General features: G+C 41.3%; 3 protein-coding genes and 1 pseudogene across 3 annotated transcripts in view; 3 read left to right on the forward strand and 1 right to left on the reverse strand.

The window, feature by feature from the left end:
• LOC139464488 (myb/SANT-like DNA-binding domain-containing protein 4) overlaps positions 1-2,224 on the forward strand; it is a 2,377-nt gene extending 153 nt beyond the window's left edge. The window contains exons 1-7 of the mRNA XM_071246014.1: positions 1-25; positions 551-616; positions 945-1,040; position 1,168; positions 1,236-1,305; positions 1,519-1,647; positions 2,004-2,224. The exon at positions 1-25 is cut by the window's left edge and continues 153 nt beyond it. Coding sequence (XP_071102115.1) covers positions 1-25; positions 551-616; positions 945-1,040; position 1,168; positions 1,236-1,305; positions 1,519-1,647; positions 2,004-2,224 — 608 coding nt within the window. The remainder of the gene's footprint in view (positions 26-550; positions 617-944; positions 1,041-1,167; positions 1,169-1,235; positions 1,306-1,518; positions 1,648-2,003) is intronic.
• A 1,457-nt stretch (positions 2,225-3,681) lies between these two features.
• Positions 3,682-4,972, reverse strand: LOC139465165 (uncharacterized; annotated as a pseudogene).
• Positions 4,973-13,286: 8,314 nt separating this feature from the next.
• Positions 13,287-60,604, forward strand: LOC139464886 (uncharacterized). The gene is made up of 37 exons (XM_071246457.1): positions 13,287-13,355; positions 15,768-15,872; positions 17,332-17,979; positions 19,929-20,094; positions 20,652-20,723; positions 20,943-21,008; positions 21,408-21,473; positions 21,810-21,881; positions 22,186-22,251; positions 24,055-24,108; positions 24,411-24,958; positions 25,245-25,341; positions 25,865-26,012; positions 28,624-28,687; positions 30,284-30,389; positions 32,996-33,087; positions 34,063-34,180; positions 34,846-34,977; positions 35,771-36,022; positions 36,757-36,918; positions 38,441-38,581; positions 39,524-39,633; positions 39,836-39,948; positions 42,554-42,675; positions 43,522-43,654; positions 44,768-44,886; positions 45,797-45,937; positions 47,723-47,899; positions 49,083-49,239; positions 52,307-52,425; positions 53,731-53,862; positions 54,842-54,982; positions 55,771-55,944; positions 57,173-57,374; positions 58,363-58,469; positions 59,144-59,337; positions 60,197-60,604. Exons 2-36 carry the CDS (start codon positions 15,771-15,773, stop codon positions 59,329-59,331), a joined length of 5,307 nt encoding a protein of 1,768 aa, XP_071102558.1. The 5' UTR covers positions 13,287-13,355; positions 15,768-15,770; the 3' UTR covers positions 59,332-59,337; positions 60,197-60,604.
• Positions 60,605-63,180: 2,576 nt separating this feature from the next.
• The window catches only part of LOC139464355 (uncharacterized), a 3,844-nt gene continuing 1,367 nt past the window's right edge, over positions 63,181-65,657 (forward strand). The window contains exons 1-2 of the mRNA XM_071245884.1: positions 63,181-63,572; positions 65,131-65,657. The exon at positions 65,131-65,657 is cut by the window's right edge and continues 1,367 nt beyond it. Of these exons, the coding sequence (XP_071101985.1) occupies positions 63,264-63,572; positions 65,131-65,136 (315 nt within the window). The 5' untranslated portion in view covers positions 63,181-63,263 and the 3' untranslated portion in view covers positions 65,137-65,657. The remainder of the gene's footprint in view (positions 63,573-65,130) is intronic.

Here is a 65,657-nt window from a genome sequence, read left to right on the forward strand (position 1 = left end):
AGATATGGACCGACATCGCTCAGAAGCAAGTAACTACTAGGCTACCCTAACACACTGTGCGTTAACCAAGAATAATTAAGATACCACTGTTTATTGTGTCATATATATGTGATTACATGTAGAGTAAGTCCATGCACGATCTTTTTCCTTGTTATTTGTCAGGCGACAGTGACTATTTATAGTCAGGGGAAAACCTGATTCCTCCCATGAGTCGTGTGTTTACATTTTGTTACATTAAGTATTATTATGCCTTGTGCCTTATCGTATTTTTTGTAATAATTTGTTTAGGATTTATATTACCCATGCTAACATGAGCTGAGAAATAGAAAATAAATGTACAAACATTTTGTCAAGTAATTCATCTCTGTGCCTTATGATAAAAATTGTGTAAGTATTTTTATTTTTTTTATGCAAGTAATTATTATCCAATATTTAACGTCATACATTATATATATAGTACAGTGGTATCAATTTGTACAATGTGTAGTAATTAAACATTATAACAAAATTTTGATATTATTTGGTGACGTTATGTCATTTTGTGTAATAGATTCTGTGCCAACAGCTTGGTCAAACGCGATGAGAAGGAGATCAAGAAGAAATGGACTGACATTAAGTAAGTGCATTGGCCATATCTGATAATGGTATGATATGTATTCAAAACAAAATGAACCCAGTACTGTTAACATAATATATATAAATATTGAAGAATGTTTTTAGCAGCATCAATCAATGTAAAAAAAAACAACTGACATATTTCTGGCTGATATGAACATGTCAATAACTAATTTTGGATTGCCTATGTTTAGACAAATTTGCTTACTATATGAGACCATATACAATACTAAGAGTGTCAAGCGATGATGAAATACTTTTATTAAACATTGACACTAATCCAATGTACTTTCTTGCAAATTCAAACTGTGATATAATCTGGTATTCAGAAGCCAAGCAAAAAGGCAGGCTGCCTCACTAAAAAGAGAGATTAGTGCAACAGGAGGGGGACCACCACCTCAACCACTTAATGAAGTTGAAGAGCGGTTAAATATGATGACATTGGCATATCAAAGATTAAATGGCTAAATGACACATTCACAGCATATATTGTAATCACTTGTATGTATTGTTTTCACATTTGATACATATATTCACATCTATCATGAACAGGGTTACTACATAAAACATTATTCATGTTTCATTGTTATGTGTTACAAATCTTTGAAATTGATTTACAGATTGTATCACTGATTCCCTCCTGTCAAATTGATGGTTGTGAAGGTGGATTGGAGAGTCATGTTAATGAATGTAAGTTAAAAAAATCTGAATTCATAAAATAGAAAAACATATCAACATTAATTCTTATTTAATTATAAATGACCAGTGATAAAGATTCCGCTTACAAATATATTCGACATTATATCATTGAAACAATTGTAAGATGTTAGTGTAGTCAATGTCACACATAAATATGTCAGTTGCATGAAAACTTATACACTCTGATTGTTCATTTTCTTTCAGTTGTTCCCAAGGACCTGACAAATGCCTGTCTACCTGATGAGCAGTCAGTGTTCGTTATACCACCATCACCACCACAGCTGGAGTCACAACAGAAAACAGCAGTTGTTCAGACTGCACTAGCCGTGGAAGGTATTAAAATATCATTGATCTGACATAACTTGTCACGATAATTCAACTATATGACAGGTCTGACCATTCACTCAAAGATTTATAACATGTAAGACCAGTGAAAAAATACTAAGTAAATAAAAAAAAGGTAGCTTTGTTGTCTAAAAAGATTTTCAACTCCTCTCACTTCCCATATAAATGTCACTTTTGTCAGTTCACTCAATATTATAAAACATGTTATAAGGTGAGAAAAAAAAAATCTCCAAAATCTTTCACATATATATATTGTGTACTTTGATTATGGAAAAAACCTTCATTACCTTTATTCATGTTTCAATTTGATTTGATGTACTGAAATATACTACTCATATTTTCAGGACAAATTCCAACCACAAGAGACAAATTGATAGCTTTAGAGGAAAGGAAAGTGGAGATCCTGCAGCAGTTGCTGTCAGTAGAAATCCAGCGACTCAGTATTGAGGAAAGAAATCTTGCTATAAATGAAAGAAATTTGAAAATAAATGAAGAAAAATTGTTGCTGAAACAAGCAGAAAAGAATGTTCAGTGCCTGTCTCCTCTTATTCCATTTCATCATTAAGTAATATCTCAGCTTTGTTGTCCTATTTAAATATATATGTAATATTTGACTCTGGTAAGTCTATTTCAGGAGAGGGGCAGTGGGGTATCATTGTGGTTAAAGAGTTTGCTCATCACGCCAAACACCCGGGTTCGAGTCCCCACATGGGTTCAATGTGTGAAGCCCATTGCTGGTGTCCCCCGCTGTGATATTGCTGGAACATTGCAAAAAGCGGCATAAATACACACTCACTCACTCACTATTTAGAAGAAACATTTCAGTTCATGTCAGAATGTTTAATTTTTTCACATGTTCAGTATTGTTCACTGTCTTGAGAAAAATTGGCAGATTACACCACGCCTAGTTTGAAACCCATCACAAATAGGTCCATGATATACTGTGTCATCACTGGCAACTTCATCAGCCTGGGACGATGGCAGTGGTATGTTCATGTCAAGGCACATATTGTGCAGCTGGGCTGCAGCATACACTACTTGACAGTAGAATCAGGACTTTTAGATTTGTGTGATGTAGGTGATGCAATCATGGCGGATAAGGGATTTACAATCTCCGACTTGACAACACCAAAAGGTATACGCCTAATAATTCCACCAAAGAAACATAAGAGAAAACAGCTGACTGCTGTAGAAATTGAACAAACTAGGAGAATAGCAAACTTGAGAATCCACATAGAAAGGCACATGGAACGTGTCAAGAATTTCAGAATTTTGCAGGGTATAATTCCAATTCCAATTTCAAAATCTGTAAAATCTGTAATGCTTTGACTACTCTGCTCCCCCCCCCCCCCCCACCCCCCACCCCTTTATCCTCATGACCAAGAAACTGATGACAATTACTTCTTTGATGACAGTTGCTTGCTTGCTTGCTCTGTAATAAGTAGGATTAGCATAATCTTATTGCAGCTCCAGATGTGAATGGTCACATGATATTTTCTGCTATATTTAAACTTAATAATCATGGTATCATGACAACAATTTTGTATTAAAAACATTGAGCCAAATAAGTCTAGCCAAATAAGTCCATTTTTGTCCATACTTTGTCTATTTTTGTCCAATATGACTATTGACATGACCACCTACTGGTTGTCTATTTTTGTTTTACTTATTGAATCAAAGCATTGATATAAAAATCCTGACTCTTCATATAAGTAGATAAACAATTTCATGTTTTAGCTGTGACAGCAGGATCATAGTCCCATGGTTCTAATTTTTGTAACAATAACTAAAAATGAAAGAAATAAATGCTTGATGATTTTCTTTAATCATGTTGTCCATGTTGTCATTTCAAGACGTTACAGAAAATATGTTATGATATGTTATGCCTTAATAGAATGGTTTAAGAAATTACACGGAGAAGGAGATATCCTATGTCTAAGCGACATACTATCTGAATGGTCAGTCGCCGTGATTGCGGCGTTAAGTAACAATTCACCCACTGAATGTAAGTATCTATGACTATCAAAGGAAGATATGATATGGTATTGAGTGAAACATTGAATTGACTGAGTCAGCGTAGGGTAAAACAACTGGTAAGATGGTAGTACAACGGTCAATCTCATACAGTGAAACACCTCGCTGGACACGTCGGGTATATTTTTCAGGAATAATGGCTGACAGATAGAAACTGCGAGGCCTTGTGACCATCTGATGCCACTTGTTCTCGTCAAATGTAATCCTTTCAATAGATATCCCTTTGAGAGTCCACACCACAAAATCACACCAAGTTCTTTTGGTCAAGGCCATCTGTCCTTGTACTTGAAAGTAGTATGCATGGTTTTCTTTTAGAGTCACATTATTGTCCACAATATGGCAGAAGTTTGTATTTGATGCAGCCTCTTCTGGTGTTAGATCTCTGAAAACAGATGGACATTTAATCTCTACTAAGCCATGACGATTACTACATGTACTACAATCTGTGCATGACACAAGTCCATCAGGGCTAGTTGCAAGGTAAGGGTAGTCTGTATTCACAATAAGTCCACACTGAGACACTTTCAACTGTGGATGAAGACCTGCAATTTTGTTGATATACTGCCGCCTTGCTGCCGATTCATGTGAAAGTCCCCATCTGGTATGTCTGTTACCAAATTCGCCCCGATATCCCATTAGGTCACAAACAAGTCTATCTGGAGCTGTAGATGTCTGTCGGATAAATACTTTGCCAAACTGTGAACTTGTTATCCTTTCCAATCTTGCTTCCTTCCAAAACTCTGTTTTATGTTTGTCCTCTTGTCATTCTCTCTATTGACCTCACATCCTTTTCTGACACTTTCATGGAATCAAAATAATTTTGAAATTTAATATCAACATAGTCAGGAATACAACGATCAATGCATGGTATTTTTGGAAGTTCTGGCATAGGTTCAGGAGCTTGAGTTACAGTAGTTGTATTAACAACATATCCACATTTACTTTTTGTTTCATGACCAATTAACTTATTATTAAATCTTATGAGATTTATTGTTGTCTGCGGCATGTTGCTGTTGGCATGGTTGGGACACATTGATCTTTTGTTGATTGTTCCATTCTGTATTCCGACAGTACCTTGTGTAGTACCAGTACCTTTTTGTTGACTCTTCCTGCCACTTGACATCAGGTTCAAGTCATCCGATTTCATTGGATCCAACTTCCTTTTTCTGGGAATTTTCCACTTGCACTCAACTGATGTGCATGAAAGCAAACCGTCCTTTTTCTTCTGACTAATGTCTGCAAGGGCATGAAGCAGGGCTGATACATGATTACAAGCCTCCCCGGCACTGCAAAAACAAAATTAGTTATATTTATAAATATTATTTGGACTCAAGCTTCAATATTATGAAATAACAATCAAATGCATATATAATGACACAGTCATGTTTCCTCTATTTCACCCTAAATAATTATTATTTTTAATGTAATCAGCTAAAGATGTCACATATTAATAAGCAACAATATCAATAATCTGTTTATTTATTAATTATTATAAATTAACAAAAGTGAATGAGAGGTCCCTCAAAGAAAGAGATTTTAAAATGTATCAATTTCTTTGCTGTTATTTGGAATTAATAATTTACATATCTTTTGATCAAACTTAATATTTGGAACATATTTTCTTTGAAAACGTTTTTAAACGTTGGGTGTGATGAGCTTCCGTTGCATAGATATAACGCTTTTACTGGGTTGTACTAAGGTGGTTGCATCCAAACGAAGTGCCTTCGCCCCTCTTGCTCGCGCTAAAACTTGTGCTCTTACCCCAGTCACCTTTTTATTTCGTTCCCGTAGGTATTCACGCAATTCTTTAACTGTCATTTGATGGAATTCATCATCAACGCCAATATTGTTATTTGCCGCCATTTTGAGGTTTACTCGGCGGAAGTGAACCAAGATCCTTCCCAACGCGTGACACCTTCGTTACACTCTCGGTAACATAGAGCTCCGGGAACGTACTTTCGCTGTGAGGAGCTTGGTTCACTTCCAAGCTCCTCACAGCGACAGTACGTTCCCGGAGCTCTCTATACTACCGAGAGTGCAACGAAGGTGTCACGCGCTGGGAAGGAGCTTGGAAGTGAACGTGAAAAGGGGACATCACTCTAATTTTCTTTACAAAGGGAAATAACAACACACACGGGGCGCAATGGGTCATGGTCAAGGTCAGCTATGCGAGGCGGTACATTTATCGGATCGTGGCGATGTATGAAATAGCAGTAGGTATCTTTCTCATTCAATATACAATTTCATTACTATTACAAAACCGTGTACAATTACCGGAGATCAGCATCACATATTGCTTGAATATTGATGGCATGGTAACCCTTACGGCACACGTAAGCGACCTCCTCATCATGCGGTGGTCTAATAATAACGATCAGCGTGCCATCGATGCACCCTATTACATTGGGGAACCCAGCTGTGTCATAATAATCTTTCTTTTGTGTTTTAACGGGTTGTGGCATCGTTTGGAAAGTGTATAAAAAATTCAGATGTTTGCACAGTAGATTTATGGTTTTGTGTATCACCCTCGTTACACTAGGTTGACTGACGCCGTGCAGGCCCCGATTTCAGACTGAAAAACCCCTTTTGCCAAGTACCGTAGAGTTATCAAAACATGCATTTCGGGTGATAGAGGTACCGAACGCTTGGTCGGTCGTTCGAGGTACGACCCCACACTCGCAATAATTTGCATGAGGGCATGCCGATTTAGCTTATATCTGGATATAAGCTGCGTGTCATCTAGCGTGTCCAGCTGACTCGTCCTGTCTTGGAATATTTTCTTCCTGGAAGGTGTTAGGGCTGATTGCTTTTCTCTATCGAGAAGGCCGAGCAATAGGTAGGACGCCATGATGTATACCTAAGACAGGTTTACGACAGGTCAGACCCTGTCTTATTTTTTGTCTTATGCCGTGCCAGTTATATTCGTACGATCCAAAATGGCCGCCGTTTGTTTACATATCGACTCGCTTTTACAGAGCGTCATTTATGAATGAAAAAATTATCTATATACCTTAATACTTGGTAAGATGCCCTTTCATAGTCAGAACTCTAGATATCCGGCGTGGAATAGATTCATAAAAGCCACGAATAAAGTCTAGCTCAATCTCCTGCCAAGTGATATGGATCGCTTCAAACAGCTGATCTTGGTTAGTGATGTCGTTTACGGTGTCCTGTAGTTTTTTTCTTTAGTTTTAGCCAAACATTTTCTATAACATTTAAATCCGGTGATTGTGCTGGCCAATCCATCGTGTTTATGGCATTGTCGGCGATTAATTTTTTCACAATATTTGCCCTATGAACGGGCGCATTGTCGTCTTGAAACATACATATAGTTATTGTCTGGAAAATGTCTTCAAATTACTGGCCACAAATTATTGTCCACAATTTCTATGTATTTCTGGGCATTGATGTTACCATTTACACGCACCAAAGTCCCCACACCATGATAACTGATACTCCCCCACACCATCAAATTCAACTTCCTGGTTCGAGGGGGACACACGCACTCGGGTCGATCGGCTTCATTTTCCTTTATCCAAATGTATACACGATTATTATTTCCAATAACCACCTGACTCTCATCAGTAAAGATCAGATTCTTCCAAATATCATTGACAGTTGTTTTCCTCATACTCCGACACCACAAGACACGTTTTCTTCTGTTCAACTCCCTAACAACCATCTTTTTTCGTGATGCGCCTGTAAAATCCTTCTCGTTGTAATTCCCTTTGAATTGTTCTTTTCGAGACAGATTGGTCTCTCACCGAATTTAAATTACCAGTGATGTCCTATCAAAGGTCTCTGTCTATTATTTTTAACGAGTCTGAACAGCGCGGTGCGATCTCTGTCTGACAACTTTTTTTGTCTAGCTTGTCTCGGGATGTTTTCTACCGAACCCGTTCGCTGAACTTTAGCAAAAATACTACCCAAGGTAGACTTGGGAACCCCCAACAGGTCAGTACTCGCTTGATAACATTTCCCCTCTTCTTTTAACTTTAACGCTATTCTTTTCACATCACTACTCAATTCCTTAGATTTTCTCCTCATGTTTGCACTGATTATCGTATGTTTTGATCGAAACAGCAGACGACACTTTGAAGGACATCACGTGACGGTCACGTGATCAATGTGACGTCATGTCAAATTTAACATGGTTCCGAGCATTATTGACGCTGCGCGAAACATTTTTGTGCTCGTAAAATATTCGACGGTTGTAAACCGTTATGGATCGTACGAATATAATTGGCACGGCGCTTAGCGCTAAGACAGCTTCGAGCATAGACTTAACTAAGACGTTTCTCGCTACGACATATTTACGCCAATCTTAGCGCTAAGACAGCTTCGTGAAGAGGCCGCCAGCAATATATATATATATATATATATATATATATATATATATGCATATCAACATCGCTCCCTCTTCTCTCTCTATAATATTACAGATAATTAGAGAGAGAAGAGGGAGCGATGTTGATATGCAGCGACAGTGTTTCCATCACCAGACTGAAATATGCCAATAACTTGGTAACATGTTACGAATCCTATTTCAGGCTGAGAAAATACCTGATTCAGTAAGATTCAGTGTGATAAACAGATTCTGTAACTGTTTTCAGAGACACGATCAAACATATTTTATCAGAAAGTATCACCGATTCATTGCATGTGCTGTATTCAAATTTAGAGATAGTTTTACAGTTAGAATACAATATATGGTCCCGCAAACGTGAATGAATGTCGTAAACATGTAATGACAATATTTGAGTTATAAGCTAAGGACAGTATTAGCCTGAACACGTGTTTTGTATGAATACACAATGTCATTTAGAAAGTGGTCAAATGTAACAAATATTGTATTTGGGATAACACTTTCTTAGTAAAGTACAGATTCGCGTACTTTTTTGGGTGGAGTCCCGTCAGCGATCTTATCAACTCACCCACCGAGGCTTCCACACAAAAATGAAAGTTCGACAACTGGTAGTCTAGAACACGAACTTTGTGTACCTTTCTGACGAGTGTAAATTGGCACGTCTCCCATAGCCAAAAGCTATGGGTACACTAAGAAAGTGTGATCCCAAATATAACATGTGTTACATTTGACCACTTTCAAAATGGCATTGTGTATTCGTAGCATAGAGGGGGGCACGGGTGGCCCAGTCGTCTAAGGCGCCGCGATTCGCTGTGCAGAGTTGCGTCCCTTGGGCACGCCAGAAACCTATGATTGTGGGTTCGAATCCCGGTTCGTCCCGATTATGTTTCTAGGTTTGTCAGCACCATACCCGTGCTCTTGGGTTTCACCGAAGTGGTAAACGTCTGAGACCTGCATCACTTCGGGCTTTCCTCCCACATTAAGCCGACACGCCGCGATATAACTGGGATAATGTTAAAAAGCGGCGTTAAACCCAACTCACTCATAGCATAGAGAGCAACTCCTGCAATCTCGAAATGTTGTAAACATATTCACTATGACATGTAATTACATGTAATTACATATTCCAGTCAAGAATGGCAGCAAACAGCATATTTATGAGCATCATTGTGCGTGAAATCCTAATTTCATAACGCCCATGTGCACAAGCATACTTCTACATCACAGTTCAACCGTGTATGAATACTTCGGCCGCTGAAATACAGTTCATGAAGTATAAATGCACCCCAGCGTTCCCCCTTAGTGATCACTATCTTAACAAATATGGTTTGTTCGAAATATGCCATGTTAACCCAGCAGTGAATGGTTACCCGGTAGGAAGAGATGGTAATTGTGGCTGGTGGATGGTGGCTGTTAACCTTCTAGCGCCCAATAGGTAGTTCGGGTTGGTATTTTGACTGCTCGTCACACTGAGCAGTCTAGGATGAACAGAGCGGGGAGTTGGCTTTTATGTTCTTAAACCGTATTAGGCAGACAAAATACATTTTCCGTCACTCTTTCAACAGATAAATTTCTTCCTTTCGGTAGAAGCCGAATGATGTTTTTTCTCACAGACATCCAGCATGTCCATCGAACATGTTTTGGCAACATTACTGAAACCAAGAATATAAATTCACCGGTAGTATATTGTTGCGGAACCATCGCCATATGTTTACAGAACGTACGCGAAATGATCGTTCAATTACCGTTGTACGTTTGCGGTTTGGATGCGGGGTACCGTGGTACGTTCAATTTGTCTAATTGCTGTTTCGTACCGCTATGGCCGTGTGCAGTAGCTAGTCTTTGACAATCAGCGGTCCTGCTCGTAAAATGAAAATGATAAATTGATAGAATATGCATTAAGTGACAGTTAATAATAAAGAGTACTTAAGTGTTTGTTACTTTGCAAGGTGTGTGATACTACCAGTAATATATTTGCTGACAAAGATCGATATCAGTCTCTACTTTACTGGAATCCTGGATAAACTATAGGCCCGTATGGATGAAATGATATTGATAGCAAGCACTCATATCGATATAAATGCGAGTTAAACGTTGACAATGATCGAGAGTGTTTAATGAATTTGTCGCTTCCAATTTGTGTTTATGGCAGGAATAAAGGTAAAACGCCGATGTATTGATATTCTGTTAGGACGGGGGACATAGGTTATTGTTAATTTGTATGTAAAGATTTGCATACACCAAGAGAATAATACGACTGTACATATATTTCATGTAAATATGATAAGCATGCATCGGATTCACGTCTTTCAAATCGAGGCATTTTAAATGTCTTGACAACGTACTACAGCTGGAATAGGTGAGGTGAAATGGGGTTTAACGTCGCGTCCAAGATTATTGCACTTATATAGCTACGTGCATTCACGTGTATATGTGTGTGTGTGGCTGCTTGTACTAGTCCGGACTGATGCCGATTTATAGTGCTAGCACACTGAGATACCATGCCGCAGTTTAACATGAATACCCCACTCAGACACAGTATACTGCCTCCGAGCCGACCAGTCCTTGTTTTAGCCCCTTAATGCCGAGCGCCAGACAGGGTAACAACAAGTACCATCTTTTAACGTCTTTTAGTATGACGCGGCCGGGGATCGAATCCCGGACCTTCCGCTCTCCGGGCGGACGCTCTACCATTACAGCTGGAATATACTACCGGGGAAAAGAGAGTATACGCTTGAAAATTACAAACGTTATTAAAACGGCAGTAGGCTGAAAACTATGATACCCGTATCAAAAACACCACCTTCGAATAACCATTTCATTTTTAGCCTCCGACCATGGGCGCATAATGTTTTTGCCCGGCGGTTTATCTGCTTTTTTTCCCCTGAATATGTACAGGCATATTTCAATTTTAATCTACTTATGAAAATGTTAACGTTAATCAATTTGCAAACTAATCCCAATTATAACAAATAGGGGAGAAAAAAATGTCCCCGCATTTTATTGAATTTGTAAACGAGTTGAGTTTTGTAAAACGTGGTATTACGTATGGCAACTCGATTGTTGTACTTATATTATCACATACTGAGTTTATAAACTTCGATCATTTGCTGTTTGCTATCCTGGCATTTCAATTGTCACATCGACTAGATAGACCCCTGTACGGTGAGCGGAAGGTCGTTGGTTCGATCCCCTGGCCACATCATACCAAAAGACGTTAAAATATGGTATTTGTTGTTACCCTGCCTGCGCTCGGCACTAAGGGGACGAAACAAGGACTGGTCATGTGGAGTCAGTGTACTGTGTCTGAGTGGGGCAGTCATGTTAAACTGATATCTCCGTGGGATAGCTCTATCAACTGGCATTATTTCGGACCAGTACAATCTGCCACACACATGTGCATGAACGTCGCTATATAAATGCAGTAATCTTAAACCCGACGTTAAACCTCACCTCACCTCACCTTCAGTTCTCACAGAATATATATGATAATGGATTTTGTTGAGAGTTATGAACCAGAAAATACCAACGCGTTGAGACGGTCACCGTTGCTACATTTCGAATACTGTACATATACTGTCCATCCGTTCTCTTAAGGTGAATAATAAATAAATAAATAAATAACAGATAAGCATTTACATCGAAGTCAGACATATTATTTCATCTGTTTTAATTATTTGGAGTGGGTTTTTGTTGACGCGTATATTACATACATGAAAATTGTGTATCAGAATGATTTCACTGGAACCATTGTCCGGATTAATGTGGTTTCACATTATGCTTGGTATCCATCGCCGTGTCCTTGCCATGGATATGTAACATTGTTTAATTAATTATTTAAAAATAAACCTTTTTTTGCCTTAATATAGAATCATTTTCAAATATGTACATTATTTCCGTACATCAAAAAATAAATAAACAAAACACTTTCCTAAACCATAAGAAATCCCTACTAAAAGCAGAGTCCATTGTACAATTCCGACAATATCATAAGCATGTGTCTATGAATCACTATCAAATAGTGATGATACCAGTTGTTTGGGACAAATTGAGCGTATCCTGCCCATCCGGTGCCATTCAAATTTTGTCACAAACTCATGCAAAGGCAAGTCATGTGTTCGCCTTAACACGGGAACATATAGTGCAAATCAAAGTAAGGAAATGAATTTGACATCATTTTGGTCTTTGCTGCGACAAATTTGGAATTGTCGTCTACATGTCTACCATAAAACGTCTTTGAAGGGATGATTGTACGTGTGTATGTTGTTTTACGCCGCAGACAGCAATATTCCAGTTAGTATATCTCGGCGTTCTGAAAGAATCGAATCTGAACCAGTTATTCATGATGGTATTAAACGCAAAGTCATTTACAGTCGGTGTACGATGACAACCAATCAGTCACTCAATGTAACCATCGTGTATTTGGCTGCAGGGGACGTAATCTTAACCGGTTCCTCATGGCGTGACTAGTTTAAGTACTTGATGTTCAACGTTTGAATATAAGACGTCACTATTGAATTAGTATTATGCGTGTTTATTGTAAAGTGTCACCAAATATCTTCATCTTCACCAAATATGAAGTTTGCATGTTCACTGGATTCACACTTTATTATACATCAATCGCCCGTTTCAGTTGCTTCTATCTATTGAGATGTGTGGATAAAACAGTTTATCACAGTGCATTTATTCTGATATCAATATTAAGAATGTTCGAACTGTATTTTTCGAACCGGAATAACCACGATAAATAAGAGCTGGACATAGTTTCATTGCATGCTTTTGATAACTCAGGATTGATTGAGGATCAATGCAAAGCGTCTACTAGCATCATCGCCTAGAACATGAATAATTTTATTCAGTGATAAATGTCAACTTGAAATATGGGAGCAGTGCACATTGCTTGACATCAATTAATTGCGTTTGTCGCTTTCACTACAGGTATTTCAGTCGCCCATATAGAATTGATCTAACTGTCTCGAAGTATAATATGAGTATGTGGAATTGATCGTAGGCAAAGAAGCTCCAAAGAGGGCTCGCTTAATATGCCACTCCCGGAATATTAATATGTGTTCTTTTTTCAAATCAAACGGTTTCTTTTCAAAAGGATTTTTCACTGAACTTACCGAAATATTATTTATTGGTTAATATTACTCTTTGGCATCCGTAAAAATAACAACTGATTAGTATATAAGGCCACGCGCAACGTGATAAACGGCTTTCGCTCCGGTCGAATAATTTGCTTTCAAAAAGGAAGAGAAACAGCGAATCGAGCCCAGACGAAGAGAGCACCACGGACGTAAGTACTATCGTGTAAATGTAAATTGTTCTTGAACGCTGCAATCTCCCAGTTATATGACTGTGTCTGGTATATAATCTAGCCTGAAGCAGAAATTATGAAACCCTTGTACATCCGGGTTAGAATAGGTCTTCAGCAACGTAAGAGGTGACTAACGGGATCGGGTGGTTCGCTGACTTGGTTGACGCATGTAACCGTATCCCTATTGCTTTGATCGATGCTCATGATGTCAATCACTGGGTTGTCTGGTCCAGATTGTATTATGTACAGGACGCCGCTGGATTATCGCTGGAGTACAGGGTTAAACAACAAACAAACAAAATAACTTATGAATAGTGAATGCATGTTATTATTTGACGACATGAACAGCAACACTGTAACATCCCAGCTATAGAACGTTCGAAGTTAAATAAATCATCCTGGACATGTGACTGACAACATGAACAGTGTATGTCTCGAAGAACTGACTGAAAAATACTCTATGGCAAATGATGAAGTTACTAACATCTGCACCGAAATGTCGCATTGAAAGAAAATACATGTTGACATCCATTGTACAACTCGTTGATTGACACTACAGTTTCTAAACTGCCGCTTAAAGATAACCAGTTCTCATGGGATCCGGATATATGTTAGTTCGAACGATGTAACAGACGATGTCGTCCGGATAAACGGGGATGTACGGTAGATCGCTAGTAATTGTTGCGCGGTCTTTCGTCCACACATATTTGATGTGATGTGGTGAGGTGAAATGGGGTTTAACGCCGCGTCCAAGATTATTGCACTTATATAACGACGTGCATGTGTGTGTGTGTGTGTGTGTGTGTGTGTGTGTGTGTGTGTGTGACTGCTTGTACTAGTCCGGACTGATGCCAATTTAGATACAATGCCGCAGTTTAACATGAATACTCCACTAAGACACAGTATACTGACTCCGAGTCGACCAGTCCTTGTTTTAGCCCCTTAATGCCGAGCGCCATACAGGGTAACAACAAGTACCATATTTTGGTATGACGCGGCCTGGGATCGAACCCCGGACTTTCCGCTCTACGGGCAGTCGCTCTTCCACTAGACCATGGAGGCGGTTCTGCGGTGAGGTGAGGTGAAATGGGGTTAAACGTCGCGTTCAAGATTGTTGCACTTATATAGCGGCGGGCGGGCGGACGCGAGTGTGTGTGTGTGTGTGTGTGTGTGTGTGTGTGTGTGTGTGTGTGTGTGTGTGTTTGAGAGAGAGAGAGAGTCCACTTGTACGTGTCCAAACTAATGCCGCTTTTATAGTGCTAGCCCACTGAGATACCATGCCGCAGTTTAACACGAATACCTCACTCAGACTCAATACACTGACTCCGAGCCGACCAGTCACTTTTTTTAGCCCCTCAATGTCGAGCGCTAGGCAGGGTAACAACACGTATCATCTTTGACGTCTTTTGGTATGACGAGGCCTGGGATCGAACCCAAGACCTTCCGCTCCCCGAGAGACCCTCTACTACTAGACCACGGATGCGGTCTCTATATCCATCGGGTTCCCTTGCTCGAGGCCTTTGACCTCGGAGGCGGTTCCCATCTCCCCCCCACCTCTCCCCCCCCCCCTTTTTTTATTTCGAAAAAAATCTTTATTTCTGTATAAATTACCATCAAAGACAATAAATAGATCTTAATTCTATTCTTGACATGGGTACAATGTGTGAAGCCCATTTCTGGTGTCTGCCGCCGTGATACTGCTGGAATATTGCTAAAAGCGGCGTAAAAACAATACACACTCATTCACTGTTTAACATAACTCAAGTTGGCACCCTCCACAATTACAATCTATCGCTTTGCGCGGAAAGACACAAAAGGTGAAATCTTTTACCGTAACTGTCGAGTACAAATAGATATATTTTATTCTGAATATTGGATGTTTGTATGCGCATGAGTGTACATTTTCGTTTTAGTTTATCAACATACCTGTGGGTGTGTGAATTAAGATTAAAAAGGAACATGGGCAGGGCTCTACGATAGAAACAACAACTAAAAGATATTTTAAGCTAGTTGTTACAAATATTGAAATGGGATAACATTGAAACCCGCAAGGCTATTATGAATAGGTAAGTTTTCAACTGACAAGGAAACATAATTTGATACATTTGACAACAGAAAAGTGTTTCTTTTTAACATAAAGTTCTTCCACAGTTAGGGGCGGTCGTGTAGCCTAGTTGTTAAAGCGTTCGCTCGTCTCGCAATAGACCCGGGTTCGATTCCCGACACGGGTACAATGTGTGAAGCCCATTTCTGGTGTCCTCCTACCGTGATACTGCTAAAAGCGGCGTAACCCCATAGTCACTCACTCACTCTTCCTCAGTTATTATTGCCTCACACATTTCTACACTACCGCATGTCCATCCCCTCCTCATTTTGTTTTCACTGTTTCAGAAGATGAGATACATACTGCTCAGTGCACTGTTGCTGGCAGCACTGGGGGCATGCAGTGCGTTCACAGTCGACATAAATGGCGGTCGCGTACGCATGCGGAGGGAGGTAAAAATATTTGTGTACATTTTATTTACTCTCAGTGATTATTTGTGAGGGTGAAGTAAACTGTTGGTTAAAAGAAAGTATACACCCATGTTTGATGGTCGGTAAAACTGAAACAAACAAGAATTGGTTATTCAATGGTGATGTTTTGATAAGATCATCTTCTTCTTTTTCTTTTCCTTTTTATATTTTCATTTTATTTTATTTATTTTTTGTTCATTGTTTGCTTGTTTGTTTGTTTTGGGGTTTTTTGGGGTTGGTTTTGGGGTGTTTTTGTTGTTGTTGGGTTTGGGTTTTTTTTTTTGGGGGGGGGGACTACGTTTCCAGTGTTTTGGCAACTAGTTAGCAGTTAAAAACGTTTGTCATATTTGGTCAAATTCATTTTTTAAGTGTATACTTATTTTTGTCCGGCAGTTGAGAACATTAAATGACGTGATTGAAGTATGACGTTCCGAGGAGTACATGACCTTCACCAAACCATAGTTATTTAACTTTACGAACAAACACTACGAGTATTGAAAAAAACAGCAGTTACTTTTTTATCAACAGTTTCGAACCTATGTTCGACAGTTGTAAGATTCATTTGAACTCGAATGGAATTGTTTTACCTCTTAGTCCATTCTGCCAATGTAATCCCTCTGGTGGAGGTCGTGGGTGGTGTCGATAAAAGTGACTGAGTGGTTGAATTCAGGGATCAGTGATGATGAATGTAAACATGTGAATGTTTGCGTTCGTATACCCAGACCAAGCTAACAAAACGACATTATTATAACTTTAACATAACTTTACAAAACATCATCCAAAAAACACAGAAAAATAGTAAGTACATGTACTAGTGAAATCGCCCTTCCGTAGGAAAAGTAAATGACCCTTGTCATGCGACGTTCAGTTGAATCTACATTTTACCACTAGTGTATAACTCTGTGACGCGGAGGGCATGACGTACATGTAGGTGTGTCTTATACAGTTGCTCTGACGACATCATTCATCTTTACACTACACTTCCTTATTGTTCATCTGGTTTCCGGGGGCGGTCGGGTAGCCTAGTGGTTAAAGCGTTCGCCCGTCACGCCGAAGACCTGGGTTCGATTCCCGACATGGGTACAATGTGTGAAGCCCATTTCTGGTTTCCTCCGCCGTTATATTGCTGGAATATTGCTAAAAGCGGCGTAACATCAAACTCACTCACTCACTCTGGTTTCCGTCTGAGGTGTAATGTCTTGTTTGCTTTCAATAATCTGCCATGGTTTAAAAGGTTACATCAGTATCTATAGTTGCCTAACTATCTGGTAAGATTAATACATGCTTTCAAAAAATAGTTTCGTCGTGGTGATGCTTTATCAGCAAATTCATTGTCTGAATGCAAAACTCTAAAATCTTGCACACACAAAAAGTACGTACTTTCGCTTGGCGATATTTTGTACTTCTTTAAAAAGCTATTTGTTATGTAACTTGGGATCAGGCAGAGGACGCTGGTAATGAAACTGGCACTGGAAGCGGGTCTGTCGAATCACAGAGTACCGGCGACACAGATGCTTCCAACACGTCTGAAACTGAAAGTTCTGACACAACAGCTGAAACCGAAAGTACCGACACATCAGCCGAAACCGAAAGTACCAACACATCAGCCGAAACCGGAAGTACTGACACAAAAGCCGAAACCGGAAGCGCTGACAAAACATCTGAAACCGAAAGTACGGAGAAATCAGCCGAAACCGAAAGTACTGACAAAACAGCCGAATCCGAAAGTGCTAACAAAACAGCTGAAACCGAAAATACCGAAACCACAGAATCAGGGGGTGAAGGTGCTGCGGCAAGTTCGGCAGGTTCTGCTGCTCCCGAATCTCCTGAAGCTAAGCTAAAGGTGGCGGTCAAAGAGGACGATCCCAGTGCGTCATCTTCAAAGGAAACCAAAGAAGAAAAACTTCCAAAGTCTGAAACAGTTAAGGCAGAGGAAGCTGGGGAAGATGACACGGGGAAGGCAGATCCCGTGGAGGAAGCTGGCAAGGGGAAGGGAGCTTCTGGAGATGGGTCAGGCCTGGCGGAAGAGGAAGATGAACCGACGGCTGTTAATGAGAACGGCGTGATCAATACTCGTCCAGCCAACACGGTTAGTAGTCTTTGTAGCACGGGTTGCGAGCGGTACCTTTGATCTTACCCGTGCTGTATCATGGTAGTAAGAGCACGGTTTGTTAAAGATTATTACCATTGGCTCGTGCCAAGATCAGCAAGCCCCGCCTACTAGCTTGAGAAATTTCAAACTTACAATGTTTCTTTCGTGTTGTACAAAGTGTTCAAGAGTAATAACGTAAATAAACAACAAAAAACAATAGAAATGTTTATAACTTAATTAAAAGATTACAATGTAACTGTCAAACATAAAAACAACTGGACCCAGAACGCTTTTTGCTAAATTCGGAAAACTAATAGTTGACATTTCTAATGTGCCTTTGAAAATTCCAAATTGTACACTTGATTTAACAATTAGATTAAAAGTTTAACGTTAAAAGTTAACGTCATATTATACGTCACTAAATTTTACACAAACTCGCGCAATTTTGGAATGACCGTCGCAACCCGTGCTACAAGTCACTTACAACAAACCCACCTACTCGTTGTTTGGGCAGTAAGAGCACGGTTTGGCTTGGCATTTGATTGACAGACAAAAGGACCGAGGGGCGGACCCCCGAGGTGATCCTTTTGTCTGTCAATCAAATGCCAAGCCAAACCGTGCTCTTACTGCCCAAACAACGAGTAGGTGGGTGTGTTGTAACTATAACATATATAAATCTTCTCATGAACTTTACGAACAATGTTACATATTTTCCTCCTTCAGGAGCAAAACACGATTCATTAATCATGAATGCTGACAATAATATATCAATAATGACTCTAGTTAATGAAGACGTTGTTATATAGCGTGTAAGTTACGCATTGTCGGATGGAGCTCTAAGATTAATCGAAGTAACCGATTTCGTTATATCCACAGTTTTATACACAGTTACATTCCACTTTGTTATATCCACAGTAATATCCACTGCTAGACCGTACTTCGTTATATCCACAGTTATATACACAATTATACCCGACTTTGTTATATCCACAGTAATATCCACTGCTACACCCGACTTTGTTATATCCACAGTTATATACACAATTATACCCGACTTTGTTATATCCACAGTAATATACACAGTTACACCCGGTTTTGATATATCCACAGTTATATACACAGTTACATCCCACTTTGTTATATCCACAGTAATATCCACAATTACACCCGACTTTGTTATATCCACAGTAATATACACAATTATACCCGATTTTGTTATATCCACAGTAATATACACAGTTACACCCGATTTTGTTATATCCACAGTTATATACAGTTACATCCCACTTTGTTATATCCACAGTAATATCCACTGCTATCCCCGACTTCGTTATATCCACAGTTACATACACAATTATATGCGACTTTGTTATATCCACAGTGATATACACAGTTACACCCGACTTTGTTATATCCACAGTTATATACACAATTATACCCGACTTTGTTATATCCACAGTAATATAAACAGTTACACCCGGTTTTGTTATAGCCACAGTTACACCCGACTTCGTTATCCACTGTGATATACAGTTATGCCTGACTTTGTTATATCCAACCTGTTATATATATATACACTCCTACACCCGACTACGTTATATCAGTAGAATTATAGACTGCTACACCCGACGTCGTCACATCCACAGTAATATACACAGTTACACCCGACTTCGTTATATTCACAGTAGTACACACCGCTACATTACTTTGATATATCCGCAGGAACTACCTCCAGTTATATCCGACTTCGTTATATCCGCAGTAATATACACAGCTACACACGATTTCGATTTATCCGCAGTAATATAAACAGTAAATTAGACTCCGTGATGACCCGGGTAGTATACACAGCTACATCCAAATTCGAAATATCCACAGTAAAAACTCTAGTTATATCCGACTTCGTTATATCAATATAATATACATCCCGTATGTCAACGTTTCAGGAAACAGTCGCGTCAAAGGAAACGAATACGGAGACAAAGGTCCAGGCCAAGGAGCTGTCGAAGCTGATGACGGGAGAAGACCTGGAGGACCCCAAAGGTGGCGATGAAGACGGCGATAGAGATGAAGACGAAGACAAGAAGACGGACGAAGAAGATTCATCATCTGGTTAGAAAAGCGTCTTTTTCAATTTCATAATTCATTTAGGAAGTTTGTGACTGTACAGCATGTTCAGACATAGTGTTATCATGTACATTATCAGGGCAAGTATGTGACTGTGTAATTCAGACAAAGTGCATATGATCTATTGCACCGACTAACATGCATATATCTTAATGTTTAAACAAACGCTTTCTTATTAAAATATGTCTGTTATAGCATTGACTATTTATCTCAAACGTTGCAATACAGATGTTATTTAGCGAGAAAAAAAACAAGTAAAATAATGAAACAACTTAATTGATAGTGTCCAGCTGTTATGTATATTAAAAGAACAGAGCGGTAACGAATGTCATATTTGGGATAACCCTTTCTCAGTAAAGTACAGATTCTCGTACTTTTTCTATTTTTTTTTATCCCAAATATGACATTTGTTACATTTGACCACTTACTAAATGGCTTTGTTTGTTCCCAACAGAAAGGTACTCAGTGAATGATTTGTACGCATGTTAGGGCAGATGTCCATGACAAAAAAAACAATTATGTCGTTTGTTTCTGTTTCTCAGAGGGCAGTGCAGAGGCTGAGAAAGGACAGGTAGTTGCCGAGTCGGATGATGGAGCTGCCACAAGTGCCACAGGTGCTTATCATAAACGAACAGAGCACTCTAACCATTTTAATTGGTTTTCGTAATGTAAGCACACACAATCACACACATGACGTTGGAGGATTGTGTGACTGTGTCCTCTACACAAACACCAGGGCCTATTGTGAGCCACGGGAATGATGGGGAATAATGATTCCTGCGTTTCTCGAGTGTTATTCTGCATAGTCTCATATAGCTTGTTATCACCAACAGGTAGCAGTGCTGAAACTACAGATGATGTAAAGGTTGTTGCTGAATCTGACGAGAGTGATGAAACAGGTGTGTTTGCGCGTGTTCATTCATTCGTTTCATCTTTCGTTTGTTTGTTCTCTCTCTCTCTCTGGTCCCCCCTCTCTCTCTATCGCTCTATCTCTCTCTATCGCTTTCTTTCTCTCTCTATCTCCCTCTCTCTCTATCTCCCCCTCTCTCTCTCTCTCTCTCTCTCTCTCTCTCTCTCTCTCTCTCTCTCTCTCTCTCCTCCCCCCCCTCTCCCTCTCCCTCTCTCTGGTCCCTCCCCCTCTCTCTCTCACCTTATCAAAGTTTAGACTGGAATAAAACAAGATTCCTTTAACTTAACACTATCATATTTTTTAAAGCAACCCGCTATTCTGCGTACATTCATTTTCATTCTGGACATAGAATTGATTTGTCTGACAAGATGCATGTTTTCACCAACAGGCAGCAGTGCTGAATCTACAGATGATGTAAAGGTTACTGCTGAATCTGACGAGGGTGATGAAACAGGTGTGTTTACGTGTGTTCGTTCATTCGTTTGTTTATTCGTTCGTTTGCTCTCTCTCTCTCTCACTCTTTCTCTCTATCTCCCCCTCTCTCTCTATCTATCTCTATCTCTCTCTATCTCTATCTCTCTCTCTCTCTCTCTCTCTCTCTCTCTCTCCCTCTCTCTGGTCCCTCCCCCCTCTCTCTCTCACCTTATCAAAGTTTAGACTTGAATAAAACAAGATTCCTTTAACTTAACACTATCATATTTTTTAAAGCAACCCGCTATTCTGCGTACATTCATTTTCATTCTGGACATAGAATTGATTTGTCTGACAAGATGCATGTTTTCACCAACAGGCAGCAGTACTAGTGCTGAATCTACAGATGATGTAAAGGTTACTGCTGAATCTGACGAGGGTGATGAAACAGGTGTGTTTACGTGTGTTCGTTCATTCGTTTGTTTATTCGTTCGTTTGCTCTCTCTCTCTCACTCTTTCTCTCTATCTCCCCCTCTCTCTCTCTCTCTCTCTCTCTCTCTCTCTCTCTCTCTCCCTCTCTCTGGTCCCTCCCCCCTCTCTCTCTCACCTTATCAAAGTTTAGACTTGAATAAAACAAGATTCCTTTAACTTAACACTATCATATTTTTTAAAGCAACCCGCTATTCTGCGTACATTCATTGTCATTCTGGACATAGAATTGATTTGTCTGACAAGATGCTTGTTTTCACCAACAGGCAGCAGTGCTGAATCTACAGATGATGTAAAGGTTACTGCTGAATCTGATGAGGGTGATGAAACAGGTGTGTTTACGTGTGTTCGTTTATTCGTTTGTTTATTCGTTTGCTCTCTCTCTCTCTCTCTCTCTCTCTCTCTCTCTCTCTCTCTCTCTCTCTCTCTCTCTCTCTCTCTCTCTCTCTCTCTCTCTCTCTCTCTCTCTCTCTCTCTCTCTCTCTCTCTCTCTCTCAAGTTTGGTCTGGAATAAACCAAGATTCCCGAACCTTAACATGATCATATTTTATAAAGCCTCGCGCTATTCATTCCGGACACAGAATTGATTTGTCTGACAAGATAAGGTCATCACGTGATAAGTTCTAACAATGCTGCACAATGGCTTCATATATATTACTTCTGTTGGTAAATCGATGCTTGCTATTAAACGCAGATTGGAGAGTTGATATTGGTTATATGACAACTGTTCTTATGTGTAATGATTTATTCTACTGCGATTATTATCATATATGCGGGGTAATTCCGATATCGTTTGAATTGTTGTACAGACGGTAGATTAATATACACAATAATTACGGAATGCATTTGTTACTTGAGAAATTAACAAATATGTTAAAGGACTGGTCATTTATTATAGGGGAAGGGGTGTGTGAGAAAAATGACAATTCGAAAGAAGGAGGTTGCCAAACTTTTTTCACAATTGTATAGGGGGGGCTAGAAAAAAACAAAACTATTCTATTTTTCAATTATAAAGTTATAAATTTGAACATTAAATATGTGACATGTAGGGGGCGGGGGGAGGTGGGCGATGGGGTGGGGGGGGGGGGGGCGGTTTGATTGAAAATGGATAGATAATGACATTCTTTTGAATGTGTACGCAAGGATATAAAGATGATAATACGGCAAAAATTTATATTCTACCATGCATTTGGACAATATGCGATGCTGATCGATCAATCACATTACAATAACAACCTCTGACAGAAACAGGTGAATTGATCATCGCGGAAGGTAATATCTAAGAAAAGAACTTCTTTCTCATAATGAGATGAATGATTGTAGGTTGTAAAATACAGACTTTCGGTTGCTGCAATATTCACAGTTAGTGTGATGATAGATGTTGGAAGGATGTAGGAACACTCGGAAAGAGTGTATTTCCAGTCTCAGTCTCAGGGACAACAGTGGACTGGAGGTTTGGCACCTTTGTCCGACTGTTACGTCATATGCCTAACACTGAGTCGTGGGACGTCATAATGCCTGCAAGGCCTGTTTTGCTTTCTTTAGGGGCAACAACCTTATGATAGCTTACGAAATAGGTTTGCTACCCAGTTTCAGTGCCTGAGTGAGTGGGTGAGTGTGTTTGGTTTTACGCCGCTTTTAGCAATATTCCAGCAATATCACGCCGGGGGACACCAGAAATGGGCTTCACACATTGTACCCATGTCGGGAATCGAACCCGGGTCTTCGGCGTGACGAGCGAACGCTTTAACCACTAGGCTACCCGACCGCCCCTTCAGTGCCTGAAATATACACGAGTAAGGTATAATAATGTAAACAAAAATTATGTGAGCATGAACAGCGCCGTTCTTTGTCAGGCTAGCGTCAGTGTTTCCTTACATCAAATCGAAAACTCACTCAAAACACAGGCAATATCACTTCATATATCTACGCTAACACCGAAGCCTTACCGAATTAGTTTTGCCCTGGTAGAATGGCAATAAACATACTGTGTTGTCACTGCAGAGCTAGGTTACCTTTAGTTTCGCGTTAGACTACACATTCAATTTAGTGTGGTAATCTATCTCTAAATTGAAAACGTTCATCTCTTAATTTTACGACCTAATTGATATTAACGACATGATGGCCCATTTCAGGAAAAAGTGGTGAAGGTGAAACGAAAGCGGACACAAGTGCGAAATCTGACAAAGGTTTGTGCTGCAGAAGCCATCACTGATTAAATAATGAATTAAAAAAAACATAACCTAAAAATGTTTTATAATATTGTCGCTGGGACTAGGCAGTATTATTATGTTTCGAAGAAATGCTATTTGTCCATGCAGCGCGGGAAATCTTATTAACATTCACACCATGTTTGTGTTATATTTGGCATGGATATCACGAGGTATCCACGGAGAATGAATGATAAAAAGATAAATTATCCAACTGTCCTCACTTTTTGTTGATATTAAACTGTACATCAGTGGCATGTGAATGTGAATGCGTTTGACAGGTGAAGGAGAAGTTAATCTGAGCGTAGAGTCAGGTGAAAACACCGAAGAAGACAGTTCTGAATCCACGAGCGAAACATCTGGCACAGAGGAATCAGCTGCGGCAACAGAGACCACGGAAACAGACCCATCTGGCACAGGGGAATCTGCTGCGGCAACAGAGACCACGGAAACAGACGCATCTGGTACAGAAGAATCAGCTGCGGCAAACGAGACCACGGAAACAGACGCATCTGGCACAGAGGAATCAGCTGCGACAACCGAGACCACAGATACAGACGCATCTGGCACAGAGGAATCAGCTGCGACAACCGAGACCACAGATACAGACGCATCTGGCACAGAGGAATCAGCTGCGACAACCGAGACCACGGAAACAGACGCAGATGGCACAGACAGTGGTAGTGATTCAGATACCTCATCTCCGACAGCCGAGACTGACGAACCAGATACTTCTGAGCCAGAAACATCAGACGCCAGCAAAGAAGAGGATGACGACGACGATGATGATGATGATGATGATGAATCCGATGATGATGAATCATCCAAGGTGATTCCTTAACTAAATTACACATTTGTAAGCCTGTTTCATTATTGCCGTTATCATTACGAAGCGAAAGAGTGAAGTTTTTTTCGAACTGTTCTGTTCTGTATTAAGAACGCATATTAAACTTATATCATGGTTTGATTGTCCGACAACTTTCGCAGTCTGTTTACATCTTCTCTTCTCAAACTAGTGCACCGATGATTATCATGGCCGTTATCATTAGCATTAGCATTAGACAGAAACGTGTAGCATCATATACCGGCATCATATACCGTACTATTTGTTGCAGACCTCTGGCAAACGAAGAAGGAAAAGACTAGCCCTGTCAAACCCCAAGTACAAATGGCCCAAGGCAATCTTCCCTTTCAAATTCCAGGAAGAGCTCGGTGAGAAAACAAAAACGCTTTCATTTCTTCTGTAGTGAGTGAATTAGGTTTAACTCCGCTCTGAACACCATTTCAGTTATGCCACGGCGTATCAGCTTGGTGTAGCGGGGTAGCCAGAAATGTTGCCGACTTTGACGTTTACCTCTTGAAGCCCATGATAACGGGTATGAAACTGACAAATCTAAAAACTTCAAGGTGCCCCGGTATTCGAACCCCTCGGACCCACAGGTATCCGGCATGCCCAAGGGACGCAACTTTGCAAATATTAGGACGCCTTAGACGACTCTGTCAATTTTGCCACCAACGATTCAGATGGGACTGCATGAACCATCTTAATTTAAGCTGATGTTAGTTTATAGTCCTAACAGAACATTGCACGCTCGCCTGTCTCGAAACACGGATAGCACGACATACTTTCTTGGATCACAAGGACTTCGATATAATGAATTTTCTCTGTGCATATTCATCAATGTTTGTACTGCTACCAGTTATATGCCTTGCTGACTCCATGCCACTGTTGTAGCGCCTAATATCAAGCTTGAAGCTACGGCTGCTATGGGTTATCTCACCCGCCACACCTGTATGGAGTTTGTCCCCTACGAAGGCCCACAGACAAACGAAGAGCTCGAACTGAACCACCGTGGACATCTGATCTTCGACAACTATGGAGGGTAGGTACAACATGGGAGGTAGGTACACCGTGGAGGTAGATACAACATGGGAGGTAGGTACAACATGGAGATAGGTACAACATGGAGGTAGGTACACCGTGGAGGTAGGTACAACATGGGAGATAGGTACAACATGGGAGGTAGGTACAACATGGAGGTAGGTACAACATGGGAGGGAGGTACACCGTGGAGGTAGATACAACATGGGAGGTAGGTACACCATGGAGATAGGTACAACATGGAGGTAGGTACACCGTGGGAGGTAGGTACACCATGGAGGTAGGTACAACATGGGAGGGAGGTACAACATGGGAGGTAGGTACAACATGGGAGGTAGGTACACCATGGAGGTAGGTACAACATGGAGGGAGGTACAACATGGAGGTAGGTACAACATGGGAGGGAGGTACAACATGGGAGGTAGGTACAACATGGGAGGGAGGTACAACATGGAGGTAGGTACAACATGGAGGTAGGTACAACATGGGAGGTAGGTACAACATGGAGGTAGGTACAACATGGAGATAGGTACAACATGGGAGGTAGGTACAGCATGGAGATAGGTACAACATGAGAGGTAGGTACAACATGGAGATAGGTACAACATGGAGGTAGGTACAACATGGGAGGTAGGTACAACATGGGAGGGAGGTACAACATGGAGGTAGGTACAACATGGGAGGGAGGTACAACATGGGAGGTAGGTACAACATGGGAGGGAGGTACAACATGGGAGGTAGGTACAACATGGAGATAGGTACAACATGAGAGGTAGGTACAACATGGAGGTAGGTACAACATGGGAGGTAGGTACAACATGGAGATAGGTACAACATGGGAGGTAGGTACAACATGGAGATAGGTACAACATGGAGATAGGTACAACATGGAGGTAGGTACAACATGAAGGTAGGTACAACATGGGAGGGAGGTACAACATGGGAGGTAGGTACAACATGGAGGTAGGTACAACATGGAGGGAGGTACAACATGGGAGGGAGGTACAACATGGAGGTAGGTACAACATGGAGGTAGGTACAACATGGGAGGGAGGTACAACATGGGAGGGAGGTACAACATGGAGGGAGGTACAACATGGAGGGAGGTACACCATGGAGATAGGTACACCATGGAGGTAGGTACAACATGGAGGGAGGTACAACATGGGAGGGAGGTACACCGTGGAGGTAGGTACAACATGAAGGTAGGTACAACATGGGAGATAGGTACAACATGGGAGGGAGGTACAACATGGGAGGTAGGTACAACATGGAGGTAGGTACAACATGGAGGTAGGTACACCATGGAGATAGGTACACCATGGAGGGAGGTACAACATGGGAGGGAGGTACACCGTGGAGGTAGGTACAACATGAAGGTAGGTACAACATGGGAGATAGGTACAACATGGGAGGGAGGTACAACATGGGAGGTAGGTACAACATGGAGGTAGGTACAACATGGGAGGTAGGTACAACATGGAGGTAGGTACAACATGGAGGTAGGTACAACATGGGAGGTAGGTACAACATGGAGGTAGGTACACCATGGAGATAGGTACAACACGGTAGGGTAGGTACAACATGGGAGGTAGGTACAACATGGGAGGGAGGTACAACATGGGAGGTAGGTACAACATGGAGGTAGGTACAACATGGAGATAGGTACAACATGGGAGGGAGGTACAACATGGGAGGTAGGTACAACATGGAGGTAGGTACAACATGGAGGTAGGTACAACATGGGAGGTAGGTACAACATGGGAGGGTAAGTACAACATGGGAGGTAGGTACAACATGGGAGGTAGGTACAACATGGGAGGTAGGTACAACATGGGAGGGAGGTACAACATGGGAGGTAGGTACAACATGGGAGGTAGGTACAACATGGGAGGGAGGTACAACATGGAGGTAGGTACAACATGGAGGTAGGTACAACATGGGAGGTAGGTACAACATGGGAGGGTAAGTACAACATGGGAGGGAGGTACAACATGGAGGTAGGTACCCTATGGAGGTAGGTACACCATGGAGGTAGGTACAACATTGAGATAGGTACAACACTGGAGGTAGGTACAGCATTGGAGGTAGGTACAACACGGGAGGGAGGTACACCATGGAGATAGGTACAACACGGTAGGGTAGGTACAACATGGTGGTAGGTACACCATGGAGGTAGGTACAACATGGAGGTAGGTACACCATGGAGGTAGGTACAACACGGTAGGGTAGGTACAACATGGTGGTAGGTACACTATTGGAGGTAGGTACAACATGGAGGTAGGTACACCATGGAGGTAGGTACAACATGGAGGTAGGTACACCATGGAGATAGGTACAACACGGTAGGGTAGGTACAACATGGTGGTAGGTACACTATTGGAGGTAGGTACAACATGGAGGTAGGTACACCATGGAGGTAGGTACAACATGGAGGTAGGTACAACATGGAGATAGGTACAACACGGTAGGGTAGGTACAACATGGTGGTAGGTACACTATTGGAGGTAGGTACAACATGTTGGGGTAGCTAGAGCTTAAGCCCTCTAAGTCAGTTCCGGACACTTTTGCTGCAGGTTTCCCTGCACTGAAATATTTGTTGTTGTTTCCAGATGCTGGTCTTATGTCGGACTGATGAACAGGAAGAGGGGCCAGACAGTATCCTGCATGTCCCGAGTATGTATCCACCTTTTCAACTGTATAAGAGGGACACGGATGGCTTAGCCCCTAAAGGCGCATCAATTTACTGTGCACAATTATGTCCCTTAGGCAGACCACGATCCTTCGACCGTGGGTTAACGTCCTTAATCCAGATTAACCCTGATCCTATTTTTGTCACGAGTCGTGTTCGTGGGTTACGCCATTGAAGTAAACGTCTACGACTGCCTTCGCTGTGCCTTGCTTTCCACATAAGTGAGTGAGTTGGCTTTAACGCCGCTTTAAACTGTATTTCAGTTATATCACGGCGTGTCAGCATGATGTGGGAGGTGAGCCCTAAGTGATGCAGTTCTTAGATGTTTATCTCTTCAGCGAAACACATTAGCACAGGTATGGTGCTGACAAACCTAGAAACATAATCGGATTCTAACCCATTTGCCATCTGGTGCAATATTGGACGAACGTTACTGTGCCTGTATCCACGTGTTTCACGAACGGGAGGAATACTGGACAAACATTACTGCAAATCAGTGTGAACCGGTATTTGACCCACGTCGAAGTTCTATATAGCGAATTGCAGCGTCCTAGAATGAGCCATATATGCCTCTGGTTCTTCATTCAGCTGACACCCAGTCATACAATCATAACAACATATACAACTAGTGGGGATTCCGGGTAAAATTGATCCCCAGCAACCTATGTTGGTCGTAAAAGGCGTGGTGAGCTGTTCCTGAAGGCTCGATAACGGCGCTGACCGTTTCTGGCAGTATCAATCACTGGATTGTCTGGTCCAGATTGTAATATGTACAGGACGCCCTCATATCGCTGGAATATTGCTGACTATAGGGTTAAACTACAAACAAACAAACTAACAAACAAAAGAACTTATGAATAGTGGATGCATGTTATTAGTTGACGACACGAATAGCAACATCCCAGCTATAGAACGTTGGAAATTAAATATACGATCCTGGACATGTGACTTAAAACATGAACAGTGTATGTCTCGAACAGCTGACTGAAAAATATTCTGTCTATGGCAAATGATGAAGTTACTAACATCTGTACCGAAATGTCGCATTGAAAGAAAATACGTGTTGACATCCATTGTACAACTCGTTGATTGACACTACAGTTTCTAAACTGCCACTTAAAGATATTACCAGTTCTCATGGGATCCTGTTAGGGCTGGGACGAGTCCAAATTTACTATCCGGGTACCCACCCACCTATTACCCGACCCTACCCGGGTACCCACTGTTGGTCTCAAGAGATAGGTACAAAATGTCCAATTGGGAATAGTTTGACCGTAGCCCAGGACACAATGTATTTAGATACACGTAGAAATCGATCTGGTCATGCATACACTGACGTTGACTGAAGTTTTATCTTTATTCAAACATATAAAAGTCAGGGTGCATTGTCAGAAAGAAATGCGAACATTAGCGACTTGTAGTGTAACCATCTAGTTCGAGATCATGACATGACCAACCACGGGTCCGGGTAGTTCTGTGGGTACCCGGGTCCTTCTCAGTACCCACCTGATCCGAGTACCCGAGTTACCCGTCCCAGACCTAGATCCAGTGTAACTACCACTATGTTTTCCTCTCTGTAGTCGGTGTTTATTCATGAGATCGGCCACTCCGCCTTCTTGGTGCACGAACAGAACGGTGACAACAGGAAGGGACTGATCAGAATCAACTACGACAACATTCAAGACGGTAAGTGAGATATTTCTACCTCTACGATTTGCTCGGTTGCATTAAGGTTCAAGATATATTTGTCATTAGGTATGCTATACATATGCTGAAGAAACGAGTAAGGGATAAAGAAACACGTGATTCACAATCCACATGAAATTGTGTGCTGGGTCTTCACTACAAAGCAAAATATCCAAAAACATATTCATTATTGTAAACTTTTTTTCAGCATATTCAAGTGTGAGTTACACGTGTGTCATTATTGCGTCAGATACATGTGTTTTAGAAATTCCTATGTGATATAAGTGTGGCACATAAGTATGAGATATAAATGTGCCACATAAGTATGAGACACATATGTGAGACGTACGTGTTAGATAAATGTATGCTATAAGTTTGCTCCATATGTGTGGGATATGTATTTGAAATATTGCATGTAATATCGCCTATGATACCCATATCAAATATATCAGCATCGATATTCATTTATTGTTTCTTTCATTGTTTAGCTACCATAAACACACGGCAGTTTCTTTTATGAATAATAGTACCATTTAATAGGCGAACGTATGACAACATCGGCAATTAATGTGTTTGAAATATTTGTGAGCTATACGTGTGATTAATGTCTACGAGCTGAATATAATCGACAAAGTGTCCAAGTGTGAGATATGTGTTTGAAATATAGATCAAATATGAGTGTGGGATATAAGTGTGTGATGAATGTATGAAACTGAGTGTGGGATATAAGTGTTAGATGAATGTATGAAATATGAGAGTGGGATATAAGTGTGTGATGAATGTATGAAATATGAGTGTGGGATATAAGTGTGAGATGAATGTAAGAAATATGAGAGTGGGATATAAGTGTGAGATGAATGTATGAAATATGAGAGTGGGATATAAGTGTGAGATGAATGTATGAAATATGAGAGTGGGATATAAGTGTGTGATGAATGTATGAAATATGAGAGTGGGATATAAGTGTGTGATGAATGTATGAAATATGAGAGTGGGATATAAGTGTGTGATGAATGTATAAAATATGAGTGTGGGATATAAGTGTGAGATGAATGTATGAAATATGAGAGTGGGATATAAGTGTGAGATGTATGTATGAAATATGAGAGTGGGATATAAGTGTGTGATGAATGTATGAAATATGAGAGTGGGATATAAGTGTGTGATGAATGTATGAAATATGAGAGTGGGATATAAGTGTGTGATGAATGTATGAAACATGAGTGTGGGATATAAGTGTGTGATGAATGTATGAAATATGAGAGTTGGATATAAGTGTGTGATGAATGTATGAAACATGAGTGTGTGATATAAGTGTGTGATGAATGTATGAAATATGAGAGTGGGATATAAGTGTGTGATGAATGTATAAAATATGAGTGTGGGATATAAGTGTGAGATGAATGTATGAAATATGAGAGTGGGATATAAGTGTGAGATGTATGTATGAAATATGAGAGTGGGATATAAGTGTGTGATGAATGTATGAAATATGAGAGTGGGATATAAGTGTGTGATGAATGTATGAAATATGAGAGTGGGATATAAGTGTGTGATGAATGTATGAAACATGAGTGTGGGATATAAGTGTGTGATGAATGTATGAAATATGAGAGTTGGATATAAGTGTGTGATGAATGTATGAAACATGAGTGTGTGATATAAGTGTGTGATGAATGTATGAAATATGAGAGTGGGATATAAGTGTGTGATGAATGTATGAAATATGAGAGTGGGATATAAGTGTGTGATGAATGTATGAAACATGAGTGTGGGATATAAGTGTGTGATGAATGTATGAAATATGAGAGTGGGATATAAGTGTGAGATGAATGTATGAAATATGAGTGTGGGATATAAGTGTGTGATGAATGTATGAAATATGAGAGTGGGATATAAGTGTGAGATGCATGTGTGAAATATGAGAGTGGGATATAAGTGTGAGATGAATGTACGTGTGAAATCAATGTGTGAAATATGAGTGTGAGATATACCTGTGAGATCAATGTGTGAAGTCTGAGTGCGAGATATACCTGAGCGACCAATGTGTGAACTATGAGTGTGAGATATACGTGTGAAATCAATGTTTAAAATATGAATGTGAGATATACGTGTGAAATCAATTTGTGAAGTCTGAGTGTGAAATATACGTGTGAAATCAATGTGTGAAGTCTGAGTGTGAGATATACGTGTGAGATCAATGTGTGAAAACTGAGTGTGATATATACGTTTGAAATCAATGTGTGAAATATGAATGTGAGATATACGTGTGAGATCAATGTGTGAAATATAAATGTGAGATATACGTTTGAAATCAATGTGTGAAATATGAGTGTGAGATGTACCTGTGAGATCAATGTGTGAAGTCTGAGTGCGAGATATACCTGAGCGACCAATGTGTGAACTATGAGTGTGAGATATACGTGTGAAATCAATGTGGGAAATATGAATGTGAGATACACGTGAGAGATCAATAGTGTGAAATATACGCGTGAGATCAATGTGTGAAGTGTAACAGTGAGATATACATGTTAGATCAATGTGTGAAGTATGAGAATGAGATACACGTGTGAGATGTTAAAGTTCTCACTGTATGTTTATTGCAGCCCTCAAAGACCAGTACATCCAGCTACCCTCCAGCCAGACTCTCAACTACACCGGATATGACGTGTCGTCGCTCATCCACTACCCTATCGGAGTAAGTTACAACGACACGAGCTTCTGGACTGTGTTTGGGGAAAAACACGATAGAATACTTTAATTCGATTTTGTGGAGACCGCCTCCGTGGTCTAGTAGTAGAGCGTCCGCCTGGAGAGCGAAAGATCCGGGGCTCGATCCCCGGCCGCGTCATACCAAAAGACGTTGAAAGATGGTACTTGTACATGCACGTCGCTATATAAGTGCAATAATCTTGGACGCGACGTTAAACCCCATTTCACCTCACCGATTTTGTGGAAGCGTCTATATTGTAAAAATATAAAATTGTTATTATTTAAGTAAACCATATGTTATCGTGCGCCGGTTTACATCAGTAAAGAATAGACTAGGGCTATCAGGTAATGTTATGTTCTGCATTCATTCGAAATGTGTTTTCCAATGGGGTCAGTTTAAAACCAGAGAAACGTTAATTAGCGAGTCTGAATCAATGTGGGCTCTCTTCTGACGGTGACACGCCGTCATTCTGAAATACTGTTCAAAGCGGTATTAATACAAACTTACTCACGTGCTCACAAGTTAAGTGATTTTGTAAAGTCTTTCAAAATCACACACAACCACATGACGTTATTGTAAGGAAAACTTTAGTTTTTTAACAAGTTTTACCAATCCTCAAATTCCCAAGTCCCCAAATCTATAAAACTCTGGGTCCATTTTGATTTGTATTTTTTTATGTTGTAGATGTATATTTCAAAATACGAAAACTTTATTTCTGAAACTAAAAGTTATTCTTGGGCACAATGGGCAATTCAAATTTGAACAAAGCAAGACCTTTGTGGCCTTCAACATTTTTTCTGGTCCCACTACAGGTGTGTCTTGTCGGTATAAAAGGGGAGAGAGTGGAGCCTGGGAATATATTGAAAATACTAATCTACAAATCATCTGAAAATGATGAAAAAAATAATTTGTCCCCAAAATCCCTTTGAGAGGTTGAGTAGTATTTTTGTCCGTTTATAGATGAACAGCAAGAACGGCAAACAGACCATGTCCATCCTGTACGAGGCACCAGACTTCCATGTCGGGGGACATCTGTATTATGTTGCTGCTGAACTCAACATCGGCTACGACTGTAAAGGTTTGTGTAGATACTCACTGCCCCCTACACCCCGGCACCCACCACACGACACTCTGCTCTGGACCATCGACACCCGACACGCGACACCCGACACGCGACACACGACACCCGACGCTCGACACCCGACACCCGACACGCGACACAGGACACCCGACACTCGACACTTGACACTCGACACCCGACACTCGACACGCGACACGCGACACAGGACACCCGACACTCGACACCCGACACACGACACCAGCAGCCCGACACACCACACACCACACACCACACACACCACCGTTCCCTTCGACAAATTGTTCCAGAGATCTAGAGGCAGTTGGTTAGCCTAGTGATTAAAGCGTTCGCTCGTCACGCCGAAGGCCTGGGTTTGATTCCCCACATGGGTACAATGTGTGAAGGCAATTGCTGGTGTTCCCCTCCGCGATATTGCTGGGATATTGCTAAAATCGGTGTAAAACCATACTCACTCACTCTACAGAGATCTTCAGGTTATTCATACCGCTATTTTGAAGACATACCCTTTATTAACAACAACTTCGTTATTGTTTGTAACGACTTTGCAGGACTGCTTCATGCCCCTTCATCAGGTGAACTGCACTTACGTAGTGACTCTGATACATGTATATATATATATATTAGTGGTCTGCTCTATTTCACAGAAAAGAGTTGCCCAGACTTTACCACTAAATGTGTGAAGGACAGCTACGTGGTGAAAAGAGACGGCAAATGCAGGTGTGAGTGCACACGAGGTGTAGACTCAGAATCCGGCTGTGCCGAGCCAAAGAAAGCACGTAAGTGTTCACAGTGTTCGCTTAGCGATTGCCAATTGATGGGGTCTCTTAGTAAATCTAATCTTGCATGTGACGAGGACAGTTTCGAGGTATTAACAATCGTTACAACATGAAATTATATCGGGACTTGAAAGACAAATACTTCAGTTCCTAACAAGAACAGTTCTGACACATACGTTAATCAGCAGCGGGAAAAGGACACACTCAACCATGACTTTGGAACATACTCGATTCTTCTTGGACCATATAATTTAATAATGATAAAAATCATCATCATCGCTACATCGTAATGACTTTCGAACATACTCGATAGTGATTGGACAATTCAATTCAGAAATAATAAAAATCATCTTCATCGTCATCATCGTCGTCATCGTCATCATCGTCATGACTTTTGAACATACTCGATACCGATTGGACAATTCAATTTTAGTAGTAGTAGTAGTAGAAATAATAGTAGTAGTAGAAGTAGTAGTAGTACTAGTAGTAGAATTAGTAGTAGTAGTAGTAGAAGTAGTAGTAATAGTAGTAGAATTAGTAGTAGTAGAAGTAGTAGTAGTAGAAGTAGTAGTAGTAGTAGTAGAAGGGTAGTAGTAGAAGTAGAAGTAGTAGAGGTAGTTGTAGTAGAAGTAGTAGTAGTAGTGGTAGTAGAAGTAGTAGACTGTAGTAGAAGTAGTAGTAGTAGTAGAAGTAGTAGTAGTAGTACTGTTCTTATTGTTATTATAATTTAATCAGCATCATCATATTAATCAGCATCATGAAAACCATGACTCAATGTATTTATTCCTCATAGCCTCCAAGGTCGCCGGCTGGGGCCCCGGCAAGCTGTCGATGCTGAAACCCAAGGATGGCTGCCCCGAGGGGATGAAGGAGCGGGTGATAGAGCACGAAGGGGATGCCGCCGGGTCAGCGTCCTCAGTGTTCCACATGGCGGCTGAGATGGGAGCCAAGAGTACCCTCCCTCTTTGCGTCAGTGAAGGAGGGGAGGGCAAGTGGCCTATGGGAAGATACTGCCTGATCAATGAAGAAGATAGCTGTCCGAAAGGTACATCCAGAACTCATGATTTTAGAGCATTTTTTGCTTAGTTGTTTTGTTCACGTTGCTTAAAGTGTTTAAAAAATTTAAGGGTATGTAAAACATGTAACAGATATAAAGTATGTTTGAAAGTGATTGTTTTTAAAAAAAACATATTTCTATACGTTCTGAATATCGAACCTAAATTGGGGCTACCTCTTGTGTAAAATATGCAATTAGAAAATAAATCGCCGGAATACAAGTGTGTGTTTTGTAAAGATGTTACACATGCAATACTCTCAATAACTGTTTTGTGTTATCATATGAGTTGTCGTACAGATGTTTATCTCACTGAAATACGCTGTATACTGACGTAATTTCCTAGAGTCCCTGTAATATAACGTGAGGGCGCGTGTGGCTCAGTCGCCAGTAGCCGCAATTCGCTGTGCAGAGTTGTGTCCCTTGGACACGCCAGAAACACATGATCATGGGTTCGAATCCAGGTTCGCCCCGATTATGTTTCTAGGTTTGTCAGCACCATTCCCGGGCTCGTGGGTTTCACCGAAGTGATAGACGTCTGAAACATGCACCACTTCAGGCTTTCCTCCCACATTAAGCTGACACGCCATGATTTAACTGGAATATTGTTTCAAAGCGGCGTTAAACCAAACACACTCAATATAATATAACATGTCCTTTCCACAGTCTCTCATCGAGTCTGAGAGTTACAGTCCAGACCTTAACGTGTTATTTCACTGTCACAGGCTTTGAGAGCGGGAGCTTCACACTTGGACAGAAGAGCGGTGACAACACGGTTCTCAAGTTTTGCTGCAAAGACGATGGATTTAACTTCGAGGAGATTCCGATCAAGAATGAGAAACCCTTCACTCTCTTCCGTCTGCACAAGTCTTGCCAAAATGTTGAAGGTGCGTTGCTTGTACGCTATAAATGAGAGTTTCAATCTTAAGAATATTTCAAGCTCGTAACAAGGAATAACTACAATATCTGTGCTTGCCCTCCGCAGAGATATTGCTGGAACATTGCTATTTGCGGCGTACATCCATACACTCTCGCTCATTCTTTATTATTACTTGCCGTGTTATATACATAATTCTAACCATTGCCAATATAATACATGGTATCGATAAAGGGATGTCACAGTAGGTTTCCCAATAAACTGATGGCGCAGGTTTCCCAATAAAGGGTTTCCTTAGTGGGCTTCCCGGTAAAGAGATGTTAAGTGGGTTTCCCAATAAAGGGATGACATAGTAGTTTTCTAGGTAGGTTTCCCAATAAAGGGATGCCGCTGTATGTTTTCCAATCAAGGGATGCCATTGCTGGTTTCCCAATAAAGGGATGCCGCTGTATGTTTCCCAATCACGGGATGGGATAGTTGATTTCCCGATAAAGGGATGCCGCAGTTTGTTTCCCAATAAAGAGAAGCCACAATAGGTTTCCCAATAAAGGGATGCCACAATAGGTTTCCCAAATCAAGGGATGCCATAGTTGGTTTGTCAATAAAGAGATGCCACATTGGGTTTCCCAATAAAGGGATGCCATACTTGGTTTACCAATAACGGGATGCCATAGTATGTTTGCCAATAAAGGGATGCCACATTAGGTTTCCCAATTAAAGGATGCCATACTTGGTTTCCCAATAACGGGATGCCATAGTATGTTTGCCAATAAAAGGATGTCACATTAAGTTTCCCAATAAAGAGATGCCATAATATGTTTCCCAATAAAGGTATGCCACAGTATGTTTCCCAATAAAGGGATGCCACAATATGTTTCCCAATAAAGGGATGCCACAATATGTTTCCCAATAAAGGTATGCCACAATATGTTTCCCAATAACGGGATGCCACAGTATGTTTCCCAATAAAGGTATGCCACAGTATGTTTCCCAATAAAGGTATGCCACAATATGTTTCCCAATAAAGGGATGTCACAATATGTTTCCCAATAAAGGTATGCCACAGTATGTTTCCCAGTAAAGGTATGCCACAGTATGTTTCCCAATAAAGGTATGCCACAATATGTTTCCCAATAAAGGGATGCCACAATGTGTTTCCCAATAAAGGTATGCCACAGTATGTTTCCCAATAAAGGTATGCCACAATATGTTTCCCAATAAAGGTATGCCACAATATGTTTCCCAATAAACCTCTCTCCGGGCAGACGCTCTATCCACAATGGCTAGGAGTGAGCGAGTGAGTATGGGTTTACGCCGCCTTTAGCAATATTCCAGTAATATCACGGCGGGGCCACCAGAAATTGGTTTCACAATTTGTACCCATGTGGGGAATAGAACCAGAGCCTTCTGCGTGACGAGCGAAAGCTTTGACCACTAAGCTACCCCACCGCCCCTCAATGGCTAGGAACGCAACATGTATTGTGTCCAACCATATATTTTGGACAATGAGCAACATTCCCTTCTTGTTTCAGACATGTACACTTATGAGGAGAGGATAACTTTAGACAGCAACACCAAGATAGTTGCCGAAGGCAAAACCCCAGTCAGCCAAATCCGAGGAACAGATCACGCCCTGTCACTATTCGTCTGTTACTACGTGCCTTTGAAATATGGTAAGTGATGAATTCAGGACACGAAACTATTGGCACCTGGTGAATTGAAAACTTCAACATCTCTACCGAAACAGGTTCCATTGGGCGTAAAAGGTAAAATCGGGTGGAATTATTCTATTATATGAATAGAGGAAGAGTGATAAAGAGACCCAGAAACGGCATTACATTCAATAACAAGGCTGCTTTCCGTGAAAGGTTTCTCTCCATGTTGTCCCAACGTCTGAATGCCAAACAAGGACTTAAGTTGAAACATTACCGCGTCATATACGGTTAAATTGAACTGGGCCCGTCAATGTTCAGGTGCGTGAATGTGTGGTAATGTTTGTATCTCGTGAGGGAAATATTCAGTAACAAAGACTTCCTGAATCTACATGTCCTATTTGCCCAAATATAGATATTAATTAATTACACTTGTATACCTGCAAGGTCAATGTCACAAAGTTGTAAAAGCGAGACTCAGTTCATTACCCCTGATAATGGCATTGAACTCTTTGGGTTACATTCCTAAAGAAAGCCTTGCTAAAAAGCACTAACTATTCATCAGACTGTATGTAAGGCTCACTTGAAACCAGTAAATAACGATCACTAAATGATACCATGGAAATTAATAATATATCACACACATATTATATATCACCATACAAAGTGTCAGATTTCCGCTGACCAAAAACCTACTAAAACATTCAGGGAAAATGCATACGTTCCGGATACCTGTCCATAGATTCCGCGACGCGGGATCATTACCTTTTATTAAAGGGATAAACCTATGTAATGTATAGTGTTCAATCAAGTTGTTAATTAATCTCAAAAGTAGGTGTTAATACCATGAAGGTGTGCTGTTTGTCGGATTGTATGGTCATGGGGTGGTGACTTTCAGTGTCAGTACAAGAGGCTAAGGGATCGAGCATGCATTTAATTGATGTTTACTTAATGTTTGTTCAGGATGCGGAAAGGCGATTGACCTGACCCCCGAAAACCCGACAGGAAGTTTAAGCACCCCCAACTACCCACAGAATTACCCGAAGAGCACAGAGTGCACGTGGCTCGTGACGGTAAGGCAACATTAAAACGAAAACAGAATTTGTCTTTATTTGTAAATCTGTGGAAGGAAATTAAATAGATTGAGTGAGTTGGGTTTAACACATCTCTGCACAGTTGTTGGGCTTCTTGTAACCTAGTTTTAGAGTGAATTCAGTTTACACGCAGAACAAATTTTATTGTATATTGTTATAGCAACACAATCACAATTTTCAGGGATCTGAGAAAGACTCTGTGATCGTGATTGACTTTGACGACAAAACATTTTGTCTGGCATCTGGAGACCACGTGGACGTGCACTACAACAAGATCGGGCAGCCAAGTCTCAGGTAGTTTCTTACAGGTCCTCGGGTAGTCTCACGTAGTCTCAAATAGGGCCAACCAAGCCTCAGGTTGTCTCATATATAGTGGAGCATTTTCATGAAAAATTGTGCACTTTGTGATAAAAGCTTGAAATCGGCACAGTTGTAGGTAATGAGATTTCAATTGTTTTCAGGTATGTGACCACCCCCAAAAATCTAAGATGGCTGCAACGGAGGAATGAAATTTCCGTATATGTCATGTCAGCATGACCCACAACCTAAATAAATTGTAAAAAATGAACATTTTGGAATGCATTTACTCAACACCTCATCTTTAAATTAAATAATTATATTTTAGTAGACTATATGTTTTGATTTAGGTAATCTAATGTGTCAAAAACTTGAAAGAATGTGCATTTCTTTACTTTTTGGCGTATCTTTAAGCCACTCATTAAAGCCAATTAACAATACCAATATTGTACTCATGGTATATATTTAAAGAACAAACTTTGTATCTATTAAAATATGCTTGTACATGGCTCATGTATTAGTTGGCTATTGGCAATTAAATGTGTTCACATTTCCAAAGTGATGCTGGTGTCCCCCGCCATGATATTGTTGGAATATTGCTAAAAGCGGCGTTAAACCATACTCACTCACTCACTCACTCCAAAGTGGTGTCACTAATCAAATGTGGCACAACACAGTCACACCTTGCTCTGCACCCTCTCCCATGCTTACAACTACATCTCAGTAGCTCAGACTCAGAAGCTAGTGGCAGTGGAGGCCACAAAGGCTGATAGCGATTTCTACTGATATTGCCCATCCTCCTTCAGTTGGTGTGGAAAGGTCTGTTTCGGCCTCCAGACTTCGTTGCCTTAAGTGGCCAGCTTGACATGCAGCGCTTTTGACATGTAGGAGTAATGGAATCAGTTGATCTACCTTTCTTGGTGAATATGTCTTTGCATACCTCATCAACTATGGCATCCCTTGAATGGGAAACATACTGTGAGCATAAAAAAATGTATGCACTTACGGCAAACAGGTTCCATGTAACAAAGGGTCAGATATTGTCAATAATCTGCATCCATGTTCAGATGAAGAAACACAAGATACAAAACGTATTTTGCACAAGTCTAATACTGCCAGACAGGGTCATGACAGGAACAGTTGATCCTGATGTCATTGTCCGGGTTATTGCATTGTTTGACAAAATAGATGTCTCTCACATCTGGATAGCTTTTGGAACTGGCAAACAATTAAGATATGTGTCTGTCCATGTCCGTGCCGGATTCCATGGACCAGAGGAAGACTGTTCACTTCAAACTTTACTGGCTGTGACCAGACATCTTTCCCCGTGGAAAAGGAATAAAAACAGCGGTGGAAACATCTTATGTGTATGATGAAGCAACAGAGGCTTTCAATCTCATTGATGATGAACCAACCAAACAGGATATGATGATCATGATGTCAGTCACTCAGCGTTTTTTGGTCTTAATGTATGATCGGGCTGGTATCTGTACAAGAGTTTATGGGGCATTGTACCAACATGTCAAAAGAGTTCATCTCTAGCTGTCCTGTGTTGTTGAAGGAGCCTGGAGACCGACACAGACCTTTCCACATCAACTGAGAGAGGATGGATAAATTCAGTAGAACATGGCATCAGTATTTGTGGACGACACTGCCACAAGCTTCTGTGTCATGCCAAGAGCTTCAGAGATGTAGCTGTAAGTCTGAGAGAGGGTGTTGGGGCACATTTAATTGGTACACCACTTTGCAAATACAGTTGGAACTGTGATCACATTTAATTTTGACCAATCCAAACCATGAGCCATTTGCTGCATATTTCAACAGACATAAATTTGGTTCTTTAAATGGTCTGTTGTCATTGTATTCACCATATGAGTATACACTATTGGTATAGTAAATTGGCCTTCATGGAGTATGTCTTAAAGGTATGCCAAAAGTAAGAAATGCATATTTGTATATTTTTTTCACTCTTTAGATTATCTTAATCAACATAGATAGTCTATTGTGATAAAATAAGTTACTTTATAGATGTAGTGTTGGGTACATATGTTCCAAAATGTTCATTTTTCTTTATATATTTAGGTTGTAGATCATGTTCACATGAGAGATAGGAGAATTCCATTCCTCCAAGGCGGCCCTATTGGATGTTTTGGGTTGGTCCCATGTCTAAAAATATTTGGAATGTCATTACCTACAACTGTGCCAAGTTTCATGTTTTTATCACAATGTGCGCAACTGACTCTATATCTGTCACGAAACGGCTCCCCTAATAGGGCCATCCAAGCCTCGGGTAGTGTCATCTAGGGCCATCCAAGCCTCAGGTAGTGTCATCGAGGGCCATCTAAGGCCCTAAGGCCAGGTAGTGTCATATAGGCCAGCCAACTCTCAGGTAGTGTCACTTTAGCAGGTAGTCACTGTTTTGTCGCGAATAATTGACCATGACGTCATCGTTGTTTATGACGTAACGCTTTACAAGTGACGTCTTCAGAGTGAGACTATTTTTAAGTTCTACATATCTCAAACACTATATTTAAAGAAATTGGCGTTGGCATAACCGCTGGATTTAAACAATTACAAATTGATTTTTGACAATCCGTTGCAGAAACACCGGGAAGGGGTACAAGCCAAGTGTGGTGACTTTGTACAACAATGTGAAGATCCAGTTCAGGTCAGATCTCGAAACGGAGTGTTCCGGATTTACGGCCAAAGTCAGGATGGTAACAAGTAGGTAGTTCACCGTTGTAAATAGTTTAAGTATAACCTTCGGGGGTGAGATATTACGGATTATTATATACTTAAGTGTGACAGACTGAGTTTTCCGAAGTTGAGAACAATCATATTTTCATTGCAGTGAACATAACAATTGATATTTCACTGCTGTGAACATAACTGTTTGACGGAAATGTTGTCCAACAAGGGTGACCTCCCCTCAAATTGTCTCCCTTTATCATAAGTTTCTGGCCCGTACACAAACTGTTGACTTCCCTTTTACGTTAGTTCCACATTGGCAAGGCAAAATAATGACAGATGGTCATTTATGAAGTTAATATCGCTTCATACCATTTGATAGTTTCTTGAAAATGTTTTGTTACAAAGTATGAATTTCTCCTTTAACTCGTCAATCGCATATCGCCTTTATTGTATCTTGACCAGCGTGTATACTTTCGCTTCCAACTGCGGTTTCGTAGTTTTCAGGTATATTTTTTGTTAAAGTTGATTTTGTTTATAATCATATCAATATGTATCTTTCAGAATGTTCGTGATCCTAAATATTTTTGTTACTTTGGTTTATATCTATTTAAGATTTTGCAAACACGAAGCTACTTTTTTAGTCACAAATACAAGGGGTGGTGAACCGTCCCTCTGTGTCATGTAGGGAGAATTTACGTTTCAAGGTTTCACAGTTGTTATGAAATATTTAATTTTCCGTCAAAAGTATATATTAAATAGCATATTCCATGTGTCGAGTGAAATATCATGTTTCTCTCATCACGTGACTGAGGGAAAAGGAGAACCGTCGAGTGACAGGGGGAAAGGAGATTATCTGTAGCGGTTTTTTACCTATTCCAGAGGAAGAACAAGCCTTCAATATCAACGATGAAGGCAAGAGTTACCGCGGCACCATCGACTTTACCCACAACACCATACCCTGCTTACCATGGAGAGAGATGTCAGAATGTCCACATCACCCTTTTGCTCCCGGGTAGATACATTTCTCACGATATATCCAATGTAACAAGTAATGTAAGTAAGGTTTAACGCCGTTTTCAGCACGTCAATATATCATTTATTTTATGGCATGTCAAATGAATATGACGCAGGTCGAAGACATTTTCACTTTGGTAAACCACATGAGCACTGGTGCGTACGCTGACAATATAACAAGGGTTATCACCGATGCAATCAGTTGACACAGACACAGAAAAGGGGCGGAATCAGACTGCAAACCACATGTGTCCCTCATAGCTTGATAATAATAATCATAATCATAATCATAATAATGGGAGGACGTGGTTTGATAAACGTTGGGGCTCTTCGTGATAGAATTGTTTTGTGCACTTTTGCACACGTTTATTTGTCTGTTGATCCTCTTGTGAAGCATGTCAAGAGACATGATGGTGTAGCTCGATCATTTTATTACCGTCTTCGCCATGCTTGTGGTTTTGACACAGAGGTCCACCCATGGTACGACCCGGAATATGTAGAGGGCGTCAACGAAAATGATACATACACATTTCTTTGGAATAGGCCCATTTACAGCCTCAGACGTATCCAGGCCAACAAACATGATCTTGTCCTTTTTGATAAATCCAATGAAATGATTTATATCATTGCATTTTCTGTCCTCTTTGACTCCAATGCGATTGACAAGATTGAGGAAAACATGGCAAATATGCTATCGAAATGTCACGCTTGCATCCCAAGTTGTCCGACTCCCCATTGGTCTCGGTGCCTTAGGTTTGGTACCTCCCAATCTGTTGACTGACATTGGGAGAGTACTCGGGTTTGCTACCAGGAATACAGCCCTTCTGATAATCTGGGTAATGCAGAAGGCTGCAGTGTTGGGGAGTCTTAACATTCTCCGAAAAGTTCTGGGTGGGTTTGACTAGGCAGCGCGTCCTGAGAAAAGTCCCATTCACTGTCTGGGCTGCGTGTAGAGGGGACAAGGGTCCTGAGCTGATGATGAGCCTAACCAGCCTGACTGTGCCAGCATTACCCAAACCCTCTTTGCTGCATTTTTTAATTTTAATCTGTAAATAATAATAACCAGATGTCCAACTCAATGCTTCGTCTACGAGTGTATCTCTGTTTGCAGTGACTATGGTGATGGCCTGGACTCCAACTACTGCCGTAACCCTGGTGACGGCATCGCCCCCTGGTGCTATGTGTCGCACGACAACTGCGAGAGAAACTACTGTGACGTCAGTCTCATTGGTAAGAGCTGTCAACTCACACATTAAGGAATACATATCACCATCCAACACTCCATTGGGGATTCCGAGTTTGGATAAAGGTAATCAGCAACGTGTGCTGGTCGTAAGAGGCAACTTAATCGACCATGTGCTTAAGCGATTTTTACTTGAAAGATCATGTGTCGCCATACCCCGACGGCGTTGAACATTTCTCATAATAACAACCGCTGGTTTGGGTGATCCAAACTCGATTATTTACAGGCGGCCATCAAATACGATGCAAACATTACTGACAGTTCATGAAATTGAAAAAGCCCCGACAATACCCCGATTATTAATAATACCAAGACGACAGATTTCGGTATTCAAAAGGACCTTCCTACCATACAAAAGAACACCTTGTCATGTAAGTCACCGGACGTCGCGGTTGTTTTCGTAAATGCATGATTGCATCGAATAGAATATATGAAAACAGTTAATTTCAATGAGTGTTTCCTTAATGCGTGATTGCATCATTCAGAACAAATTACTGACGTATTTTTGTTTTAAAAAATGCGTGACTGAATCATATTGAACAAATTGGAGGCGTAATTGTCAATAAGTGTTTTCCTTAGTGCGTGATTGCATCATTCGAAACAAATTACTGACGTATATTTGTTTTCAAAAATGCGTGATTGAATCATATTGAACAAATTAGAGGCGTAATTGTCAATGTTTTCCTTAATGCGTGATTGAATCATATTGAACAAATTAGAAGCGTAATTGTCAATGAGCGTTTTCCTTATTGCGTGATTGAATCATATTGAACAAATTGGAGGCGTAATTGTCAATAAGTGTTTTCCATAATGTGTGATTGAATCATATTGAATAAATTATTGGCATAGCTGTCAATTATTGTGTTTTGTCTTCACTAATGTATCTTTCTCCGCCAGGTCGCCCTGCTGACAACTTCCCGGACTGCGCAGAGCTCATTGCGGCGAACAGCGACTACTGCAAGGATCAGACGCAGGCAGTTAGAGGGTGTTTCAAGTCCTGTCTCAGTGACATCAAATATGATAACAAGCCCAAAAAAGGTGACAAAACGGAAGCATGTCCATATGTGATGTTACCTTTGTACATGTTCATATATAATTAGCGCGGTTGGGTAACATGGTGGTTAAAGCATTCGCGCGTCTCGCCGACGGCCCGGGGTCGATTCGCAGCATGTGTGAAGACAATTATGGTGTCCCCCCGACGGGATATTGGTAAAAGCGATGCAAATCCGACTCAATTACACGCTCATCTCTAACTCTTTACACAACACGTCCAGTCTATGCTCTGTCATTAATACAGTGTTCCGAAGTGTCGATTACTACAAGGGGGCACGGGTGGCCCAGTCGTATAAGGCGCCGCCCGTCCCCTGGGCACGCCAGAAAGCTGTGCTTCTTGGTTCGAATCCCGGTTCACCCCGACTATGTTTCTAGGTTTGTCAGCACCATACCCGTGCTCATGGGTTTCACCGAAGTGGTAACGTCTGACACCTGCATCATTTCGGGCTTTCCTCCCACATTAAGTTGACAGGCTGCGATATAACTGGAATACTGTTAAAGCGGCGTTAAACCCAACTCACTCACACTGATTACTACAATAAGATGGAGAATGTTTGTTCCTTCTGAATAAGAATAGCAACATATAATAGTGCGTACACGTTCTCTGTAAGAACATCAACACATAATAGTGCGTACACGTTCTCTGTAAGAATATCAACATTATAATAGTGCGTACACGTTCTCTGTAAGAATATCAACATATAATAGTGCGTACACGTTCTCTGTAAGAATATCAACATATAATAGTGCGTACACGTTCTCTGTAAGAATATCAACATATAATTGTGCATGCGCGTTCCCTGTAAGAATATCAACATATGATAGTGGGTGCGCGTTCTCTGTAAGAATAGCAACTTATAATAGTGGGTACACGTTCTCTGTAAGAATATCAACATATAATAGTGCGTACACGTTCTCTGTAAGAATATCAACATTATAATAGTGCGTACACGTTCTCTGTAAGAATATCAACATTATAATAGTGCGTACACGTTCTCTGTAAGAATATCAACATATGATAGTGCGTACACGTTCTCTGTAAGAATATCAACATTATAATAGTGCGTACACGTTCTCTGTAAGAATATCAACATATAATAGTGCGTACACGTTCTCTGTAAGAATATCAACATTATAATAGTGCGTACACGTTCTCTGTAAGAATATCAACATATAATAGTGCATGCGCGTTCTCTGTAAGAATATCAACATATAATAGTGCGTACTCGTTCTCTGTAAGAATATCAACATTATAATAGTGCGTACACGTTGTCTGTAAGAATATCAACATATAATAGTGCATGCGCGTTCTCTGTAAGAATATCAACATTATAATAGTGCGTACACGTTCTCTGTAAGAATATCAACATATAATAGTGCGTACTCATTCTCTGTAAGAATATCAACATTATAATAGTGCGTACTCGTTCTCTGTAAGAATATCAACATTATAATAGTGCGTACACGTTCTCTGTAAGAATATCAACATACGATAGTGCATGCGCGTTCTCTGTGAGAATAGCAACTTATAATAGTGCGTACACGTTCTCTGTAAGAATATCAACATATAATAGTGCGTTTACAGTGTCTGTAAGAATATCAACATATAATAGTGTATACGCGTTCTCTGTGAATATATCAACATATGATATTGCGTAATGAATGAAGCAATGAAAGCAGTAATGTTTCTTTCATGCTGCTATAGGGTTTGGGAATATGTTCTGGTGTGAGATAACAATTTAATTTTCGAGGTAACTGTCTCCCTTTCAGTGACGGAGGTTACATGTCCAAAGCCTGACGCTATAGACGGTGCCGAGATAGTTGATGCCAAGGACTCCTACAAGATGGGCGAGAAAGCTCTATATGAGTGCACCTCCGGCGAGGGAGATTTGACCAGGATATGCACCTCTAATGGCGACTGGACACCTGGTGGCTATGTGTGTGGTGGTAAGTGAACTATAGGACAGGGAGCTTTAATGGCGAGTGGTGGTTGTATTTATGGCCAATTTGCCCAACAGGTGCCCCCCCAGCCATAAGGTTGATCTACCTGTCATATACATGTACATGTACATTTGTAGTTGACCCACCTGTCCTGTAGTTGATGTCCCCGTCATATAGCGGACCTACCTGTCCTACAGTTGACCCACTTGTTCTTCAGTTGATCCACCTGTTCTACAGTTGATCCACCTGTCCTACAGTTGACCCATGTGTCTACAGTTGATCCAGTTGTCCTACAGTTGAGCCCCCGTCCTACAGTTTATCCACCTGTCTTACAGTTGATCCACCTGTCCCACATAATACATTCTATTGGACATCCGACAAGAAAACCGCAAGAATAACATCATCATCTTTCTCCCAACTAAGATATACACCTACATATTAAATAGATTTCCTTTGTGGAACATTCATATCGCCAATTGATACATTAGTGGTTTGAACCTTATTGTTTGGGCATCCAAAGTATAGAACTGCACTCTCACTTACATTTTATTTTAGCTGCCACATATGAGCATAGTTATGTAGCGACATCAAGATGATTTTGCAGGCCTTTATTGGAGATACTCAACAAAGTAGTGTCGTCAGGAAGAATCCCAGGGCATCTATCCCTACTACCAGAATCTGAGTTTCCAAGTTCATATAGGAGGTCATTAATAAATAGCTTGAAAGGCCAGGTGGACATAACTCTACCGTGACCTACTCCTTGATTCACGGGGAATGCAACCGACTTAAATCCTTCAAAGCATACAAATGATTCCATAGAGCTGTAGGAGAGTTTTAATATTCTCCATAGTTTACCCGTTATTCCGATACCATACAGTTTAATAAATAATCCATCAGGCCATACCTGATCAAATGCTTTTTCGTTATCTAAGAATGCACAGTACACAGGCGACATCCTTTCATTGTAATGCGCAAAATGTTCTGTTAACGTAAGAACAGCAGATTCAGCACCATAGAGACCTCTAAATCCCAATTGTAAGGATTGGGAAATTCTATGTTATTATCTGTCCACGACTTTTCGAGCCTATTGTTGGTATATCCGTTGTACTAGGACTACCCCTTTGCCATATTTGTTAATTCTTCTAAGTTTTTGTGGGTATTACATGAAGCTATATGTTGACAATTTCAGATTGCCCCACCGACTGGATCCCCCATCAGGGCTACTGCTATCATTTCTTCGACATCCCTTCGTCCTATGCCGAGGCCGAGGACACATGCCATTCGTACGACGCATTCGTCGTGGCCATCAAGAGCAAGGAGGAATCTGACTTCCTTGAAAAAATTTCGTAAGTTAAAAGTGTTTTGACTTCAACTTTCCCACTGTCAACTTTTCCTTTAAATACATGACACTTTTTATGGCTAGCAACTTCTTTTATTCTTTGTCATAACGTTTCAGAGCTGTTTCTTGCTCGTTCATCAGGTGAATGCTGAGTAAGTGCATGGCGTTAAACTTCTAAATGACGAACAAAGAGGTAACTTTCCCTTTTTATTCGAGCAATATTCCAGCAGCTCCGGCCTTTGGTGTCTGCTTTCACAACTTTTTTAACCTATCATACTCTTTTTACCAAGACTTCTATGAATGTCTGATCGAGGTTACCACATTCAAGGCCTCGGTAAAGCTTTCATTTGTTTTATGGTAGACATGTGGAAGACATTTTCAAATCTTACTTATCCGTGATAAAAGTGATGTTCGATGAACTTCACTATTTGGACTTGTACTCCATGGTAGCGTGTTTTTGTCAGTTGAACAATTTACTTGCCTTTGCATGTGTTTATGAGTGCCACCTGTAGGGAAATATAAGCTCGCCTGTTCGCCAGCACCTGGTATCAGCACAATTTGATATTAATGATTCATAGCCACATGCGCATGATAGTCAGACTCGATAATAAACTCTGGAAGGGGTTTAATGATAATCCCGATAATACAAGTTTCCCTCAAAACGTAAACAGATAATTGTCACATTCCAAATTATTGCATGACGTCACGATACTTTTGACAGAGAGGCTGTTCCTCAGGTACATAATATACACTCAAAATTGAAATGCGATCTGCTCTCTGCATAACATGCACATACTTTGAATGAAGGAACCGAATTCCGTTTGAACGAATTCCGTTTGAACGAATTCCGTGTGGTTTCCGATTCAGAACTACACGCCTAGTATAGTACTCAGCAAAGCAATCTATGCGTGTTCACGCATGTCGTACAAGGCGACTAAACAGATCGGGTGGTCGGATTTGGTGACACCTTCAGTGTAAATCTGTAAACTTAAAACGCATCTGGCTGTAGCTGTGCGGTGTGTAAAGCCGAGAGATCAGGAAATTGACCAGACTGTTTCGGTCGGGTGTAGAATACCTTTTACAACCGCTTTGTTTACTTTCGGGCTAACACATCCGAGTGATTCATCTGGTCAATACGAGTAAATGTCGTCTAACGCCGCATGAGGAATATGCACATTGTAATGGTGTTTTGCAAAACATACTGAGATGCAAATTTAAATAATATTTTGATTCTAAAATAGCTTATATATTTTCGGCAAGTCATGACTTTCTGGTGACTTTGATGAGCTGAAGGTATGACCCATAGACATGGCGGAGTGCACAGTGTCTCAAAGCTTGTTGGTATGACACACAGACCTGAGCGGAGGGAACAGTATCCCAGTGCCTGTTGTTATGACCGAAAGATATGGCGAAGTGGACAGTGTCTCAATGCCTGTTGTTACGACAAATAGACATGGCGGAGTGGACACTGCCCCAGTGCCTGTTGTTATGACCAATAGACATGGCGGAGTAGACAGTGTCACAATGTCTGTTGTTATGACCAAAAGATATGGCGAAGTGGACAGTGTCTCAATGCCTGTTGTTACGACAAATAGACATGGCGGAGTGGACAGTGCCCCAGTGCCTGTTGTTATGACCAATTGACATGTCGGAGTAGACAGTGTCTCAATGTCTGTTGTTATGACCAATAGACATGACTGAGTGGACAGTGTCTCAATGTCTGTTGTTATGACCAATAGACATGGCGGAGTGAACAGTGTCTCAATGTCTGTTGTTATGACCAATAGACATGGCGGAGTAGACAGTGTCCCAATGCCTGTTGTTATGACCAATATACATGGCAGAGTGGACAGTGTCTCAATGTCTGTTGTTATGACCAATAGACATGGCGGAGTGGACAGTGTCCCAATGCCTGTTGTTGTGACGAATAGACATGGCGGAGTAGACAGTGTCCCAATGTCTGTTTTTATGACCAATAGACATGGCGGAGTGGGCAGTGTCTCAATGTCTGTTGTTATAACCAATAGACATGGCGGAGTGGACACTGTCTCAATATCTGTTGTTATGACCAATAGACAGGGCGGAGTGGACAGTGTCCCAATGCCTGTTGTTATGACCAATAGACATGGCGGAGTGGACAGTGTCTCAATGCCTGTTGTTATTACCAATAGACATGGCGCAGTGGACACTGTCCAAATGCCTGTTGTTATGACCAATAGACATGGCGGAGTGGACAGGGTCCCAATGTCTGTTGTTATAACCAATAGACATGGCGGAGTGGAGAGTGTCTTAATGCCTGTTGTTATGACCAATAGACATGACTGAGTGGACAGTGTCCCAATGCCTGTTGTTATGACCAATAGACATGGCGGAGTGAACAGTGTCTCAATGCCTGTTGTTATGACCAATAGACATGGCGGAGTGGACAGTGTCCCAATGCCTATTGTTATTACCAATAGACATGGCGGAGTAGACAGTGTCTCAATGCCTGTTGTTATGACCAATAGACATGGCTGAGTGGACAGTGTCTCAATGCCTGTTGTTATGACCAATAGACATGACTGAGTGGACAGTGTCTCAATGCCTGTTGTTATGACCAATAGACATGGCGGAGTGGACAGTGTCTCAATGTCTGTTGTTATAACCAATAGACATGGCGCAGTGGACACTGTCCAAATGCCTGTTGTTATGACCAATAGACATGGCGGAGTGGACACTGTCCCAATGTCTGTTGTTATGACCAATAGATATGGCGGAGTGGACAGTGTCTTAATGCCTGTTGTTATGACCAATAGACATGACGGAGTGGACAGTGTCTCAATGTCTGTTGTTATGACCAATAGACATGGCGGAGTGGACAGTGTCCCAATGCCTGTTGTTATGACCAATAGACAGGGCGGAGTGGACAGTGTCTCAATGTCTGTTGTTATGACCAATAGACATGGCGGAGTGGACAGTGTCCCAATGTCCCAGTGCACAGAACATTTGTCTGATGGTAGTATTGTTCAGACGGCCAACTTCTCCCCAGTGCTCAGAACACTTTACTTTAGTTATCTGATGAAATGTTTTTACAGACGACCAACGTCACCCCAGTGGCTGGGTATGAAGAGAAAGGGGAACAGTAAGACTGACTATGAATGGGATATGGACAAAGAGCTTGTGGGTGCAAATGGATACTCCAACTGGTACAAGGGTAAGTGTATGCGTGGCTTGTGGTTTTTGATGGATATTCCAACTTGTGAAACGGCGAACGTATTTGTTGCTTGTGTGTTTCAATGGATCTTCCAACTGCTGCAATGGCGGGTGTTATTTGTGAGTTCCAATACTATTCCCACTTGTATAAGGGTGAGTGTATACGCTGTGTGTGGGTTTAAACGGATATTCGAACTGGTGTGGCGGTCTGTGCATGTATTACTGGTGGGTATCAATGGAAATTCCACCTACGGCAAAGGCGGGTGTATACATGTACGTTGTTTGTAGGTATCAATGGAAATTCCACCTACTGCAAAGGCGTGTGTATACGTTGTTTGTAGGTATCAATGGAAATTCCATCTATAGCAACGGCGGGTGTATACGTCGTTTGTGGGTTTCAATGTATATTCCAACTATTGCAAAGGCGGGTGTATACATTGTTTGTGGGTTTCAATGTATATTCCAACTATTGCAAAGGCGGGTGTATACATTGTTTGTGGGTTTCAATGTATATTCCAACTATTGAAAAGGCAGGTGTATACATTGTTTGTGGGTTTCAATGTATATTCCAACTATTGAAAAGGCGGGTGTATACGTTGCTTGTGGGTCAATGGATATTCTAACGGGTGAAACTAACGATTGTATGCGTTGCTTATGCGCTTCAGTGGAGGCACCTGAATATAAAAAAACACTCATACGACAAGCGCTTGGGTTCATTTCTGCGGGGAATTACATGTATAATATGACTACACATCCATTTAAGTTCATTGTATACTGAGAGCTAAGAATCGCAGAAGTGGATTTAACACTGTGCTTTCAACATGACGTATCCACGTACATTTTCTTTCCAAGGAAAATTATATCCGAAATGCTAAATCATAAGTTCATGTTATGAAATTGGGCTTTAAACATGTCCTATCTACAAGTATATATTTTATCAATCCAAGGTAAAAACATGTCCGTCGTGTTTGATGAGAGGTCACCTGCTCTGGGTTGACAATCGAGTGTTACAATGGTTTATCAATATAAACTGTTGGGCAAAAGAAAGTGCACACGCATGTTTGATGGTAGCGAAAATGAAACATCCGCAAAATTGATGTTCGATTGTGATGCATTTGATACGGGTAACATAGTTGTGTTTTGAACCCTAGGCTTGTATCGTCGACTGTTTTGAGGCTAATAACGTTTTAATAACGTTAATTATGTTTTTGTAAAATTCAATTTTCATTGCGCTTTTTGCAAGGCAGTTTACTTAATACTGTATCAAAATCAAATGTGTCATTTTTGCACCAAACCTTTGTCCCAGGCACGCCACATCACAACAAAAAGAGAAAGAATGCCTATTGTCGTGGAAGCAACAAAGAGATGACATGGAGAGCTCAGAGATCTAAGAGCCACAAGCCATTGTTCCCATTTACATGTCAGAAGGCAATTCCAGGTAAACACAACAACAATTAAACTTGTAAAACTTTCAAAGAAGATGATGTTGAGTCACTTACAATGTCACATGTATATATATTCGCTGCACTTCAATCGCTGCACTTCAAATTACAGGCTTTAAATGTTCTCCTTACATTCGGACATACTTTTTCCGTAACACCCTTGATCAGTTGATAGAGATGTTTTTGTTGCATCAGTTAAATGCTGTCAATAACCACTGTATTCCGGACATGAGGTTTCCGAAGGATACATAATCAGATTTATAAATGAGTGAGTGAGTGAGTGAGTTGGGTTTAACGACACTTTTAACAGTATTCCAGTTATATCACGGCGTGTCAGCTTAATGTGGGAGGAAAGCCCGGAGTGATGCAGGTCTCAGACGTTTACCACTTCAGTGAAACCCACGATCATGTGTATGGTGCTGACAAACTTAGAAACATAATCGGGGCGAACCGGGATTCGAACCCACAATCGTAGGTTTCTGGCGTGTCCAGGGGACGCAACTCTGCACAGCGAATCGCGGCGCCTTAGACATAATTGGGAAAAGATAATAAGGGCGAACCTCGATTCGGACCCACGATCAAGGTTTCTGGCGTGCCTAAGTGACGCACATCTTCACAGCGTACCCTGGCCCCGATTGATTGAGATGAACGCGGTAGTGTATACAGTAAAGTACGGTTATAACGAACTCAAAGGGACTACTAATTTTAGTTCGTTATAACCGTAGTTCGTTATAAGCATATATACAGCATAACTACAGCAAAAAGTCGGGACCAAAAAAGTAAGTTCGTTATATCCGTCTGTTCGTTATAAGCGTGTTCGTTATAACCGTAGTTTACTGTAAGTGAATAGTATGAGGATTTCGTTAATCCGGACATCTTTCCCAAGGGTATGGTAAAATCGGGTTTAACGTACGTCATATTGATGTTGTTTCCAAAGGATGCATACTAATTTAACTATCTATCAATGTTCCTAAGAAAACATCCCGTGTGTGGACCGACTGCCAAACTGTGAGGCTATCGTTGTGGAGACGCCCGAGGTCTGCCAGAACTACACCGAGTCCGGCTGGGGGGAGCAGCAGTGCAGAAAGACGTGCGGAGCCTGCGGGGACACAACCGGTGAGTAGATGCAGGCGGATTCCTTTCTTTCTTCCGTAACCCAGCAACACGCCATCCGTAGCTGTATGACGTCGGCTTGTCAATGATCATATCTGGAACCAGACATCCCAGTGATTGGCATCATGGACTTCGATAAATTGGGATACATCATGTCTGTTATAGCACGGCGTGTTTACTTTGATAGGCGCAGCTATTTTTATTTCAGGGGAAGTGATCACTTTAACCTTTTATTTGTGAGCTGATACGGTTAATTGCCGCGTATTTCAGGTATTTCAGTTGCATCACGGTGTGTCAACTTAATGTTGGAGGTGATACCGGTACCTGTTCACAACTGATGTAATTCAAATTAACACATCGTTTTCAGTTTTAACAAAATCAGTTAACCCGGTGTCGTGTCACTGGATTGTCTGGTCCATCACTTGATTATCTGGTCAAGATTCGAGTGCTTACAGGCCGCCTTCGTTTGGCAGGAAGACAGTACTACTGCCGTGTAACGTCAGGCTAAAAAAATACTTTTTTTATGCAAATTATGCGAATGGTGGGTATTATTGTTAAAGCAGCACATATTTACCCTTTCAGAAAACACCTGGTGTTATCACTGATTTTCAGTGAGCCATACGTATAGTTTCCATAGCTATTTTGCCCTTCACGCTCAATGGAATCTGTTAAGGCGGATAATCGAGACTGGTTTTACTCTGACTTTGACGTTTCATATTTAACATGGGCAGCATGTATCTTCCTGCTTAATGAATCATAGGTAATGAATTATACTGTTGTTCTGTTGTCAGAGTGTACAGTCCCTGCTGCTGGGGCTCACGCCGAGCTTCTCACTACAGGGTCAGTGGTCACAGGGGAGGTGGCATACTACGAGTGTGAGGAAGGCTACACTGTCAGCAAGGGGAGTTGTATTATGGCGTGTCTCCCGTCAGGCAAAATGACTTCCGAAGCCCCAGAATGTGTTGGTGAGTCTGTCCATGAGTGTAAAACACTATCTGGGGGATTGTTTAAGGAAGTTGATACTGTAAATACTAAAAAAAACATATATGTATTCTCAGGGAATCGAAACAAAATATTGACATTTGACTTGAAATATTTTATTTTTTTTCTGCACCTTTCCAAAAACTAAAATTGTATGTCCTGACTGATAATATGACACTGTATGCAAAACACAAGCATTAGTATATACGTGAACAAGATCTCACTCAGCCTTTAAACAAGCGGAAACCTTCTGGTGGGCATGGGTGAGTGAGGGAGTTGGGTTTAACGCCACGTTTTACAGTATTCCAGTTATATCTCGGCGTGTCGGGTCAGTATGGGAGGAAAGCCTGAAGTGATGCATGTCTCAGACGTTTACCAGTTTGGTAAAGGACCGGTCGGGTAACCTAGTGGTTAAAGCGTTCGTTCGTCACGCCGAAGAATCGGGTTCGATTCCCGACATGGGTACAATGTATTAAGCCAATTTCTGGTGTCCCCCGCCGTGATATAGCTGGAATATTGCTAAAAGCGGCGCAAAACCATACTCACACACTCACTCACTTTGGTGAAACCGACGATCACACATATGATGCTGACAATCCTAGAAAGATAATAGGGGCGAACCGGGATTCGATAAATTTTAGTGACAGGAGGGATGCACGTTAGTTAGACTCCACTCTTCTCTCTATAGATTTGTCACACCCTAAAGCATTATAACAAAATCCGCCATTTAACATGTTGGACGCCATGCCTCTTAAAACACAGTTTGTGGTGTGACGGGGCTATCATAGGCACGTTACCCTGGTAAGGTTCCCAATAGTACACCGCCTACGTGGTCTAGTGGTAGAGCGTCCGCCCGGAGAGCGGAAGGTCCGGAGTTCGATCCCCGACCGCGTCATACCAAAAGACGTTAAAAGATGGTACTTGTTGTTACCCTGTCTGGCGCTCGGCATTAAGGAGCTAAAACAAGGACTGGTCGGCTCGGAGTCAATATACTGTGTCTGAGTGGGGTATTCATGTTAAACTGCGGCATGGTATCTCATTGAGCTAGCACTATAAATCGGCATCAGTCCGGACTAGTACAAGCAGCCACACAAACAGACACACGTACATGCACGTCGCTATATAAGTGCAATAATCTTGGACGCGACGTTAAACCCCATTTCACCTCACCTCATTACTAGTTCAGAATCATTCAAGCATGTCTTATTGCAGAGAAAGGAAGCGTTATAAGGCCAAGTAATAACAATGACATCCGACCCAGAGGCGGCACCTTCGGTTGCTACGTCTCCTTCACTGGCAACGACGACATGTACGTGATTGATGCCCCGGGCAAGGTCATTGCCTGGGAGTTCTACCTTATGTTTGCTGGAACAACTGTCTTCCAAATATGGCGGCCTACCGATGACCCTGCTGTGTAAGTTGACGCCCTCGTGTGTTTGTTTGTTTGTTTTTTTGTTTAACGCAGCACACAGCAATATTCCAGCAATATGACGACCGTCTGTAAATAATCCAGTGATTGACATCATGAGCATCGATCTACGCAAATGAAATACGAAGACAGGAATCAACCTGGTCAGCGAGTCTGACATCCGGGTCCCGTCAGTCGCCTCTTGCGACAAGCAAGGGTTGCTGAAGACCAACTTTTGAAGAAAGAATAAATGAGTTCCGGCAGTGTCACGGTTTTCGGACCCTCGAAATACGGGGAATCGAAACTGGACCTTGACAAGCTAACCTTTAAACTACAAGGATGCCTCAAGTATTATCACCATTCCCATGACATCATCATTTCATTACATTCACTTGGTGGGGGCACGGGTGGCCCAGTCGTCTAAGGCGCCGCTATTCGCTGTGCAGAGTTGCGTCCCTTGGGCACGCCAGAAACATATGATTGTGGGTTCGAATCCCGGTTCGTCACGATTATGTTTCTAGGTTTGTCAGCACCATACCCGTGCTCGTGGGTTTCACCGAAGTGGTAAACGTCTGAGACCTGCATCACTTCGGGCTTTCCTCCCACATTAAGCTGACACGCCGTGATATAACTGGAATACTGTTAAAAGCGGCGTTAAACCCAACTCACTCACTCACTCACTCACATTCACTTGGTATAACGTACTGTGAATATATATTCCCTCAGAACAACGCAGTTACTTCTCTTCATGAGAATAAAGTATTACCTTCCCTTAATGAATTTCATGAATATGTTTTCGCCTGGTTAAACGTATCATGAATTATATATTTACTGGAAATAATGTATTAATGTCTCTAAATGAATACATTTTCACTTGGTATAACGCATGAATATATATTTATTCGGAATAAAGTATTAACTTCCCTTCATTATATTATTTTCTGTTTTCACTTGGTATAACGCATTATGAATGTCCATACTTATTTTTACACAGACTGACGCTCATTGGCCAGAATTCGATATCCGCGAAGGCTGTCCGCCCACACGTTGTCAACATTCCCGATGGAGAACAGATTGAAGTGGAGGCTGGAGACAGAATCGGTGGGTTTGACCACGTGGTGGCGAGTGAGTGAGTGAGTGAGTGAGTCAGTGGGTGGATGGGTGAGTGAGTCAGTGGGTGGGTGGGTGGGTTTGGGTGAGTGAGTGAGTAAGTGGGGGGGTGGATGGGTGGGTGGGTGGGTGGGTGAGTGAGTGGGTGGGTGGGTGGGTGGGTGGGTGAGTGAGTGAGTGAGTGAGCGAGTGGGTGGGTGGGTGGGTGAGTGGATGGGTGGATGGGTGAGTGAGTGGGTGAGTGAGTGAGTGAGTGGGTTGGTGAGTGAGTGGGTGGGTGGGTGGGTTGGTGAGTGAGTGGGTTGGTGGGTGAGTGAGTGAGTGAGTGGGTGGGTGAGTGAGTGAGTGAGGTTTAACACCGCTTTGAACAGTATTCCAAGGATATATATTATCACGGTTACATGACATCATTCACTTACTTGGTGGGAATTGCGAAGCCTAATGTCAACTGTGCACCTTATTTTATACAAAACTACTTAACAAATTTACGGATTATATATTTTGTGATCTTAACTTTCCTCTTGAGGTCAATCACTGGACTTTCTTGTACAGACTCGATTATCTACATACCGCCGTTATATAGCTGGAACATTGTTGAGTGCGGTAATGAATAACAAGCAAACAAACAATAATCGTTCCATTGATTTAATGTTTGCTCATTTCAGGTGTGTATAACCCGTATGAGCGAGCGGGTATTCCGTATGACACGAACAAGCTGCTGGGTGATGGCAGTCTCAAACTGGCCTCGAATGTGTGGTATGCCAGTGATTTCGTCGTCAACAATGACTACGAGTTCAAAGCAAGCAGCCCTTTGAGGATAATGTCCTTCAGGGCTATCCTTGGACCCAAATAATGCAAGGTGAGGACAAGAGTAAGTGAATATGGTTTTACGCCGCTTTTAGCAATATTCAAGCAACATAACGGCGGGGGACACCAGAAATGGGCTTCACACACTGTACCCATGTCGGGAATCGAACCCGGGTCTTCGGCGTGACGAGCGAACGCTTTAACCACTAGGCTACCCGACCGGCCCGGTGAGGATAAGAACTGGACCTGCATATACATGTGTATACACCCAGAAAAAAGATTTCCAGTGATCCATTCATCTAATTTTCACAACTATTTTTATCTTTACGGCAAATGTAATCTGTATCGGCAGATAATTTAGACTGGTTATTCTCTTGCATTGATTCTTTATATTTATGACATACGTTGTAAGTTATTTGAATTCCCGACCGCCTCCGTGGTCTAAGAGCATATGACACATTATCACCACAAAATATGTTTGTATAAAAAGGTGTAACATGATTATTTAACTCGTGTTTCGTGTTGAACTTTATTAACGGGCAATGAAGTACATTATGCATGTTTATAGTGCCGTCAATGTATTGCTACCTTTCAAATATTTGAGACCCGTGAAGATTCCGGGGTAGAATAGGTCTTCAGCAACCCATACTTGCCGTAAAAGGCAACTATGCATGTCGTAAAAGGCGACTAACGGGATCGGGTGGTCAGGCTCGCTGACTTGGTTGATGCATGTCATCGATCCCCATTGCGTGGATCGATGCTCATTATGCCAATCACTGGATTGTCTGGTCCAGACTCGATTATTTTACAGACCGCCGTCATATAGCTGGAATATTGCTGAGTGCGGCGTTAAACAACAAACAAACACACAAACAAACAAATATTGGATAATATAAATTTTATTTTTTCAGATTCACCTGACATATCTCGTTATGAACATACACCTACGATAGTGTCCCAAAACGAACAGGACCCGTCTACAACTGATACTGTTTTGAAATTAATTTCTCATTTCCTTCTGTCGATCATGATACATTATTCATACGCATACTGATAGTCGTTCTATGTGAACCAATTATGCAAGATCTCATACCTTCTAATAGGGTGATATCTCCAAAAAGTCCGCTCTACGAATACAAACGAGTTATATTCTGATTAGGAATATATTGGATTCATGTGTTCTGATGAGGCTTAGGTTAACTTGATGTTGCATTATTTATGTTGTTATGTATAATGCCCGCTTTTTATTGACCTTGGTTTGTATGTTCACTGTGCTTCTGAATACTTATGCAGCGCTAAATAAACTTTATGCAAGTAGATACTTTGGGTTGTTTCTTACTTTTTCACTGTTATGGTTGAATCCGGAAACTCACATAAATGAGATCGATAACGTTCTCAGAAGGATCACTCGCTCTTTACAAGGAGATGGATGAGGCTGCCAACCCCAGTGTCGTACGCCGGATGCCGAGCCCTGTTAAGAGGTATTCCAGATCTAGATGCGGCTGTCCTGCACGCTGGGTGCCATGAAATGTTTTTTTCTGGTTCGCAGACGCCAATATTTCGATGATGAAATTATTTTATAATTTTCGTCCTTTTTCTTGTAAAGATTGAAAATCAATAAAATATATAGTCCAATGCTTATGAGTTCGAATTCTATGTGGAAATCCCAGTCTAATTACTTCTACAGCTGTGTACACTGATATGACTTAAGAGTTGTTGAAAAGAATGCCAAGACAAATGAACTCAGTCTGGTATGCAAGTTGCTTAAAGACGGGGGCGGTCGGGTAGCCTTGAGATTAAAGCCTTCGCTTGTTACGCCGAAGACCCATGTTCGAGTCCCGACAATGTGTGAAGCCCATTTCTGGTGTCCCCCGCCGTGATAGTGCGGGAATATTGCTAAAGGTGGAGTAAAACCAAACTCACTCACTCGCTTAAACAGGGGTGGGGGGTGGGGGTATCCGGGAGGATGAGATGACATTATGGTTGTTAACCTGAGTGATGAGGAAATATGCGCAATATCAATAGCCTATTATGATTATGATTATAATAGCTAACACCTCTACAAACAGTAAACAACAAGTTACACGCGAACAACAAACACACCGAGGGGATTCCTCAGTTCGACGTGAAACAACAAACAAACACAAAACACAAACAGCAAACGAAACGCTCATAATTGGACCAACGTTAATTGTCAACTTTTGATTAAATATGGTCTGAATTAGCCACGAATTGAAGTCGTTATGATTAAATAACAAAGCCAAGTGTTACCAGCTGGAGTGCTAATTGAAGGTAGGAAATGATGATATGTAACCAACATGGGATATATCGAAATGGTTTTGGTCTCCTACAGCATCCTGTCTCCTACAGCATGTCCTTCTATACCGCTTCCACCCTCCAGACACAAGTTTCTTAAAAGAAAGTGACAGACATTAAGGAGGTGTGAAACTCGAGTGAGTGAGTGAGTTTTGTTTAACGCCGCTTTTCATAGTATTCCAGTTGTATCACGGCTTGTCAGCTTAATGTTGGAGGAACGCCCGAAGTGATACAGGTCTCAGACGTTTACTACTTTGGTGAAACCCACGAGCACGGATATGGTGCCGACAAACCTAGAAACATAATCGGGGAGAATCGGAATTCGAATCCACAATCATAGGATTCTGGTGTGCCCAAGGGACGCAACTCTGCACAGCGAATCGCGACGCCTTAGACGACTGGGCCACCCGTGCCCCCTGTGAAACTAGACGACTGGGCCACCCGTGCCCCCTGTGAAACTCGGAGTAGAGGTCATATAACAGGATTACATCGCATATCATTTTGGGAAGGGACGCGTTATAGTTAGTTAATTCCTCTGAATGTTTGCCATACCATTTCTAGAAATTTGGTTCGAGTTAACGAATGAACATGCTCTTTTTCAACCCGAACTTAAAATTATTCAATTCAAAATTCACCATCGAATATTTTTAATGTCTATGAAAAGGATCACAATTTTCTATTGGATCGATATTTTATCGATACACGATTCATGAATCAAAGCCAACTACGCCAGAGTGCGCATGTTTAGATATTTGATAAATACATGCACTTACATTAAAGATATACAGACAGTCATATTTTTTACATTCATAATTTCATGGGTAGATTGTTCCACGAAATACATGGACGTAAAGACCTTAGTGATTCACAAACACATGTGATTGATATAGTCGGAATCGTACAAAGGACTCTTCTTTTTGCAGCGATTTCTTATGCATATTGAAAGGATGTTGTCGCTTTATGATATGACTAATTGTATAGTATATTCATTAGTGTTAGATAGAATATTGATAAATTTATGAAATGATGGTTCTACATATAAATATATGTATGTTTTAGCTAGTTAGGTGTTCATGGTTAAGTTCTAATGCATGTCTATTTATGCACCAAAAATGCCACAGTGGTATATCAATCCATTACCAATAACACAATATGTTAGCATCGAGTGGCTGAGTACCATTGCTGGTACAGTATGGTCCATTATCTCCATCCCGATATCTGATAAGTAAAACTCTCCAATCCCATTGCGTCAGCTAATGAGGAACACATGTCCAATATCGATAGATCGATTCATCAAACCATTATAAATAAACAGGGTTGAGCCAAAAATCAATCAACAAAACGAAAACAATCTGTTTCTCATTTTACTGGTTGGTCTGGTGACGATTGCGGAAAGTGACAATAACTTCCAAACAGTGACGGATATTGCCCCAAGTTGCGAATTAATGAATCGACTAAATCATAAAAGCAGAACAATACTTTCATATTGCAGCACTTAACACGCCGGGAGGAGGTCAATAGTCATGTTGGATTTATCGAGTAGTCACAGACCGATATTTGGTGAGTCCCGTCACGGGTTTTGGTTGCTATAATTAATCGTGAAGTTCAGCTTCACAGACCTTCATACAACAACGTCGAATTAGAACTAAGGGACGCAGCATCATGACGATACTATACGTTGTCTACCTTCTGATGGTGGGGTGTTCGGCGACGCCGGCGACGCTGTATCAGGGGCTGTTTTCCGGGGCGCCATCCTGCAGGAAACAACATGTGTTTGATGAAGTCATTGTTGGGATTGTACCAGTGTCCACTCTGGCTGAGTGTGTCCTGGAGTGTCTGAAGTACCCCAAGTGCCTGTCCTTCAACTACTGCACGGTCGACAGCGTCACCACGTGTCAACTCTCCACAGAACCTACTGACGGCACGTGTGATCAACTCAAGCCTAAACCTGGATGTAACTATTACGAGAAGGCAAGTAATAATAATTCCACTGCACCAGGTACCATTCACAAGACCCGGAAGTTATTGCGAGTTAGTACGCAAGGAAAGTTAAAACGTTATTCTGAGTCATGTATACTTTTATACATTGCCCCTGATCTCAATGTATAATATATATGGACGGTTGACATTTAACGACTAACGGGATTTGGAGGTCAGGATCGCTGTCTTGGTTGATGCATGTCATCGTATCCCAATTGCGTAGTTCGATGTTCGTGATGTCAATCACTGGATTGTTTGGTCCAGACTCAATTATTCACAGACCGCCATCAAATAGCTGGAATTGCTGAGAGCGGCGTTAAACAACAAACAAACAAAAATAACATTCACTATGTTAAATATGATGACACATAACACAGCAAAAAAACATTGGTTTCCGGAATATGGATACCAACAAGAAACCAAATGGACAGTTCAGTATCTTGATGGGTTCGTGATTTGGTCTGAGAAGCGTTTTCTGTGGGTTCACGGCGATAATTTTATCGATTTCTAATCCCATTAAAATCAGAACGTAGTTCTCGCTTACGCTAAGCAAAGATGTGAGGACATCCCATTACGGGTCACGTCAGAAAGACCGTTCATCCGACCAATCAAAGCGTCGCTTACCAGATCATTAAAGTGACAGTCGGAATGTGTTTTCTAATCATGCGACCTCGAAAACGTTAACACGGGGTATTCCGAATGACAGTTACGGCCCGTACGACCGATTCCGTCAGAATGATCGTCTATCTCTCGCTTCCGTGGGATAAACATTTGAACGGAGGAGGCGTTGCACAGTGCGTGGGAAGCACTGCCATACAATCGCAACCATATATTAGACATTCCGGAATGTTCGTTTGTTCAGTTTTCAAAATTTTAATCGAGAACAGTGTCACCATAGTTTTCAAGCGTAGTCTGAAATGGAAGTCACCACGCTGAAACGATTGCCGTAAAGCTCGAGAAAACGGTTTTCTAATTGGCTGATGTCGACTTCTTGTTTGTCAGTGGTCGGTCAAAGTTCGTGAAAGGTCGTTCTGACGTGACCCGTAATGGGATGTCCTAAGATCTTTGTTTTAGCGGCAGCGAGAACTTAGATCTGATTCTAATTAGAGTAATCGATTTCGTGCATTTCCGTTTCGCTTTGGCCAAAACGTAAATATATATATATTCTGGAAGGTTTGCCAATAGAAGGGGTCGTAGCTAGCAAGATACTGCTGCTGAATGAGATGCGTTTACATCTGACGCCTTGAAGAGTGCGTGATGATGACAGCTCGCGATCCGATGTAGTTTGTTCAGTAGTGCTCATACCTCTCGTGTTATATTTACTTTATATTTACGCAACTATATTATTTATCACAGGTGATCATATCCGTGAATAGGTGTTCCTACAAACAAAACGTGAAAGTTTATTCCTCTCCTGCCAGTGTGTAAATTAGTTCATAACCTTGACCTTGAGGATCACGTCAGATGAACACCCGAATACGTGCATTGCACCTTGAACTTCGAGGTCAGGGCTTGAACCTGTTACTTACTCCAACGTGTTTTGTTCCAGCTGTGAGGATGGTATCCACGGCTAAAGATGTAAAGGTACAGCCTGCATTGAAGACAAGGTCATGGCCGTTAGCCGGAGTGCTGAGTAGACGATAGTTGGCGTAAATAGCTGGATGTGTAAATATGTGTGTTTATAACAGAAGTACATTGTGTATATCAATCCTCATTAGCAACGGGGCGGTCGGGTAGCCTAGTGGTTAAAGCGTTCGCTCGTCACGCCGAAGACCCGGGTTCGATTACCGATATGGGTACAATGTCTGAAGCCCATGTCTGGTGTGCCCCGATGTGATATTGCTGGAATATTGCTAAAAGCGGCATAAAACCATATTCACTCATTAGCAACACGCATTATAAATGAAGTTTTCTAACTACTGCTGGATTACTCTTAAGAACATCGCGTCTTTGGACGGAAGACAATGGACGGTCCACCTGAAGAGGAAATCCATTGAACAGAGGTCTGTCGTGGAGTCATCCGTGACCAACTCGTGTTTTTCCGGGCAAAGCCGAATAGCCGCTCGTGCCCCTATC

This window comes from Haliotis cracherodii, unplaced genomic scaffold, assembly GCF_022045235.1.
Source record: "Haliotis cracherodii isolate W230 unplaced genomic scaffold, xgHalCrac1.p SCAF_17, whole genome shotgun sequence".
NCBI lineage: Eukaryota > Metazoa > Mollusca > Gastropoda > Lepetellida > Haliotidae > Haliotis > Haliotis cracherodii.

Excerpts from the sequence above, each read along its gene's own strand:
- LOC139464886 (XM_071246457.1), top strand. The coding sequence starts at position 15,771 with ATGAGATACATACTGCTCAGTGCACTGTTGCTGGCAGCACTGGGGGCA. Across the intron at positions 49,240-52,306 it reads GACTTCCTTGAAAAAATTTC|ACGACCAACGTCACCCCAGT; the intron begins GTAAGTTAAAAG and ends ATGTTTTTACAG. Across the intron at positions 53,863-54,841 it reads ATGTCAGAAGGCAATTCCAG|AAAACATCCCGTGTGTGGAC; the intron begins GTAAACACAACA and ends AATGTTCCTAAG.